General features: G+C 39.4%; 7 protein-coding genes across 7 annotated transcripts in view; 1 reads left to right on the forward strand and 6 right to left on the reverse strand.

Moving 5' to 3' along the window:
- Positions 1 to 767, forward strand: part of LOC123797556 (trace amine-associated receptor 6) — a 1,083-nt gene extending 316 nt beyond the window's left edge. The window contains exon 1 of the mRNA XM_045805494.2: positions 1 to 767. This exon is cut by the window's left edge and continues 316 nt beyond it. Coding sequence (XP_045661450.2) covers positions 1 to 722 — 722 coding nt within the window. The 3' untranslated portion in view covers positions 723 to 767.
- A 14,134-nt stretch (positions 768 to 14,901) lies between these two features.
- LOC123797627 (trace amine-associated receptor 7a-like) lies at positions 14,902 to 15,942 on the reverse strand. Its single transcript, XM_045805618.2, has one exon. It carries the CDS (start codon positions 15,940 to 15,942, stop codon positions 14,902 to 14,904), a length of 1,041 nt encoding a protein of 346 aa, XP_045661574.2.
- A 3,044-nt stretch (positions 15,943 to 18,986) lies between these two features.
- Positions 18,987 to 20,024, reverse strand: LOC123797555 (trace amine-associated receptor 6-like). The gene has a single exon (XM_045805493.2). The coding sequence runs from the start codon at positions 20,022 to 20,024 to the stop codon at positions 18,987 to 18,989; it is 1,038 nt and encodes a 345-aa protein (XP_045661449.2).
- An 11,994-nt stretch (positions 20,025 to 32,018) lies between these two features.
- Positions 32,019 to 33,032, reverse strand: TAAR5 (trace amine associated receptor 5). Its single transcript, XM_045805500.2, has one exon. The coding sequence runs from the start codon at positions 33,030 to 33,032 to the stop codon at positions 32,019 to 32,021; it is 1,014 nt and encodes a 337-aa protein (XP_045661456.2).
- Positions 33,033 to 39,955: 6,923 nt separating this feature from the next.
- On the reverse strand, positions 39,956 to 40,999 carry LOC123797567 (trace amine-associated receptor 4). Its single transcript, XM_045805501.2, has one exon. The coding sequence runs from the start codon at positions 40,997 to 40,999 to the stop codon at positions 39,956 to 39,958; it is 1,044 nt and encodes a 347-aa protein (XP_045661457.1).
- Positions 41,000 to 51,090: 10,091 nt separating this feature from the next.
- Positions 51,091 to 52,122, reverse strand: LOC123797554 (trace amine-associated receptor 3). The gene has a single exon (XM_045805492.2). The coding sequence runs from the start codon at positions 52,120 to 52,122 to the stop codon at positions 51,091 to 51,093; it is 1,032 nt and encodes a 343-aa protein (XP_045661448.1).
- Positions 52,123 to 63,500: 11,378 nt separating this feature from the next.
- Positions 63,501 to 64,421, reverse strand: LOC123797553 (trace amine-associated receptor 2). The gene has a single exon (XM_045805491.2). It carries the CDS (start codon positions 64,419 to 64,421, stop codon positions 63,501 to 63,503), a length of 921 nt encoding a protein of 306 aa, XP_045661447.2.
- Positions 64,422 to 72,089: the final 7,668 nt, after the last annotated feature.

The raw sequence follows: 72,089 nt of genomic DNA on the forward strand, positions 1-72,089 counted from the left end.
CCTTCCACACGTGCTGCGATGTGGCATTCTGTTACTCTTCTCTCTTCCACTTGTGCTTCATCTCCATCGACAGGTACATGGCCGTCACTGACCCTCTGGTCTATCCTACCAAGTGCACGGTGTCCGTGTCAGGGATCTGCGTCAGCGTCTCCTGGATCCTGCCCCTTGCATACAGCGGTGCCGTGTTCTACACAGGTGTCTATGACGATGGGCTGGAGGAATTATCTCGTGCCCTCAACTGTGTAGGAGGATGTCAGACAGTTGTAAATCAAAACTGGGTGTTGATAGATTTTCTATCCTTCTTTATACCTAGCCTTATTATGATAATTCTCTATAGCAATCTTTTTCTTGTGGCCAGACAACAGGCTAAAAAGATTGAACATACTGGAGGCAAAACAGAATCGTCACTAGAGAGTTACAAATCCAGAGTGGCCAAGAGAGAGAGAAAAGCCGCTAAAACTCTGGGTATCACGGTGGTAGCATTTATGATTTCATGGTTACCATACAGTATTGACTCATTAGTTGATGCCTATATGGGCTTCATAACCCCTGCCTACATTTATGAGATTTGCTGCTGGTGTGCTTATTATAATTCAGCCATGAACCCTTTGATTTATGCCTTATTTTACCCGTGGTTCAGGAAAGCCATCAAAGTTATCGTGAGTGGTTCGGTGTTCAAGGACCGTTCAGCCACCATGAATTTGTTCTCCGAACAAATGTAAGCAAGTGGACTGGGGAAGTTAAAGAAATCTTTACAATTTCCAAATGAAATGAGTTTTAAAAAATCAAATAAGACTATTAATAAAGAGAAAAGAAATTGCAATTCAGACTTAACAGGATAAATCAAGGTTTTCCAGTCCTAACTGTGCACTTCCTTGTCAATTCTCAAAAAATATTTACACGACTAGTAAATGTCAAATCCCTATTTGTTCGCTGCTGCAGAGCTCACTCATTCCCTGCACACACTTCCCTTACTCCCTTTTGCTCTTTTGTCCCATTGATTCTTCTTCCCTTTATAACCTGAAAACATCTTTGTTTTTTTTTTCTTCCCTCTTTTCCTTACAAAATTTTGTACTCGCTCCTACTTGTCAAACATTTCTCTGTAATTAGCTCTCACAGGGCTGTTGCGTTGTTTGTTTTGCTTTGCTTTCTTTTCTTTCTTTTTTCTTTTTTTCTCTTTTTTGGCTTGGCTTTGCTTGTTTCCCCAAGGGAAAATTTGGGGGGCAGCAGTTATTATGTTTGATGTCTGCACGGTGTATGTGCCTCAACATCTGGATCCTGCCTCTTGTTACAATGGGTGGGATGAAGGAATGAGTAAGTGCCTTCTGTTCCATAGACGGTTGCCAGCTTGCTATCAATCAAGTTTGGATATTGATTGAATCTCTCTCATTTTTCACATTTAGCTTTCTGTACAGGTGGTTCTGTATGGTAATATTTTTCTTGTGGCTAGAAAACAGTCTAAAGAGATGAAAAATATTAATACAAAAAATAGAATCATTATCAGGGACTTGCAAGACTAGGACGACTCAGAGAGAGAGAGAAAATGGCTGATAGCCTGGGTGTCACAGTGTAGCATTTTGGGTCTCATGATTACCGCATGCCATGGTTTCATTCACTGATTCTTCTTTGGGGTTTATGACACCTGCATATGTTTATGAGCTATTTAGTTGTTTTGGTTATTGTAACTCTGCTCTAAATTCTTTGATTTATGCTTATTTTACCCTGGGTTTGGGAGAACATTAAAACTCATAATAAGTGGCCAAACATGAAAAGACAGTTCATTGACTCTAAATTTAATTTCTAAATTAGCGCACATTGATCATTTGAAAAAATTGCCATTGATATGGTGATATGGTGGACATTTCCTAATATTTATGATATGAAATACAGTACACTAAAATGATATTTTAAATGATGGAGGAGAAACAGTATCTCAATTTTAAGAGCATAACCTTTACGCTGTTACTTTGTCAGTGAGGTGAACATCTCAAAGCATTTGACAGACATGTATTTACTGAATACTGGTCGACACGAGGTTCCTTCAACCTGTGCACTTCCCTGCCTTGCCAATTGTTTTCTTCCTCTTCCAGGCCTCCCGTATCTTACCTTTCTCTCACTGTCAAAGATTTCCTTGTCCCATATTCCCTGTTAATGTCTTTTCCCCCCTGCCTTTCACTAGACTGGGTTAACTTTGCTTTCATCTGAGCAGCCTGTTTCTTGGGGGCCAGTTTCCTGGAGCTTCTAAGAGGTCTCTCAACCATATACAGCAGCTCTTTCAAACTCAGGACAAGACTCGTATTTTACATTTTGGGGGAATCTTCTGTAAATGTGGGAATCATCGTGGGCAAACAACACAATTTCTTTCATGGTGATTATAGCTTGATGTGACAGTCTTCTCATCACAGGAGGTTGGTTATTTTATCTTCAAGTCACGATGGAGGAAATTTTCTGTCATCTTATTTCTATTAAACACTATGCAAGGACTCATGGGTGGTTCAGTCTGTTAAGCATCCGCTCTTTGTTTCGACTCAGGTCGTGAGATCGAGTCCTGCGTTGGGCTCATGCTCAGCTTGGAGTCTGCTTCTCCCTCTGCCCTTCCCCTGCTTCACCTGTGTCCTCTCTCTCTCTCTCCCTCCCTCAAATAAATAAATAAGTAAAATCTTAAAAAAAAAATAAACACTATCCAAAGTTTATACATTGCCCCTGATAAAAAATAACACTGTGTTGTAAGTTTATGGGAAAAGGATGGGTTGTAAAAGAAATGTGGATGTGGTATTTAACTTTCTGGAAAAATATTGGTAAGCATCTTGCTTCATGTATTTCATAAGATCAAAACTGATCTCTTCCAAATTAAAAAATAAATTAAAGAAAATATAGGTTTTATAATTTTTCGTGAATGAAATTATAACAGAAAACCCACAGGGATTCATTCACTCAATTTAAATTTTAAACTTTATTTATTTATTTATTTATTTTAAGAAATGTATTTTTTAATTGATTAATTGTTATTATTATTATTTTAAGTAGGCTCTGCATCCAACGTGGAGCCCAGTGCAGGGCTTGAGCTCATGACCCTGAGATCAAGACCTGAGTTGAGATCAAGAATTGGACACTTAACTGACTGAGCCATGAATTTTTTAAACTTTAAAAGGAAACAAAGCCATGTTAAGGAAAAAAAGACATTGAAAAAACTATTGGCAGTATATATGATGAAGAAATGTTAATAGCTTTAAAAACATAGAAGACTTTGACAAAACACTAAGACATAGACAAACATTACACTAAACAAGTCAGTAGCAGTTTTACAGAAGGAAAATCAAATGACTAATAAATACATTGAAATGCCAAATACATGAAAAATAAACAATGCTATTAAAAACATAATACAGTTTCATGTATCAAATTGGCAAATATTAGGTGCCCAACCTTAATTAGAGTGTGGGAAATTAAACACCCTCATAAGAGTTGAACATGCTCATATATATCGGGGATAAATTTAATTTAATTTCTCCTTTCTGAAGTGAATTAAAATATTTAAATTAAAATTTAAATCATACATGTCACTTGATTGCTACAGTTCCATTTCTAGAAAGTAATCCTAAGAAAAGAGCCAGGAAAGGAAGCAAGCATGACCAGGACATTTTTTGTATAACTCTTAATTATGAAGTAGAAAAAACCTAGATCAATATGGGGTAAATTAAATAAATTATGCCCCGCGTATGTAGCGGAAGGTTATAAAGTCATTAAAAAGTGCAAGAGTTCTGTATACATTGACATGGAAAGACAACCACAATATGTTTTTTGACTAAAATCAAAACAAAACCAAAATACCCTGACCCAGATTATAAAACAGTATATGTCATCTGGCCCTCCTATGTGTATATTTCTATATGCTTTTACAAAGTCTAACTTTATGTATAATGGACAATGTGTGTAGGGAGAGTTTACTTTGCATTTTATCTCTATCATTTTAGTGCTTGTGATGAAATAAATATACTAAAATTGGTATTCAAAATCCACATTTCTATTCTTATCTGAACGTTGAAATTAGATTTCTCTGTTTGCTTCCTTGCTTTATTTTAGGAGAATATCTTTTGAAAATATGTACTATATATTGGCTAACTAAACATAATTTAAAAAAAGAAAATATGCATCTGCTATATTTTTCCTACCTAATAAAACTAAATTGCAATTGAATTTGTGTATATTGGGACTACATTTTAAAGTGATTAAAGTATATTGTAGGGACGCCTGTGTGGCTCAGTTGGTTAAGCATCTGCCTTCAGCTCAGGTCCTGATCCCAGGCTCCTGGAACGGAGTCCTGCATCGGGCTCCTTGTTCAGCAGGGAGCCTGCTTCTCCCTCTGCCTGCCACTCCGCCTTCTTGTGCTCTCTGTCTCCCTGACAAATAAATAAATAAAATCTTTAAAATAAAATAAAGTATCTTGTAAATCACATCCTGATGTTAAGTATGTTTGTTGTTGTTGCTAAGTATTTTTAATAAGTTTTTGCAACAAGTGGTTAAGATCGTCCAACCATCCCCTCTAATATTAATTATGTGCTGCATTCAGGGTTTGTGAAAGCTAGCAAGAGTCTTTTTTCACCTTTCCTTGGTGTTCTATTTCTACTTTTTAGGTCATTTCTTGAAAAGTGGTAAGCAGTGACAGTAGATGAGTTGGCATAAGCCCATCCTCCAGGACAGGAAGGCAGCGTCCCTAGAGAATCATTGCACAGGACTGTGAATCAGAAAGCTCTGAGGACAAATCCTGGCCATGTGATCCTGGACATCTTACCTAACCTCTCCCGGCTTCAGATCACACATCTCTACATATGCTCCAAATAAAGCAATATTACCCACCATACGGAGCTGTGAATAAATATAAGGAAGGAAAAGGACTTATTTATGGTTAGAACTCAGTAGCATATAATAACCAATAACATAAAATGACAAATAGATAAATAGAGTAACCCTTAACAAAAATAATAAGAACAAGTGTATGATCTTTTCTTCCAACCTCAACTTCACTTCTAAGAAGTGATTAAAATATTTGTTGCTGGCATTTAAGCCAGGTAAGGAGGACAGTGAAGAATCCCTGCAAGTGAGAGGTGAAAAGTTACTTCCAGTTGGTTTTCTAGAAAAGTGAGCCTGAAAGGCAGGAGTCACTGATCAGATACACAAACTTGAGGGATTTCAGATCTTGGTACAAGTCCAGATTCTGAAGTTCCAAAAGCTAGAACACTGGAAGTCTGTGTCTAATTAATTTGGTGACAAACATTGACATAGGTCATTTCATGCCTATTTCTTCCATTCTGTCTGAATAGTCATGCTTCGGTGCAGAGACAGCATTGTGTGGATTACAAGTGCTTCCCATACTTCACTGGTATATTTCTAATGTCTAATGGATGTGCCTTTTCAAATTAAAAATATCTTCTTTCCAGTAGTCCCAAGAGTTTCAGGTAAGAGATTGCAGCCCTAAGAATGAGAAGTCCTAGGCTAAGACCCTGTGAGTGAGAGACTGAGGTGGGGTGGAGAGGATTTCCAGGATCTGGGAGGCAGCTCAGCACATGGTCCAGAACATGAGCTCTGGGTCTCCAGTCTGCCTAGGCTAGAATCCAACTCTCCCCAACTTCTCAGCCTCCCGAGGCCTCAGTATTCTCTGCTGTGAAATGGGGATACTAATACTACCTTCTTCGTGGAGTTATTCTGATGATTGTAGGAATGAATATTTCTAAAGCACTTAATAGAGCAAGTGTTTGTGTTTTACATACTGTATATCTGGAGAGTAGTACTGGAGAGAGTACAGAGTGCTGGGTACTACAATTCACGTGAAAGAAGGGAGGAGGACTCTGGAGGCTATGCCTGACTGTACTAAGGAGGGCAGAGGAGATGCCATCTGATAACCTTGGGGTTTTAAGGAGGATGGAGGGAGAATGCTGTCATCCCACGAGGAGGAGCCAGGAAAATGCCCACCTCAGCCTCTGCCTGCTGGGAAGCCCAGTCATCAGGTAAAGACCAGGTTTCTAAAAGGTGCAGGGAACCCACACAGAGGAAAACATGTCTCTAATGTTATTTCTCAGTGTTTACGCATTTTGGTGTTGTCTTGTTTGGAGACACAGTCTAGGAACAACACTAGACTGTGGCAAAACTCTCATCGGTCAGAAAAAAATGAGAAAAATAAGAAAAGTGGGACATAAGTCTCATGATGGAAGGTTTACTCAATTTACAGGACTGTCCTTTATTCTTAGATTATATTCTTCTTCAACTTTCGATATTAAAACATACGCATATGAAATTATGGCAAAGTACCTACAGGTTGTCCCTGGTGCTGTTGCTTTTTATTGTGTCCTTAGCTGGCAGAGTTAAAATTTAGCAGTTGATTTGTTTAGTGCCCCCATTTTAAGCCAATTTTATTATTTCTAATACAAATTTCTACAAACTATTATTTTGACCCATTGGTATTTTTAATAGCAAAGGTGGTATTTTCAGCAAATAAGCCTTTTATTACACCCTCAAAACAAACCTGGACAGCATCTGGTCAACTCTAGGCTTATTAGAGACAGTGAAGTAATAATGACTGTTAATAAACCTGACATGAGCCAGTGGAAACAGATGTCCTTCTAGAGAACCTTCTAGAGAAAGCAATATGAAATGTCTACTAAGAAAAAGAATTCTTTTGCAATTTTCCTTTTTTTTCTACATCTTTGAATGTTATTAGCAGAGTCTAGGTTATTTTATACATTCGTATTTGGGGTTAGTCTGTAAAAAGCAACTAGCCCAGAGCTGAGATGCCATGTAAATTGACGTTCTTCCTTAAGCCTCTAAAATTCTTGCACATGTATGAGTCTTCCTATCTTGCTCATAAGACCATCTTGAGTAAACGTATTTGTATTAGATAAAGATCATGGTTAAGGGGATCATGTTTCTCAGGGGTTATGTCTTCTAACCCCAACGGCAGGACTTGGAGGCAAACTTTCGATTGTCTTGCATCATCCAAAGTTTTCAGTCTCTTCTCTGCACCTGACAATCAGTTGGCAAGTTTTGAACTTCCCAGACATTCCTAAAATAAAAGTGCATTAAGTAAACCATCTCCCCAGTGACTCAAAGTGTGAAACATTTCTCATTATCAGGGAAAAAGATGCATTAATGATCTCTCTGTCTTTCCAGTGCCCAAACTCAGACATTTGTTAACGAGAGGAAGGGGAGAAAAATGTTTGTACTCTTGTCTCTTTGGACTAGAGGCTGAAGCTAACCAAACACAAATCAGAGCCAGAGTGTTCGACTGTAAATGAGCAGAGTTCAGCACTGATAACACGATCAATACAGCTAATTGACGGTCCAAGCAATCTGTCAAGTTAGTTATAGCTGAATCAGTTCTCAGTTTGACTCATCGCATAATTAATTTGTGTTTAACAAGTATTTCCTAGAAATGTGTGTTAACTGCTTATGGAAAACTTGGGGGTGAGAAACAACATGAAATTAATTTTTCCCCGATCACAGCCTCTAATTGTGCTCTAGCAAATCTTCCTTCATTCTTTCATTAGATCAAGACATATCGTAGAATCACTCTTGAGTGTTAAAAATTCAATTTTATTGAATTCAGTTTTAAAAATTAAATAATTTAATTCCATTTTTAAACTCAAGTTTAAAACTACAATTTATATCTAACTGAATATCCCTGTCCTCGTTATGTCCAGCGCCAGCCAAGTTTGGACTTAAAAAGCCTGGTTTAGGGATAGGGCATGTCTGATCTTTTACTCTTTATCCCGTCCTCCTCTTCTGCTCTATGCCATAGGGAGCAACAGAGAATAGAAGAAAAGGAGTGCAACACTTTTATACTGAATTTGGTCTCCTTATAACTTTTGGTTAATGGTCATGACCCCTGTGTTGTGACGTCATATACCGTCCCAACAGTATGTGGGTCCTTCGGGCATCCCTGCAGGAGGCATTCCCATCCCCAGGTCCCTGGGCTTGTGGTCAGTGCTCAGTTGACTTTTCCCAACATCGTCCTTCAGTGGACGTGTCACAGACTCTCGGTGTACCCTGCAATGGGAGGCGTGCAGGAAGGGACACACCTGACAGGCTTCCACATGTCCTCTAGGCCACACGAAATTAATCTGTCGGTGCCACCTGGATAGTTGGTAGGACAGGCTTCCTCCTTGTGCTGGCCTGTTTCTCCTTCCAGCCATCTTCCTCCAACTCCGCTTTCTTCTGCTCAACATAGAGACAGGGCAGGTCAGCAGGACTGTCTGGGCAGGTCAGCGGGGAATCAGTTTGAAACATCTTGCCAGTACCTTCTTTAATGGAGAGATTCCTTGGATGAAGGAACCCCAGAAACAAAGGTCTATAAGGTTTCCCTTCATGGACAGACTCTAAGGAGGAGTTAGAACTTCAACTAGAATGGCTCAGCTCTATCAGGGGACCAGACGTCTCTCGAAAGGAGTCATGCGTGTACCTCATCACAGAGCCTCCAGTTGGGCACCTGGCACATTCAGGGCATTGTCCATCAAGACTCTGACACTCCCAGGTGTGAGGACAATTTTGTCCCATTAGTAATATTCTCCTTATTCCATTGCTGCTCCGCTCTGGAGGACGGGTGGGACCACGGGCAGGAAAGCAGAGTGGAAAGCAGATTGATACTCCTCCCCACTCTAGGGCCCGAGGGCCTGGGCCTGGACACCCCTGAAAGATAAGAGTACTGAACTGGGTGTGATTGCAAAGCTTTAATCTGAATTAGAAAGAATTTATTATGGGCTTATAAATATTGGAAATTGAGTGGAAAGCAACCAGATCCGCTTAGAGTGTTATTAAAACATGGGCAAGGGAGCGTCAATAGAGTGTTTGCCTGTTGCAGCAGAGACAATGGTAAAGCCGTTTTCTGTTCGCGGCGCACCAAGCTCAGACGGTCTCAAATCTAGTGACATGTTCAGTGAGCCAGGCCTCCACATAGACCAGCAGAAAGGACGAATCTGATGACTACAGTTCCACTCCTTCATGCTTTTTCTGAATACTTTGAAGAATACTTGCCACCACCCTACCATACATTTTGAGAGACCTCATTCATTTCTTAGAAAGCAAATGATAATTAAACAATCATTAATAATTCTGAATACACTCTTTAACTTCTCCTGTTTAAGCTTACATGAATAAAATAAATGTATCATTGATGAAATGCTCTTCAGAATGTGACCACTTGATTTCTAGCTCAATATTCAGGGTCGATCTTTCAAACACTAAAAAACTGTATAGCAGGATGGAGGCCATGATGGGTTGGAACGCATGCTATTCTGAGAGACAGAGCCAGCCCTGGAGATGTCCTCCCTTGCCTCACACTGATCTTTCAGCTGCTGGATCATGAGGAGCCTTTGGAGTCTGGGGAGAAGTTTCTAGGGAAAGTAAATAGCGAGTTGCGTGGGGGTTTAGGGCCATAGATATTTCCCAACCAGTATTAAGCATTTCAGTGTTTTCACAATTGGGATGGTTGATTGGTACATATCATCAGAAGATCAGCCCCACGAAGATAGTTGAACACTGTACCTTAATCCTAAAATCCCAGTGAAATGCCTCAAAAAGCATTTCTGAAAGATAAAAATCAGATGGGATCATATTGATTGAAAAACAACCCAAAATACACACAGTAAAAGGTTACCAGAGATAAAGAGCTGTTCTTTCCAATAGAGCCAGGAAGAACAATCACAAAGAGTATAAAAGGAAGGAAATATTAAAAAGCAATTGTAGGGCCACCTGGGGGATTCAGTGGGTTAAGCGTCTGCCTTTGACTCAGGTCATGGGTCCTGGAATTGAGGCCCACATCGGGTTCCCTGCTCGGCGGAGAGTCTGCCTCTCCCTCTGCCACCCCCCTCCCTTGCGCTCTCTCTCTCTCTCAAATAAATAAATATAACCTTAAAAAAAATTTTTTTAAAAAAAAGCAATTGCAGGGGAAGTTTCTTCTGGGTGAAAGAAAGGTCTGAGGCTTTAAATTGAAAGTACAAAGAGGACAACTGAAAAAAAAGAACACAGCAACAGGCAACAAATTCAGACAAGTATAAAAAGAAAATCTGAAATGGGCCACAGGGAATCCCTTAGCTTCAATTAAGGAATGGAGTCATGCTGGCTTCACACAGCTCCTCAGTGTGCTTGTCCTATAAGTCAATGGAGAAATCCATTTAAAGTTCTCAGGGATTTTCTTTTTTGAACCACAATTCTAATTCTCATTAACATCATGATTGTAACTGAAGTCCTATAAAGTTGTTCAAAGCTAATCGAGAATCATAAATGTGTACGTGTGTGTGGAGGAGCGGGCCATGGATCCATGGAACCAGGCAAGCCAGGTCTAGGGGAGGGGAGTGGAGGCAGCCTTCAGAAAGGAGAGGTTGTGCTGGGACCACAGGTTAGAGGAGATGAGAAGCTTCAGCTCAGGCCCTGCTGCTGGAGTGTGGCCAGCCCTCTACAGGGATTCACTAGATGCCGGCTGTCTGACCTCGGGCAGGTTACTTAAGCCACGGCCTGCATGTGGTAAAGGATGGCTTAATTTAGATTATTTTAAAGGTAACTTTCAGGTTTTCACAGTCTAATGTCTGGGTGGTAAGGGGTACGTGGAAAAATACGTCTCTGCTTTGGGAATTTTTCTGTCCCTTGAATTCAATGACCAGTGCCCTGTAGTGAGAGAATGAGACTCTTTTCAGAGGACAGTTCGAATAAAATTCATTTTCATGAGTGGTCACACTCATATGCTACAAATTAACACATACGCATCTGCAGTATTGATAATGATAAGCACTGTGAGATCATATGGAATCTGAAAGAAAAATCAGATACAATAAATTGATTGAAAAATCAGAGTTGAGAAAAACACAACCCAAACTGCACTCAATATAAGGTTTTTAAAGAGGTAAGAGCCATTCTTACCAATAGAGCTTGAGAGAAATTCTAAGTCTATTATTGTCTTAATGGGACCATGCACATTCTATATTAACTCATTAAAATATTTCTATATTTAAAGAAATACACAGCTATTTATTCAATAAACATTTATTGATGATCCATTATTTCCAAGTATAGCGTAAGGCCCAGCGGGGCCTTCTCCTTAGTAACATAGTATTTTTGAATGAACAAATATGCACAACAGAACATTAGAAAGCAGAAAGTAATGTCATAGACACATTGAACATGGCAGTTCCTAAGACAGGAGGACATATAGAAATGTTTCTACAATCTCTATTGTTTTAGTCCTTGCACATGGAAAAATAAAGAGAAACTTTACAAGGTACTGTTAAATACACGAACTATTAAAGGGACATAAACTTTGCAAACATAATCATATTGTTATTCATAATAATGAACTAATGATAACTGTGGAAGAGAGAAAGTGAGACTTCTAATCTCAATGATGTTTAGGTGAGATTGAGTGATTCGTGTGGAGAAAAGGTGCAAAGGAGCCAAATGAATTAATAGTATAAAACAAGATCATGATTGCACGTGGTATGCGGGCCAATCCTGCCTTAGTAGTTAAGATACAGTTTATCGGGGCGCCTGGGTGGCATAGCGGTTAAGCGTCTGCCTTCGGCTCAGGGCGTGATCCCGGCGTTATGGGATCGAGCCCCACATCAGGCTCCTCCGCTATGAGCCTGCTTCTTCCTCTCCCACTCCCCCTGCTTGTGTTCCCTCTCTCACTGGCTGTCTCTCTCTCTCTGTCACATAAATAAATAAAATCTTAAAAAAAAAAAAAGATACAGTTTATCCGAATAACCCTCCCTTCAGCCTCAGGGGAAAAGCCTTGTACAGCAAAATACTATTTCCATAATGAAGAAGTATAGATCAGTGGAAAAATGTTGTTGAAAATGTTACATCAGGGGGACGCTTGGGTGGCTCAGTCGGTTAAGTGTCTGCCTTCGGCTCAGGTCATGATCTCAGGGCCATGGGATCGAGGCTCCTGTCCGGCTCCCTGCTCAGCTGGGAGTCTGCTTCTCCCTCTCCTTCTGCCCCTCTCTCCACTTACGTTCTCTCTCTCTCAAATAAATAAATAAAATCTTAAAATGTTACATCATAGCAAATCAATTACTCCCTCCAGTGTCCCCATCTACCCCAAAGAACTTGGCACTTTTCTTTACGATGCTCATATTTTCCTTTGGTAGAAATTGGTATAAAAACCTTGTGTTCCAAATCGCCCCCAAGGACTTGGATGCAGAGAGGCTGGGCCACATTCTCCTCTGTGAGGGAGGACTAGCTGGTGGCAGGTGCACTTACCCTCTGACTGCCTGCCTATGAGTCAGCTTCTACCGTTTAACAACTGTGCCACCTTGGCACGCGACTCACCTCCTTATGCCTCAGGCTCCTCACTAATGGAACAGTAGTCATAATATTCCCCTTCTTATAGGGTTATTGTGCAGATGAAGGAGGCTAGGGCAGGTAAGGGGTCCATGCACAGAATGAGGGTGCCCTGACCTAGATAAACCATCATTAGGTTGAAATGGTTTTTAGTGTGACATCCTTCCAGTTCTGAACCAATGCCCTGTAGTTAGAGAATGAGACTCTTTTCAGAGGATGGTTCAAATAAAATTCATCTTCATGACTGGTCACACGCGTATGCTACAAACTAACACATATAAACCTGCAGCATTGATAATAATAAGCACTGTGAGATTCATACGGAAAGGGGTTTTAGCGTTACATCCTTTCAGTTCCAGTTCCAGTTCCAGAGCTCACGTATGCATCCCAGAAGAACTCAGTACATGTTCATGGAAGCAAAGGCCAATAGCAAAGTCCCCACACAGCCAGGAATAGTTCACAGAAGAGAATAATGAGGGAAGGAGCTGGTTTCTTCAAGATGAAGGTTTCACACTCATAAAAAAGTACAATAGTATAATAGTATGTTGGTCTAGGAAGGAAGTGGTAAAAATTAAAAGGTTTGTCTAATTTTGAAAGGCTACTAAAAAAAGAAGACAGTGTAAATGTATTAAACTGATGTTGAAAGTGCTTATTTGAATCCAGAAGCTTTGTGATATTCCCCAGATTTCTTAAACACGTTGGTTTTAGCTTCTTTATCTTTCAAATGACACAGGGGCGCCTGGGTGGCTCAGTCAGTTAAGGGGCTGAGTTCGGCTCAGGACATGATCTCAGGATCCTGGGATAGAGCCCCACGTTGCATCGGGCTCCTTGCTTGGTGGGGTGTCTGCTTCTCCAGCTCCCTCTGTCCTCCCCACCTCGCTTATGCTCTGTCTCTCTCAAATAAATAAAATCTTTAAAAAAATAAAAGAATTTAATGAAGCAGTGTGAAGATTCTATAACTGGCAGAACAGGATAAGAAGAAGTTGCTACATTGAAACCAGTGGAGTCCAAAGAAATTGATGGTATTCAGGGCTGGAACTAAAGAGTTGTAGGTAAAATGATACTAAACATTCTAGGGTGCCTTTGATCATCTGTAAAATCCAATAAAGACAGGAGAGTGTCTCACAAGCACAGTATAATCAGAAATGATACACTATTTCAGGAAAGGTTTACCACTTCATAGCATTTGTGTAATATAGAAATGACATGCTAGTAGACAATGTCGATTTACATCAAGCTAGAAATTTGAAAAATATAGCAAGATTACTGTGACATATATTCCCTCCTGCTCCAAAGATCTGATATCTGATTTTAAAATCTTGGTGTGTGATTGCAGTAAAGCTAGGGCTAGAATAGAATCAGTAATTTATTTACATTGTGCGTGAGTACCCTTCAGTGTTAGTAGGAAGAAAAGACTGAAATAACTGGGTTGCTTGATCCTCTGTGAATTGCGTAACTAGTTCAGTTTCCCTTTTTCACCTTTACGAAACGCATTTTGCAGGTTCTGTCTTGGCTTCTCTTTATGCCCTATATTTCAGTTTTCTTTCTTCTTTTGAACACATTTTTAACTTGCATTTTCACATATATGCTTCAAAGCCCCTGTAAGTAATTTTTGGAACAAAGTTCAACTACGTGAATAAAAAAGAGATGAATTTTAAAATAAAGTAATGAATGACAATCTTAAAATCCTGTCTTTAGACAAATGCTAACTGCCAAAATTTCTGAACCCTAATGTAATTCTAGGAGCAGACTTACCAGGAAGAAGCTTACGGAATAAATGTGGCTTTTTTTTTTTTTTTAATGATGCCGGTTATCTTTCCATTGTAAATAACTGAATTGATATTGCAGTGAGGAGATGTGTCTCTTGATTGAGTTTTTCTGACTCTGAATCACATTTTTGGACTCACAGATCTGAACCCCAGACAGTGCAGACTCATTCCCTTACCTTGTCAGAGCAAAGAGGCACCAACTTTTTAAGTATCTCTTAGTTGTATTTACATTTTAATAAAAAAATATTGCAAAGGAACAAAGAGAAGATACAGCCAGGGATTGACTCATATAAAGTAACAAAAGGCAGGATTTAGAATAACAAAAATATACTAGGCTCTTCATATAGATTGTAGCTCAGAGTAAACTAAGCCACCCAAGATCACAGCTTTAAATGGCAAAGTTGGTACCGTAGTCCGGGCCTTTCTGGCTCCAAGGCCATGCCGTTTCCTTCACAAATGGGTTTTAATGTTGTTGCATTTACCAAAGAACTATGAACCTGAATGTAAGCATTCCAGTAGAAAGCATAATTCAATTATTTTACATTAGAAGATCTTGCACAAAGGGTGCCTGGGTGGCTCAGTCAGTTAAGCATCTGCCTTCAGCTCAGGCCATGATCTGAGGGTCCTGGGATCAAGCCCCATGTCAGGCTCCCTGTTCAGTGGCGAGTGTGCTTCTCCCTCTCCCTCTGTGATCTCTCTCACTCTCACTCTCTCTCAATTAAATAAGGATCTTAAAAAAAAAAATCTTGCACAATTATGATTAATTTTTTCTTCCCAATGCCATGCTCATTGCAAATCTATTTTCAATCTAAAACCTACACTTAGAAAATAAATCAATTGTTGAGGAATTCTCTCTCAAGACGCTGCCAGTGACAATTAGTTTGATGGCTTTTCGAAACCAAGGATAAAAGAAAGCATAAATCAAGGGGTTCATTGCTGAGTTATAGTAAGCAATCCAAACCAATATTTCATAGATATATGTGGGTGTGATGAAACCCAGGAAGGCATCAATGACGGAATCAATGAAGTAGGGCAACCATGAAATCAAGAAGGCTATCACTGCGATTCCCAGGGTTTTTGCTGCTTTTCTCTCCCTCTTGGCCACTCTGTCTCTGTAGCTGTCTGCTGATCTCACCGTCTTATTGCTCATACTTTCAATTCTTCTAGCCTGTTGTTTAGCGATGAGGAAGATCTTGGAGTAAACAATTATCATCACAAGCGTGGGTATGAAAAATAATAGAAAATTGACCAATACCCAACTTTGATTCACTGCAATTTGGCAGCCTCCCACGCAGGTGAGAGCACTTACTAGATCCTCCAGCCCAGCTTCATTTGCACCTGTTCCAAGAAGGGAAAAACTATAAATAATTGAAAGGAGCCAAGAGAAGGCAATACATAGACCAGACATAGACGCTGTGAACCTGGTGGGATAGACCAGAGGATCAGTGACAGCAATGTATCTATCGAGAGAAATAAAACCCAAGTGGTAGATGGAAGCGTAGCAGAACGACCCTTCGAAACAAGAGTGAAATTTACAGTAACTCTCCCCGAAGTACCAGCAGCTCTCCACAGACCTCACTGTGCTGAAGGGCATGACGGTCACTCCCACCAAGAAGTCAGCACAGGCCAGGGACACGATCAGAAAGTTTGTAGGTGTGTGCAGCTGTCTGAAGTGAAGGATTGAAATCATCACCAAGAGGTTTCCAAATACAGTCAGCACAGCTCCAAAGCCAAACACTGCATAGAGAATCACGCGGGGGCCTGGCGAGTAGGGAGTTTTGACACAGGATCCGTTCAGGTTCTCGAAGCACATTTGCACAGCTGCAGGAGGGAGCAAATCACTACTCATGATTCTCCGTTTTGCTACCCGGAAAAACCGTCGTCTTCTATGGCTAAGAACGTCATTCCAGTTGTTAAAAGTCCTTTTAAAAAGGATATGTACAATAGGTCAGTAATTGCCGGTACGTTCTTCCCCTATTTCTTTGTAAATCCAAATCCTTATTTTCATGTTTAAAAAGTGATTCATGTCTTTATCTCAAAATATTTCACTTTGTAATGAATAAGCATTTAATTTTCATCATTGCATAAAAGGCTGTTTATTTTAATGGAAAAAATAGTTTCTCTGTGTCACCTTAGTCTTTCATATCTGAGACACGTTGGTCATCAAGGAGCTGTTAGATGATGCACACACGCCACTTTTTGTTTGCGTCCCCCCCTCAACTTATCAGAGCTATATTAATGCTCGAATGACTCTGTCCTCTCAGGAAAGCAGCCAAATAATTCCAAACACCCAGAGCCCTTAAGATTGAATCCCCATAGTGCAAGGTGTGGAAAGAAAAAAAAATCTAAATAATGATTATCTTTATGCTAAAAATAAGTTTAGACCCTTCTAATTTCCAAATGACATCTGACCTTTTCATGAAATAGAAATGGAAATAGGGCCCGTCCTTAAAAACCTTTGTCTAAAATTTGAAACCATATTGTTCATTCTTACCGATTACTGGAGATTGCATTTTCATTTTTGCAAGAACCATTTATTTATGATTCCTGTTTGTCCCTAAAGCTTTCAAATAAGCTCTTTATCTTTCCATCATTGGTTTGTGTTACAGAAATTAAATGCAGAATCATTTATTAAAATCTAGAATGTCTCAGGTTGAGTTTTAATAATTCTGATTTGGAAAAACAGGCGTGTGGAAATACAGTGTTTACCTCATGAAAATACACAAAGGAAGTGTATGTACACCCAAAAAGCAGGTTTTTGCTAAGGTTTTTTGGTTTTGTTCGTTTGGTAGTTTGTTTAATTTCTGAATGGGAACTGTTGGGAAGATATTAAAGAAATAATATGAAAAAAATCTTTGGAACATGGATATTCCTATATTATATTTTAGATTTTACCATTGACAAATTTCTTTTTCCTCTTAGGTCTCTAGAACAGATCTCAGCTTAGGCTTTGAAAAAGATTTTTCTAATAAATGAATTCTGGTCACTTTTAAAAATTAGCCTTTTCATATTGAGGTATAATTGATGTTTGAAAAATGTACACTTTCAAAGTGTGCAGGCTGATGACTTATGATAAATATATCCACCCATGTATCCACTTTGGCAATCAAGGTATAGAGCATTTTCAATGTCCCAACCCAGTAATTTCCCTGAGCCCTTTTACAGTAGATCTCACCCTAGACTGCCCTAGGCAACCACTGATGTTCATTCTATCACTACAGATTAATTTGTCCGGTCTAAAAATCACATGAGAAAAGAATCACACAATATGTCCCATCTGTGACCTTCCTTCTCTCAGCTCAATGTCTGTGAGATTCATCCATTAATGGGTATACTTAGCGGTTCATTGTTACTGCTAAATAGCAATCCATTGTACGAATTAATCACAATTATTTTATTCATTTACCTGTCGATAGACATTTAGATTGTGTTTATTTTGGGGTTCTTAGTAACAGTGTTGCTAAAAACATTCAGGCATAATTCTTTGCATAGACATATGTTTTCATTTCCTTTTGGGAAATACCTAGGAGTAGAATTGTTATATGCAAACTGTATGTTTATCTGTACAAGAAACTACAAACTATCTTGGAAAGTAATCGCACCATTTTACACACCCACCAACAATCTATGAGCATTCCAGTTGCTCCAAGTCCCCTTCAACACCTGGTATTGCCAATTCTTTTTATTTTATTTATTTATTTATTTATTTATTTATTTATTTTATTTTATTTTATTTTATTTATTTATTTGACAGAGATAGAGACAGCCAGCAAGAGAGGGAACACAAGCACGGGAAGTGGGAGAGGAAAAAGCAGGCTCATAGCGGAGGAGCCTGATGTGGGGCTCCATCCCACAACGCTGGGATCACGCCCTGAGCCGAAGGCAGACGCCCAACCGCTGTGCCACCCAGGTGCCCCAATTCTTTTTATTTTAACCACTCTAGACAATGTTAGTAGTATCTCATGTTTTTAATTTAATGAATGGTGGTATTACGAATTTGTTCATGTTATTCTTGGTTAGTAATGTATCCACTTCGGTGAACTGTTCATTAACATTTTTGCCCATTTTTAATTGGGTTTTAAATTTTCTAATTACTGAGTTGACTGGGTACGAGTCCTTCCTAAATAGATGTTATCAATATTGGACTTCTTAATTTTTCTTCTCTTTAGACTGTTTTCTAGCCACAAGAAAAATATTACCATACAGAATCGTCCGTACAGAAAACTAAATGTGAAAAATGATAGAAACTCGATCAATATCCAAACTTGATTGATAGCAAGTTTGCAACCATCTATGGAACAGAAGGCACTTACTCATTCCTTCATCCCACCCATTGTAACAAGAGGCAGGATCCAGATGTTGAGGCACATACACCATGCAGACATCAAACATAATAACTGCTGCCCCCCAAATTTTCCCTTGGGGAAACAAGCAAAGCCAAGCCAAAAAAGAGAAAAAAAGAAAGAAAGCAAAACAAACAAACAACGCAACAGCCCTGTGAGAGCTAATTGCGGAGAAATGTTTGACAAGTAGGAGCGAGTACAAAATTTTGTAAGGAAAAGAGGGAAGAAAAAAACCCCAAAGATGTTTTCAGGTTATAAAGGGAAGAAGAATCAATGGGACAAAAGAGCAAAAGGGAGTAAGGGAAGTGTGTGCAGGGAATGAGTGAGCTCTGCAGCAGCGAACAAATAGGGATTTGACATTTACTAGTCGTGTAAATATTTTTTGAGAATTGACAAGGAAGTGCACAGTTAGAACTGGAAAACCTTGATTTATCCTGTTAAGTCTGAATTGCAATTTCTTTTCTCTTTATTAATAGTCTTATTTGATTTTTTTAAAACTCATTTCATTCGGAAATTGTAAAGATTTCTTTAACTTCCCCAGTCCAATTGCTTACATTTGTTCGGAGAACAAATTCATGGTGGCTGAACGGTCCTTGAACACTGAACCACTCACGATAACTTTGATGGCTTTCCTGAACCACGGGTAAAATAAGGCATAAATCAAAGGGTTCATGGCTGAATTATAATAAGCACACCAGCAGCAAATCTCATAAATGTAGGCAGGGGTTATGAGGCCCATATAGGCATCAACTAATGAGTCAATACTGTATGGTAACCATGAAATCATAAATGCTACCACCGTGATACCCAGAGTTTTAGCGGCTTTTCTCTCTCTCTTGGCCACTCTGGATTTGTAACTCTCTAGTGACGATTCTGTTTTGCCTCCAGTATGTTCAATCTTTTTAGCCTGTTGTCTGGCCACAAGAAAAAGACTGCTATAGAGAATTATCATAATAAGGCTAGGTATAAAGAAGAATAGAAAATCTATCAACACCCAGTTTTGATTTACAACTGTCTGACATCCTCCTACACAGTTGAGGGCACGAGATAATTCCTCCAGCCCATCGTCATAGACACCTGTGTAGAACACGGCACCGCTGTATGCAAGGGGCAGGATCCAGGAGACGCTGACGCAGATCCCTGACACGGACACCGTGCACTTGGTAGGATAGACCAGAGGGTCAGTGACGGCCATGTACCTGTCGATGGAGATGAAGCACAAGTGGAAGAGAGAAGAGTAACAGAATGCCACATCGCAGCACGTGTGGAAGGTACAGAAGCTTGGCCCAAAGTACCAGCAGCTCTCCACGGACCTGACCGTGCTGAAGGGCATGACGGTCACCCCCACCAGGAAGTCAGCACAGGCCAGGGAGGCCAGGAGGAAATTGGTTGGAGAGTGCAGCTGCTTGAAGTGCAGGATGGAAATCACCACCAGGAGGTTTCCAAACACAGCCAGCACAGCCCCAAAGCCAAACAGCGTGTAGAGAATGAGCCGGGGTCCAGGTGAGTAGGGAGCTTTCAGGCAGGATCCGGTCACGTGCGGGTAGCAGAGCTGCTGGGCCGCAGGGGGGGACGAGTTGGTGCTCATGGTGCATGTGGAGAATTCTGTCCTTGATTTTCACAAAGAAAATAGGATGCTACTTTTCAATACATCTGGGAAAAAAATCTAAAAGATGTCTAAGAAAATTATCACAGAGGATCTCTATTATATTTTTCAATATTCCATTTTTATTATGAATCTTAAAAGATTTCTATAGCAAAATTAAAATTATATCATACAAGATTACTAAGGGGTTGATTTCAATTAACAAATAGCTGCCTCCTTTAATTTGATAAAATTTCCTTTTAGTCATAAACACCTTTATTTTTTACCTTTAGCATTTCTCTTCACAACAGCCACTGATATGGGATGTAACTGTGGGGTTGAAGGATCACTTCTTATCTTATCTCTATGTTGTCTGACCTGCATTGCTGACTAAGACACGCAGTCCGTCCAGATAAACAAATTCCATCAATGGGAAAATCCCTAGCCTTTAATTCCCCCATGAGCCCCATGTCATGGGGTGCGATAAACTTCAGTCAATGTGGGGTTCCCAGTCTCCTCTCCCAGGGTTGCATCTAAATTCCAGGGGGCTATATAGTCTGCCTCGCTTCCACGGGAATAGGCTGGGATTGTCTTTGCGGGTGTCTTCTAGGATAAATGGCCACCCATCTCATCATGGAAAAGAGGATGTTCACATGACCCTAACCTCTGAATGGCGTGCTTACCAATCCCCCCCCCCCCCGCAGTCTCTCACAGGTGCTCCAGCCCCTCCCTGTGGGGCTCAGTGGGGGGCATGCTGCTTTGCCTTCTTCAGGTTTCACAGCCAGTGTACCCTCCTCAGTCTCTCCTGTGTCTCCAGGAAAACGTTCCACTTTTTTTGAAATTAGGTTATTAACTGGGGGTCTTAGTTCTATGTTTCAAGCCCCTTCCTTTCCGGTGTCCTCAGCTAAGACTCAGAGATTTGAGTGAAGTCAGAGTTGTCGCTTATGTTCTCCCTAGTTTTCTGTCCCTCCTTCCGTCCCTCCCCTCCCCTTAGCCTCTGCTAATTACCCTGGGTCTGCCCAGGAAATTGGAAACATTCTCAAGTTCCCTTTCAAACTCTGTCTCCTCACAAATATTCAGAGGTTTCTGAAGCCAACATAACTTCAGAGCGTCTCCCTTACACCTTTACACCAATTTCCTTAGAATTTGGTCATAGCTCTTATCTTATGGCTTTGAATAGTCTATGGTGCAGAAATGCTTCCTCGAACATAGTAGAAATTCTAGAAAGATCCACAAATATCTTTGGTGAGTCACAGGGCACAGATTCAGGTGCACAAAACGTGTTACTTTATTGTTAAGGCAGCTGCCATTTCAACGGTAGCAAACAGCGTTTGGACACCCGCTCTATCTAGGTGTTTTACAGGGAGTAAGTTCTTAAATAGTCACACACAGAAAACCGCCATGAAGTCTGCATGATGATTATTCCCATTTTACTGAAACACAGGAAGTAAATCACTTGCCCAGGGTTAACATGTAGTAAAGGATGAACTGGGGATGGGCATCCGAGCAATTATCTCCAGGTCTTGTGTCCTGCTCCTCTGTGCTCTGCCAACTATAAATGAACTTGATGTCTGAGCCACGCCCCTGACCTCCAGGCGATAGAAACTTCCTCTCCGTCTGTCTGGGTTTTCTCTGCCTTCCCTGCGAGTGAACCAGGCATCAACAGTGACTCTGTGGAGTGGAGATCTGGTCTGGGTGACCTTCCACCCTCAATGAGATGTCCTGCCTGGACTCTGGACTTTGGTCCAATGCTGTCACAGAGCAGTCACCCCTCGCACCTGGCCGTGAGTCTTCTTTAGCTCTGACTTTTTTATCAGCCAATTCCAGTGTGCTTCTCAGAAGAGTTTAGCTGTACTTGTGGCATCACGGGCCATGGAACATTTGGTGGAGTTTCGAGGACCTGTCATGACTCCATGGCACCCTTAGGGACTTGGGAATTTTTCCTGTCCCTGTTCTGTGCAGAGCAGTGAGGTGCTCGGGAAGGCTCTCAGGCTACGGGCTCAGACAAGCTGTGCAGCCGTCTCTGCCCTGTGAGTTCTGCACGAGGAAAAGAGGGGTTTTCCTTGCACTTGGATCTTCGTTCCTTAAACTTACCTGACTCCAATAGATTCTTACGGCTCTGGTACCAAATTACCAGAGCCTTGATGGCTTAACACAACACAGATTTATTCCCTTAGAATTCTGGAGGCCAGAAGTATGGCATCAGTTTTCCTGAACCAAAATCAAGGTGCCTACATGGTCTCGCTCCCCCTGGAGGTCTAGGGGAGAATCCATCCTAGCCTCTCCCAGCTTCTGCGGGCTGCTGCTCTTCCTTGGCTTCTGGCCCCATGGCTCCAGTCTCTACCTGTGTGATCACACCTGCCTTCTCCTCCGTGTGCCATCTCCCCGTGCCTCTTTCTGATAAGGACACTTGGCACAGCATTTAGAGCCCATACAAATAATCCCAGAAAATTCCTTCGTCTCAAGATTCTTCATTGAATCACATTTGCAAAGACGTATTTTTCCAAAGAGGACTAACAGCGATAGGCTCCAAGTACTGGGATGCGGATCTCTTTCAAGGGGCCATTATTCAACCAATGACACTGGCGTTAATAGTTGCTCCTTTTTCTCAGCCCAGACCAGAGAGAGGGAGAGAAAGAGTGCTCCTGCCTCAGAGATTCTTACTATTCTCTCACTTACTTTTGTCCTTTCCTACTCTTATCTGGAATACAGGGAAGTTTTGAAACTGCCCATAACTTCCTCAAATCTAGTGACTATTGGCTTTTTCTTTTCTGAATAGGGCCTGAGCTTTGGAGGCTCAAGTGTTTGGAAAAAAAGAAAATCCTTTTCTTCCTCATTTCATCTAAATCAATTAGAACACAATACATGTTCTAAAGATTTTTTTCAAGTTTATCTTTTCTAAACTTTTTTATTATATGGAAATTAAAAATTTATGGTAAGTCTACCAATATTTTCCATGAGAAACTATGAAAATATTCAATAGCTTCTTCTAAATTTTTATGGTTTTATTTTACACTCAGATCTGTCCCAGGGGAATATGTATATCTGGGCGCATGTGTTTTTGGGGAAGGATACAATTTTTTTTTCCCAAATAGATAGCTAAATGTCCAAACACAATTTTTCGAATATATCATCTTCCCCCATAAATATGTGACACTGTAAATTTGCATTATAATCAACAGCGATAGTATTTATATGTCGTGAGAGGCAACTGTTCTCACTTCTTCACTTGAAGAAGTAAAGTGACATAGCACATGAAAGTAATCGTGTTGAAAAGATAGTTATTGTTATAAATACATCATTTTGTCATGATCAATTCCACAGTGGAGAAACGTCCGAAGGAGATTGTCCCCTAAGCATCAAACCTTAGGCTTGTGGCAGATCTGAATTTAACATCTGATTCCCTGGCTGTTGGAGGAGTGTTGGTGAACAGGAGGAACTCATCTCCTTGTGAGAGCGTGAAGCAGAGGGTCTGAGGAGATTGAAGAAAATAATTCCAGCAAAAGGAGATGTTGGAATGAAAGTGAGGAAAACAAGAATCTAGGGGAAGACCAACAGCACGTGTCATTAACAGGGACTAGGAAGAAGACAATGAGCTTTGAAAGTCACAGAAAGGTGAGCATGAAAGTGAAAACACCAAGGAATTCCCCTCAGAAGACGGGAAAGTGGGTGAGTGACAAAGCAGAGACGTGGGCAGAATCAGCAGTAGGAATGGGACCTTGTTTCACCACACCAGTAAATGTCTGTAGCAGATGCTTGGAGAAGCTCGCTCTAGGCAATGTTTGATTGAATCTGAGGAACGCCTTTTTTCAAATTTGATATATTCCTACACCATATTCCATGTCATACTACATGGGAAATTCCTAATATCTCACAAATACTTCCGTTTTAAGTTTAGGCTTATCCTGAAAACACATTTATGTTGATAAACAGCCCTTTAGTTCTTAAGTAGTTATGTTGTTTGAATTCTCTCCAAAAGAGAGAGGGTAAAATAAAGGAAAGATTTTACAACCGAATGTTAAAATCCAGTCCAATAAGCTCGAATGTGTATTCTTACATATTTAATATAATTGTTGATGCATTTGGGCTGAAATCAACTATCTTAGTATTTTTTCATTCTTTTTTTTTTTTTAAGGTTTTATTTATTTATTTGACAGAGAGAGAGATGGCCAGTGGGAGAGGGAACACAAGCAGGGGGAGTGGGAGAGGAAGAAGCAGGCTCCCAGCAGAGCAGGGAGCCTGATGTGGGGCTCAATCCCAGGACCCTGGGATCGAGCCCTGGGCAGATGCTTAACGACTGAGCCACCCAGTCTCCCCTATTTTTTCATTCTTTACATTTGTTCTTTGACCTCTCTTGACTAATTTTAATTTTTTTTATTATCCACTTTTTCTCCCAGGAAATTATAAATTGGACTTAATTGCATTATTCTGTTGGAATCCTAGAGTTTTAATATGTATCCCTCATTAATTAAATTCTCTAATAAATTAATAATTTTACCAATTCAAAGCAACGCAAGAGTTTGCCTGAAATTGTGATTATATACTCCATTTACCTTTGCCAGATTTTTGATACCGCTGTCACTTATTTTAATTCTGCCATAATTTAAGTCAAAAAGATGTTCATTTTTACATTCAGCCTTCCTTTTATTTTTCCGGTACTGACTTCGTGCACACGTCATTACTTCCTGCACTACAGTGTTTCCTCTGGGATTCGATTTTTCTGTCTTGGAAACGCCCTTAAGGTTTTCTTTTTGTGTGGATATGCTGGAAATGAAGATTTTCAGTTTTTGTCCACCTAAAAATATTTGCATTTCACATTTCAATTTTGAACGGTATTTTTGCTGACTTCAGAATTCAAGGTTGTCAGTTTTTAAAGGCATTGGTGATAATGATATTGAATTTTATCCAAGCGTGTTTGGGGTAAATTTACCAAGGAGACAGACTTAAAATGTATCTAGTAGGTGGAGGAGAGAGATTTATGGTAAAAACAGGATATCCAGGCAGAGAGGGCAATAAGCGCCAAGGCGTGGAGATGGGGAGAACGAGGTGTCAGCAGGGATCAGGAGGGTCCAGGGGCTGTGGGACAGGTGCCGCGTGGGGAGCAGCATGAGATACGGGAGAAATGGACAAGGGTTAAGATGATTTTGCAAGCGGTATGGATTTATGCAGAGGTCAGTGTGTGGGAGGGGAGGGGACATAATATATACATGGTGACAGACACAAATCTTAGCTACCACTTACTCAGGCGTGCTACAATGCAATGTATTTTTCTGCAATACACTTCCATCTTGCTTACAGGCTCATATCCCTCCAGGAACAAGACATCGATGCAGTAAATTTAGGGATTCTGCTCCTTTCTCCCCAGGGTGGCATCCAAGCTCCAGGGGCCTCCACATTGGAGGTCTGTCTATAAATAATGTGTTTCCCTGCTTCTAAGAGGCAGACTCCACAGCATCTTCCTCCATGAAGAGAAGTGTTCCTTCCGGCCCTGCTGAGAAGTTGAGTCTCTCAAAACAAGTGCCTCAGCCAGGGCTTTCTGTGTGCCCTGGTTGGCGCTCATGTGCTCAACTCAGCCTTCTTTTTCTTGCTAGGAAAATACTAAATTCAAAAAAAAAAAAATTCCAGCCCCAGATTGGAGATGTTTAAAATCACCTTCTTTGGGGCGCCTGGGTGGCTCAGTCGTTAAGCGTCTGCCTTCGGCTCAGGGCGTGATCCTGGCGTTATGGGATCGAGCCCCACATCAGGCTCTTCTGCTGGGAGCCTGCTTCTTCCTCTCCCACTCCCCCTGCTTGTGTTCCCTCTCTCGCTGGCTGTCTCTATCTCTGTCAAATAAATAAATAAAATCTTTAAAAAAAAAAAATCACCTTCCTTGCTTCTCCTCTTTCTAAGTCCTCTCCTGGCAGTCAACATTAGTCTAAAAGCCCATTTTGTTTTTGCTTTTTTTTTTTTCCTGCTAATCGCCCTGTATCTGCCCATTTATTTATTTATTTTAAAGATTTTATTTATTTATTTGACAAAGAGAGCGCACATGAACGGGGGAGCAGCAGGTAGAGGGAGAGGGAGAAGCAGGCTTCCCACTGAGTAGGACCCTGAGCTGAAGGCAGATGCTTAACCGACTAAGCCACCCAGGTGCCCCCGTTTAATGCTGCCCCATTTAATGAAAAATATTATGTAGAACTCTTCTGAACGCATTCCATCACAGTCCTCTAGTATTTCCTCCTGGGACTCTGTTTGAACTCTTTAATCAATACTCTTACAGGGTCACGGTCATGACTCTAAATACCGTGTTGTTTTTTAATACTTTCCTATAATGTTGTTCGTCAAATCTCAAATCGTCCTCAAAGTATGTCACATTTTCTACTTGTTGGTAGCCAGTGCAGATAAATAGTTATTCTTACCAGGACAGAAAAAGCTGCACTCTTTTGTGTTTTTGTAACAGAAACTCAGTAAGGTGGCCAAGTCAGGATTGAGAATAGGGGAAAATTTAAGTCTATACCCAAAGAAATCTTTGGCCCTAAATCCATAATGGCTAAGCTAATTTAATGTAAAGAGTTGTTTAGTAGAATGACTTTCCTAAAAATCACTGCTGAAAATAATCTTCCAAGTTCACATCTTACACTATAGGGATTCCAGCTAGGGATTTTCCCATTGATGCAATTTGTTTATCTGGACGGACTGCATGTCTTAGTCAGCAATGCAGGTCAGACAACATAGAGATAAGATAAGAAGTGATCCTTCAACCCCACAGTTACATCCCATATTGGTGGCTGTTATGAAGAGAAATGCTAAAGGTAAAAAATAAAGGTGTTTATGACTAAAGGAAATTTTATCAAAATAAAGGAGGCAGCTATTTGTTAATTGAAATCAACTGCTCAGTAATCTTGTATTATATAATTTTAATTTTGCTATAGAAATCGTTTAAGATTTATAATAAAAATGGAAAATTGAAAAATATAATAGAGATCCTCTGTGAGTGGTTGGGTTTTCGAGGACAGTTCAGCCACCATGAATTTGATCCCTGAGCAAAGGTAAGCAATTGGACTGGGGAAGTTAAAGAAATCTTTACAGGGGCGCCTGGGTGGCACAGCGGTTAAGCGTCTGCCTTCGGCTCAGGGCGTGATCCCGGCGTTACGGGATCGAGCCCCACATCAGGCTCCTCCGCTAGGAGCCTGCTTCTTCCTCTCCCACTCCCCCTGCTTGTGTTCCCTCTCTCGCTGGCTGTCTCTATCTCTGTCAAATAAATAAAATCTTAAAAAAAAAAAAAAAAAAAAGAAATCTTTACAACTTCCGAATGAAATAAGTTTTAAAAATCAAATAGGATTATTCATGAGGAGAAAACAAATTACTTTTCAAATTTAATAGGGTGGATCAGTGTTTTTCCAGTCATGTTAAGATGTGCACTTCCTTGTCACTTCTTCGAAAGCACGCAATTTCTTAATAAATGTTAAATTTTTATTTGCTAACTACTTCAGAGCTCAGCATATTCCATTTTCTAAAAATACTTTCTTCCTTCATTTCTTTTAATTCACGGACTCTTCCTTTATTCTGGTATGCCACCTGAAAACATCTTTGTTCTTTGATCCCCTTTCTTTGTCTTACAAAGTTCTTCACCCTCTCAAAACCTGTCAAAAACTTCACCCGTGAATTGCGTTCCTGAGGTTCTTGTTTTCTTTTGCTTTGCTTAATTTCCCAAGGGAGCCTTTTGGGGAGCAGTTAAATGTATTGTGCCTAATGTCTGAGGAGAGAGATCTCAAATATTTATCTATAAATTGCGTGTAGAGTAACAGAGACACCTCATCTGATTGGGAATGCAGAGAGATGTCTTGGGGGTTGGGGGACATCTGCAAACATAGACACCAACCTGAACGGGCTGTTGTGATTGCCAGACAAATTACTCTCATGTAATTATTTCCTCCCCCACTGCAGAAAGCAGAAGGCATTGTACTTCCCCAAATGATGCTAGGACAATTATTTGTCTGCTCTTCTTGCCACTGCTACTACTCAAAACTGTGTAAGTGGTTGGTATGGAGAGCACTCCCTGCTATGCTGTTCTGCTCAAATACATTGAATATTACTTTTTCATGGGGGGGGGGGGAGATTTTCTTCTGCAAACAGTCTCTAGTTCTTTCTTTTTCTGTAACAAAACTTAATTTCAACAGAGAATTTACTAGTTTTAGGAGATAAGTGGAATATACATCAATAAAAACATTCCCGTATTCATCTTTTTTTTTCACTTCTGGAACATGAACCCCATGCCCACAGTGTACTGAATCCGTGCTGGCTTACGCAGAAACAGGTAATAGGATCCGACCTTTATCTTGAAGCATCTGTAACTGGCAAGAAGCAGTGTTGCCAGAGTCACAGCGCGATTTGAAAAGGACAAACACCGGCTCAGTTCGATTAAAGGCCACCGTCAACACTGACAGTCATGTCGGTAATAGAGCGGCCTTGTCATCATGTGGTGAGAATGGCATGTTATTTCTACGGTCTTTTCCCCCCAAAACCTATAACCCCAGTGTAATCAGGAGAAAAACATCAGACAAACCCTCATTGAGGACTATCCTACAAAATATCTGACCAGGGCTCCTCAGAACCATCAAGGTCATCCGAAACAAGGGGAGCAAAAGAAACCATCAGGGTCTAGAGGAGCCTAAGGGAACATAGCAACTAAAGCAACGTAGTGTCTTAGATGGGAAGCTGGGACAGAGGAAGGACTGTAGGGAAACCTGAGGAGATCTGAATAGTGTATGGACTTTTTCTTGATACATTAATAATAATATATCAATGCTAGTTCATTAATTGTAAGAAATGCATGATACTCATCTAAAATGTTATTAATAGGGGCACCTGGGTGGCACAGCGGTTAAGCGTCTGCCTTCGGCTCAGGGCGTGATCCTGGCATTCTGGGATCGAGTCCCACATCGGGCTCCTCCGCTGGGAACCTGCTTCTTCCTCTCTCACTCCCCTGCTGTGTTCCCTCTCTCGCTGGCTGTCTCTCTGTCGCATAAATAAATAAAAATCTTTTAAAAAAAAATAATAAAAAATAAAATGTTATTAATAAGAGAAGTGGGATAGAGGGTATAGGAACTCTCTGCACTACTTTTCCTGTAAATTTAAAATTATTCTAAAACAAAAAGTTTATTTTTAGAAATGTAGGGTATACAGTTGTGTGAGGACAATGGGCATTAATCCTTATACTGACCCGTTCACTGATCCATTTCACTAATATCTTTGAAGACTTAGTGTTCTGGATTCTGGGTTCAGTGTTTCAGGAATACAGAACAAAAACCTTAGAAGATCTTGTAGAAAAAACTGATATACTGGCAATTATGGCTTGGAATTCATAAAGGTTTAAACAATAAAAGATGTGTTTGAGGGGCGCCTGGGTGGCTCAGTTGGTTAAGTGTCTGCCTGCAGCTCAGGTCATGATCTCGGGGTCCTGGGATGGAGCCCCATGTCGGCCTCCCTGGTCAGCCGGGAGTCTGACTCCCCATTCCTGCTCTCTCTCTCTCTCTCGCACTCTCACACAAATAAATAAATAGAAATCTTAACAAAAATAAGATGTGCTTGAGGAACACAGAAGAAAGGAGAATTGGCATCTAGCTGGAAGATCAGGGAGACATATTAAAGAAGCAGCATTTAAGCTGGGCCTTAAGAGATTAAAAAGTTTTTGCAGGAGGGAAAGGATGGAAAGGGTTTTTCAGGCTGAAGGAATAGCATGACCAAAGAAGCCGAGAAAGCGCACAGAGCGTTCAGGAAATACGGAGATAAAACAGCTAAACAACTTCCAAGGGAATAGTCACCCTTTTGACCTTCCCGAGGCTGGCATTCAAGCCCCCCCACTTTTCCCTCTCCCTACATCTCCCCAGGCATTTTCCGTTTCATTGTGGAGACATTCTTACCTCTACCCCTCTGCTCAGGTTTTGACTCCTTTAATTCTCCTCTAAATCTCCGAGCCAACATTTCCCAAATGAGGTTTTATCAGACAGTCATCCTATAAAGTACTCCAGGGAAAAGAAGTTTCTGCGTGAACAATGTTTAGGAATTACTGCATGCTATATCCTGCTCTTGGACAATAACACGAGACACGACGTATTAAAGACTCTGAGAAGTCCCGTTTCAACAAAAACCTGTCTAACATTGTTTAAGTACGCATTTAAAAAGTTTATGTGGAGTTCCAGCTTGTGGTATATCCGAGCCTTCTTCTAGGATATACAGTGCCATGCTCAGTAGGTTGGGAAGAGGTGTGGATTTATTTCTAGGCAGAGGAAACTATGTTTTTTAAAGTAATGACTGATATATACTTTGCAAATTATATTTATTCCTATATCTAAGGCACTGTGTTCCATAATGTCTCAAGATTATATATATTAGGATGGATTTTAATTTACAATTTTCTTCATTAAACTATGTGATAATACTTGAGTTAATTAGAAAAGAAAGAATAATTACTTCCAAAGAAAAATGAGGCATTAAAAAAGACATTGAAAAATATGTTTACAATAAATAATTTTTAATTAAGAAAAAAATAAAGTTAATAGAAGTTATCTTTCTAGCCAGAAAGAAAGAATTGGAGTGAAATAAATTCATTTCAGCTAACTTCAATGACAAACTAAAACATTACTTCTGTATTTATGGAGATTGGTCTATGTTCGTATCTATGTTACATCTATCTATATATTTGTCCTTCAGAGACCTCCAATTAATTTACAAATAAGTTTTCCAAATAAGCGATTTTTAATTTGAAAAATATTCAGTAAGAAATGTGGGAGCTGGGGCGCCTGGGTGGCACAGCGGTTAAGCGTCTGCCTTCGGCTCAGGGCGTGATCCCGGCGTTATGGGATTGAGCCCCACATCAGGCTCCTCCGCTATGAGCCTGCTTCTTCCTCTCCCACTCCCCCTGCTTGTGTTCCCTCTCTCGCTGGCTGTCTCTATTTCTGTCGAATAAATAAATAAAATCTTTAAAAAAAAAAAAGAAAAAAAAGAAATGTGGGAGTTACTAGAGAGCTGTTAGAAAAGATTTAGGAAGAAGACAGAAGCAAAATGTACATAAAAGATGTCAGTACCTTTACTAGTACTAGCTTGTAAGAAACACTTGGTTCAATGGTGAGCAAGCATGTGGCATATGTACTTGTTTTACCAAAGAAAATTATGTACTTGTGTCCCTGGAAAGATAGTAGGTCTAACTTTTGTGATTTTTTTTTTTAAAGGAAGAAATATTACAATGGCAAGATGTGGATCATTATCACTTTACAAAATATTTCACTATTTCCAAGTTTCAATTATTAAAGGAAAGGGAGGAGATATTCCTTTAATAATATAATACATTTATTCAGTAATCATTGAAATGGATGAATCCAGCTTACAATCCTGTTTAGTGGTAGGGTTCCAAGAAGACAGGGATTCTAAAGGGAACATTTTAAAAAAGAAACAGTCCAAACACTTGACTATAATTATGAAAGTAATGTGAAATTAAGATTCAAACAATATTTCCAAAAGTTAAATCAAACAATGTTTGAGCTTCAGGAGACCTTAGAGGACAAACAGTATGAAACCCTGATTTTCTAGCTGAAACTCTGTGGGATAGGAAGGACTGCAAAGATTGCCAAAATAGTCTCACCTAGCACTGCCAGGTGGCAGAACCAGGATGAGAATTCAGAAATCCCAACCTCGTGCTCTTTTCCCTCCACCTCTGTATCTCCCCTGTCTCAAGGAAGTAATAAACAACGAGCCCAATATTTTCACAGAATTTCAACTTATCCAACAAATATTTAGTTGACTTCATTCTCTCCTTTTCCTACGTTCTACTACAGAAACATTGAATAAAGAGAGGGCTGTATTTCTTTCTGAATTAAGAAGTTGGTTTTTTTCCACCACTTAAACCATGGTGCCCTAAAAAGCATGCCCACAAACTCATGACGCCACACAGCCCACTGCCACAGCACCACTTATTCCTCCTGCAAGGACACACCCCTTGCCTGCATTCAGTTGAAAAAGTCATTCTTGGTACAAATCAATAGTGCGTGTCCGAGATGAGAAGATCTCCTGACTCAGGCAGAGTTTCAGTGCCTTTCTGAACCATCGGTAGGAAAAGACGTAGATGATAGGGTTGCAGGCTGAGTTGAAGTAAGCAAACCAGATAAAAATGTCGAAGACCAGTGGTGGCGTGATGAAGTTCAGGAGGCTGTCAACCAGCGTGTCCACAGTGAAGGGAAGCCAGCACAGCAGGTAAATGCCCACCGCGATGCCCAGGGTCTTGGCTGCTTTTCTTTCACGTTTGGCAGCCCCGGCCAGGTTTTTGCTCAAGGTGTTGATCTGCTGAGCCTGCCTTGTGGCAACCACAAAAATCTTGACATACAAGCTGATCATGATGAGGCAGGGGAAGAAGAACATAGGAAAGTTGAGCCAGCCCCAAAACTTATTGAACAGCAGCTGGCAACTGCCCACGCAAGGCATCTCTTCCAGCCACTGACGGAGCCCATTCTCCACCACATCTGTGTAGAGGAAGAAGGCAGTGTAAGCCGCCGGAATCCCCCACCCTGCCAGGATGTACCTGAAGGCCACCCTGACCGTGAACTTGGAGGCATAGATCAGGGGCTCGCAGATGGCACAGTGGCGGTCAATGGAAATGAAACAGAGATGGAAAATGGAGGTGAGGCAGAAGAGGGTGTCCAGGTAAGTATGCAGGCAACAGAGGAAGTCTCCAAAGTACCAGCAGCTCTCCACTGAGCGAACGGTGCTCAGGGGCAGCACTAGCAGACCCAGAAACATGTCAGCCAGCGCCAGGGAAAGTAACAAGAAGTTGGTGGGGGTGTGAAGCACTTTGAAGTAAGACACAGCAAACACCACAAACAAATTTCCTAGGACCGTAGTCAGCATGCCCACTGCACAAGCCAGGTAGATGGCCAACTGAATGTGCAGCGGATGGACTGTCCTGGGGCAAGACCCATTCATCTGGTAGCACAATACTGTGGGGTGTTCTTCAGCACCTTGGTTGAGGACAGTGCTCATTTATGGTTTCTACTCTTCCTCTCTCTCTGGGAACTGGCCACCTGTCTCACCCCCCCCCCCCCAAAAAAAAAGAGAGAGAGAGAGAGAGAGAGGAGAAATTGAAGGGCAGTTTGGAACCTGGTACAATTTCCTTGGGTACTGACTCAAATGTGCTCCAAAAATCAAAGCAGCATGGGATTTAGGTCTCGTAAGAGTCACTTCTCTGCTAGATCTGTTTTGTCTGACTGGGCACTTTTGAAATTAGCGTAGACTATATCTTTAAGGAAAAGAGGAATGTAAGCTAAATGTTTCCACAAAGACAAAGCAGGCTATGTCAAAGTAGTAGAGGGGGTCTCTACCATTTTTGATAAGTTCACCTACTGTCAAATGTAAAGTGAGATTTCAAGTTACGAGTCTGAACCAAGGCAAGAATTCATCCTTTGTAACAAATCATTACTTGGGGGAAGGAGTAACTTCAGGCTCCTCCCTTCAAGAATTGAATAAATTGACAGTAAAATCAACAGCTTAAGCTCTTTAATGACCTGTCAACTCTTCCCAAGAAAATAATTCAAAATACAAATAATTAAAAGAGTAGAGAATGACCCGATTTCAGTTTTGCCTGTTGCACGATTTCTAAAGAGAACACAGATTGTTTATACATCTCCAAAGAGCTATCTGATCTGAAAAAATATTTTATCTATCTTAACACTAGCCTGTGAAATTTTAAACAAGTTCTAATAAACTGAATTCACATTTCTAAGCTACTTACATAGGTAGGAATCAGAATCAGTTCGTCAGAAGAAGCCCTTCTTGTAGCAGGTGAACGTAGTATGTGCAATTCTCTCCCATCAGCACAGGTGACAGATGTGCAATCAGACAATGATTTTATACTCCAAATACAAACTAGCCCTCAGTGTGGTGGGTCATGCAAATGAGGGCTAGAGGAGCACCAAGGGACCTAGTTTGCACTCTTCACAAGTCTTGGTAGTTTGAGGCTCCGACTCGGGACAGGATCGTTCATCCTGCCAATTAATTACAGATGAAAATTGAAGACACTGGTTTTATATGTTCTTTAGTTTTATTTTTAGTGAGTTTCGTATATCCCTTCTGCTTTAGGATTACTCGTGTACATTTCTTTCAACAAAATAGTTGAGAATTGATCATAAGCGCTTTGGTTTGTGACCCCCCACACCGGATTCATCACGATTTTTTTTTTTTAGCTCTATGCTTTGTGTCACTTAAAGAAATCACAATAGATGAAACAGTGCCCTGAACACAGCAGAGTTATATTCTGGTTTTGTTACTGCCTATGTCATCACTTATCCTCCTCATCACTCTCTCTCCCTAATTGGTAAGAGTACCTACAATTAAACTTATATGTCCCAGCTTCACATGGATATTATCAAGGAAAATAATACATTCAATCATATTCTGCTCTCTCTGATTCTTGGTACCAAACCTCCAGAGGATGGAATGCCTCTTTAGGGCCTTGGAGAGATCATTGCACAATATAAGTCAAACTGGTGTTGCAAAAATGACATAATTCTAAAGGTGGCAAGAAATTGTATCTGCCAGTGGGGCCTTTCGTAGAAGGTGTAGAGATCAAAAAGAACGAAGGAAAAAAATGGGGAAAAAAATGAAGGAAGTTGGTAGGCATCTCCACCTTCTGTACAAAGCCTGGGCGAAACCCAGTAGTGACTGCTAGAAACTTGCCTTGTATCAAGTCCATGCGCGTGGAAATAGATTTTGGATCCAGAACGTGATAATCAGATCGGGAAAGATCCTACATTATCACAAACCATGACACCCTTTGGTTTATAAGTCATAGTCCATCTGCAATCAGCCAGGAAGTCCTATGGCTCGAAGTTGAATCTGACCAAGAGTCTGTGAAAAATAGAGACAAGGGTCTTATAAATAAAATAAGGCCTGAGGGAGGAAATTCTCAAAAAAAGTTGTGTGCTTTGTTTGTTAGGTATATTACATCAAACCTGCAATGCAATATGCAATCACGAATCTATCTGGAGATGCAGAATTTATAAAGACTGTTTCTAGTTGTGTGATTCTCTAGGTCAGAGATTACCTAACACGCTGTGCCCAGTTTTCTCATCTATTAACTGAATATAATTCAATACCTACACCAGTTTTGTCATGATGCTGAAAAGTGTTAAGAGCAGTTCCTGTCACAGAGTAAGCGGAGTTGGACAGACAAGAGTGCGAGTGGATGTTAGTTCAGATCCTATGTCAACCCTCCCAGGTTAGGGCTCTCGTCCCTCTCTTCCACTCACTTTCAGAAATACATTCCAGTTACATAACAACTAGGAGCGAAAGTCATTGGAGTTTGGATCCTCTAGGTTTTCTTGCTTATCTCAGGTTTCACTGATGTTCCTTTTCCCCAGCTTTCCTTGAGGTGGCTATATAATGTAGAAACAGGAAAGAGTAAGTGGGATATTTATAAGATAGTCAAAGTGTTGTTTAGATTTAGGATTTTAACAATTAGTCTTGCTTTTTAATAACACGAAAGCCACTAGCCTAGGCTGCAAGAGAGGAATATTAATGTTTTCCCCCCAAAGCCATGTCAGACTCCCTTGAAATAAACAATGAGTGTTGGTCCAGGAGAGAGAAGGCTACGAGGAGATATTCTAAAAAAGAAAAAAGCTAACCAATGATCCCCAAGGAACCCATAAATGCTCAGCGATATTTGGGACAGGCAGTTAGTAAATTTTTAAGAATTGCCTCTGTTGGAATTTGCAGTCTGAAACAGCAATCACCACTGATGACTAAGGTCTGAGGAAGTGAGGGCTTTATTTATTTATTTTTTAACAGAAAGAATAGTAAAAAGCAATTCCCTTGAAGATACAAATAGAGAAGCAATTTCAGAACTTGTTTAAGGAGTGTAAGTTTTCCAGTTTTTAGTAGTCCCTCTGCAATCGAAAGATCAATTAAATGCATACAAAAGGGAAAACCTAGGTTAGCAGTAGATGAGGTGAAAAGCACAGGCTTTACCAAGAGATAGACCTTGTTTTGAATCTTATAATATCGGGAAAATTACACAATCTCTTAAAGGAACAGGGGTTCAAGCTAGAGGTTATAAGGAGTGTTAAGATTAGATATTTCAGTGGTTGGAAGTGGATCTCTTGTTCAATCTGATAACATATTTCTTTGACCTAAAATGCAGACAGTCTCCCCTACACCCCAAGCTGGGCAAAATTTTCCTCCTTTATCTTCCCATAGCTTGTTGTGCCTGGCTCTATCGTAGGACATATTACTATGTTGTGTAATTGAGTGGCTATGTCTCTCCTATTAGACAATAAGCCCCTTGGAGCCAGGATTTCAATTTTATTCATCTCTGAACCACAAACACTCGGAGTAGCACTTGGCGCATAGTAGACGCTCAGTAAATGTTTAACGAACTGAGTGGCCTTCAATACAGACAGCCAAGTGTCCATGGCAGCCACCATCCTCCTGAGAAAATGGCTGCTCTATTCAACCAAGATACATTCTGGAAAGAAGAGCACTGGGTTTGGAACAATAATGGAATGATTCACTTTTGCTTGGACTAACCACCTCCCACTTGGGAAAAGCATGTGGTGCTGTTTTGAGAAATAATTGAGCTGATGTTCACGGGCATCCTTCACAAATAACATAGTTCTTTGTGAAGGTAAGGAATGATTATGACTGCAGCCAAAGCTTCCACTTGTTCTCTCATTTCTCTATTTAGCTATCTTTTAGTGGGCAAAAGAAAATGCTGGCCTACAAAAAGGACCACCCTATGGCCTCAGATCCCAGTTCCTTGATATTAAGTCACATTTTATGCTATTCTGAGGATCAAATGACAAAATGAGTATGTACTGAGTGAATGGCTGCACTTCCTGTTCAGTCCCCTGGCTCCAGCAGTTCGAAGAGCCTTGTTGAATCCCTAAAGAGGAAGGAAGACTCATCAGGGAAAGCAGGTGGTAAAACACTCCTGTTATCGTGCCGTGTTCTATCTGTTGCCTCCTCAGATCCAGGAAGGAGGTCTATCTCAGCCTAGAGCCTGAGGAACTTCTCCTGCCTCTCTGATTCTTCAAAAGGAAGGAGGACCTGAGCCTCTGGCATGTTGCCTTCAGGATTAGGGGCAGAGGACATCTCCCAAAGGATTAAATTCCTACAATCATTAACGAAAAAACCAATACTCTACTAAGCATCTCAAAACCTAATTCTGATTTCAAATCCTGTCCTTTGATAAAAATAATAATTTGCCGAAACATCTCAAGACCTAAATATGTTATATTCAAATTATCAAATTACAAGTACGGTCCTCAGGAGCCTTTTTTTTTTTTTAATTTATCTATTTATTTGAGAGAGAGTGAGAAAGAGAGCACACAAGCAGAAAGAAGGGCAGAGAGAGAGGGAGAAGCAGACTCACTGAGCAGGGAGCCCAATGTGGGGCTTGATCCCAGGACCCAGGGACCATGGCTAGAAGCCAAAGGCAGACACCCAACCCACTGAGCTACCCAGGCGCCCCATAGGAGGTTCTATATTCAACAGAACACAGAGATCCAGAGAGTATTGGGAATTCTCAACCTAATAGAGATGTTATTAAATGTGTCTTGGAATAATGAGTCATTTCCAATAGATAGTCTACAGTGAGGATAGAGTCAAAAAAAGTAAAAAGGTTCACAACAGCATTTGGGATTTATATATATATATATATATATATATATATATACACACACACACACACACACACACACACACACACACACACACGTATATGAACATTAGAAACCTCAAGGATTCAGATGTCCTGCCTGGATGTATGATGTCACTTGGCCAGATCATAGAATGGAAGGGGTTTGGTTAACCAAATATTCTGATATTACTGTAAGAATTACTGTAATAAAATGCACTTAACATTAAAACCTCTGCTAATGATAACAAGTTTTCTCTTTGCAACCTACCAGTGTCTGAAAGTTATCATTCTGAAGAGCAACCTTACTTCCTGCAAAAGTAGGCGAGGGTTATAAATAAATTGCATCAGCCACATATAAACAATTCTAAGTTTGCAGATATATCCCATTGAGCTGGAAGACACTTCTACTGAATATCTCCATTTAAGAAATTTCCCAATCTGTCAATCTATGAGATAGTGAACAATATTTCTACATGACCAAATCCTTCTATAAAACACTTCCACTATTGAGTCATCAGGAAAGGGAAGGGAAGATCTGATTTCTATTCTCAGAAAACTCATTCTATGAGTATGAAAGCTTCATTTTGAAGGTTGCAAATGTTTCTCAGTCAGTAAGTCATTTTCCACAGTGCTTCTGTTGGCCCTGTACCCAAGTTCCCTAGTACAACATTGTACACATGTGACCAGAGAGAACAGGAATTAAATTCAGTTCAATTTCTTCTTTATAAATAGGCTCTTTCTTCCATCTTCTCTCCCAAGAGAGGGAGCCCCTACTTGTCTAACATTCTTTGCTTTATAATTGTTTATTTCTGTGAATTTGAGTAACTCCCATTCTCTTCAAAGTTTCTGTTTCAATTATCCAGTAAACATGTTTAGATATTTTTATGGGAAAGGAACCATACCAGACACTGTGGGATACAAAAATGGAAAATACAAAGACATAATGTCACACAAAGAAGCTTACAGTCTAGTGAGGAACCTGTGTACGTTCAACTCTGGTACAAAGCAGGAGTCAGAGAAAGAGATTTGGGGTGGTGGGGTGTGCACAGAGGGAGGATGCCGGATGCGTTGAGTTTGAGATCTTGATGGAGCATTCAAAAAGATACTTCACTGGTAGTAAGAAATGAGGCACTCAAGTTTGGAAGAAATGATACAGCTGAAAATAAATATATTCGAGAGACATCTATCTAGACGCGAATATTGAAGCTGTGAGCTTAGCTAAGGTTAAAGCAGGGTTTCTCAACCATGGAACTATTGAAGTTCGGGGCCAGATAATCCTTTATTGCGGGGGCTGCTCTGTGCATTGTAGACCATTTAGCAGCATTCCTAACCTCCACCCTCTAGATGTCAGTAGCACTCCCTCCCTGGCTGTAAAAACCAAAAATGCCTTCAACGTTGCCAAACGTCCACAGGGGGCAAATCTGTCCCTGGTTAAGAACCACCAGATTAGAGAGATGGTGTGAAGGATGAAAAGAAGATTGTAAAGGACAAAATAAGTTTATGGGGTAGAAAGAAGAAAAACACAGAAAAAGACAAGAAGAGATATTTGAGGCATTAAGTATTATCCTAAAGCTCCGGGGTAGGTCAGGAACTTCAGTTTGTGAATGAAGCTCAAGCTTGTGAATAATTAGTAGGTACACACAGACACTCAAAGAGGTGCAAATACCACCTACATGTATACACACACACTCTCTCTCCATGCATATGTGTATGTATATACAATTATATATCAGGAGAAAGAAAGAATACATTCCCGAATTATTTCTTTATTCATTCTTCTTATTCAATAAGACAGTTCAATTTTATCAAAATATTACAAAGCTCACATCAATTCTTTTTGAAAGAGGTTTAAATCAGAACCGAAAAAAAAAAAAAAAAGGTAGCTGTGCCTGTCTGCTTCCTTCTCCCCTTCCGCATCACTCACATGTTCAATAATCCAGGCTTCCATTGTTTGCAAGCTCTCTCCCCCACTCCTCTAAGATATAACAATAATCTTAAGAAAGATGTAAATAAATTCAGCATGGCTGTCAATGAGTGTGAAGACCAACTGTGTCTCCTCTTGGGATGTTTACAAGAAAAAAAGAAGATCCTCATTTGATTTAAACCAAAGGAATGAAATTCTAAATCCCTAATTTTGTAAATTCAGGAATCAGCAAGCCATGGGACAGAGTTTCTTTTTATTTGAGGTTCTAAGTCCATGGCCCTAGATTTGGGGGAAAGAGCGTCCAAAATTCCCTACCAGGAAAGAATCTTGGAGAATGGGAAACATTGCCTAAGCATCTGCGGGAAATAGGTTTAGGGTGGAAGAGTCAGGGTGAAAGATGGTTCCCGTGACAATCATCCTCAATGCCTTGCGAAACCAGGGATAAAACATGCCATATATAATGGGATTGAAAGTGGAATTAAAATAACCCAGCCAGAGGAAGACATTGTACAGATCTTCAGGAGTTGTAAAATTAACGAAAGGGTCTGTGATCGTCAAGACAAAAAAGGGCAGCCAGCACAGCACAAACACACCCATGACTATGCTTAAAGTCTTAGTGGCCTTACTTTCTTTTTTGGACGATATTTTCATTTTACTTTCTGACCCTCCTTGTTTCCGAGTAGGACCCATGCCAATTTGCCTAGCATGCTTCCTAGCTACTGTGAAAATGTGTACGTAAATCCCCACCATTACGGTCCCAGGGAGAAAGAAGGCTATAAAGGAGGCCAGCACCCCCCAGAGCTTGTTAAATATCAATACACACAAACCCGTGCAGTCAATGGCTGCAACAAAGTCTTCTGCACCGATTATGTTTAACTCGGAGAATACCAGGCCAAAGGCAAAAAAGATGGGAATGGACCAACTGATGAGCAGAAAGACCTCTATTACGGGGATGGTAATTTTGGTGACATAATGCAAAGGGTCACAAACAGCATAATAGCGGTCCACTGAGATGAAGCAGAGGTGAAAAATAGAGGTGGTACAGAGCATGATGTCACAGCAGCTGTGGACTTTGCAAAAGAGGTCTCCGAAATACCAGCAGGACTCGATGGACCGGACCATACTGAAGGGCATGACCACACAGCTCAACAAAAAGTCAGTGGTGGCCATGGAGAGAATCAGGACGTTTGTTGGGGACTGGAGCTGCTTGAAGTGGGCAATGGAAATGATCACAACCAGGTTGCCCAACAGGGTCATCACTATCGCACCGATCATGACAACGTACATGGCACACACACTCAGCACGGACCTCACATTTCGAGGGCATGAATTGTTGACCAAAGCAAAGCAAAATTGTACTTCTGGAGGGTTCCAAAGGTCAGGTGAATTCATAGTCTTTGTCCTGTAGATACTATTCGTCTTTGGCAAAAGTACTATGCTTCTCTCCTTTCTATGAAAGAAAAAGGAAAAACGATGGAAATTGTTGGTGGGCAAATTTTCAGAAAGGCCCAGCTAGTTGCATGTCCAATCCCAAATTGAACTCCCTATCTACCAGGAGCATTGCTTCCTAAATTTTAATGTACATAGGAATCACCTAGGAATCTTATAAAACACAGATTCTGATTCTGGGGTGAAGGTTGAGAGTCTGCATTTCTCACTGGCTCTGGGGAGATGACAATATTATTAGTCCAAAGACTGTCCCTTAACTAGGAAGGAACTAAAGACAACTAAATAAATATTGTCACCCAACATCTAAGTACCCCAGTCAAAGCTGCTTAAGTAACCCAGGTAAATGCCCATGGTCTGATTGCACTCATACGTACCCCTTACTCAGGATTCCAAATCTATAGACAGATCAAGAATTTTCTCTGTTCCACTTATATTAACCATTTTGCTGATAAAACCCCTCAAGAATAACGAGGACCAATGGAACTATTATTTAGTGTTTAGCTCAAACAATAATTACAATCTAAAGATTGTGCTTTTTTTTTTTTCCCTTAATTTCTCTTGTGGGTATTTGCAAATGCTTTGGATCCTGTTGCTTGATAGAGGCTATTCAATTTAAGAAACATTTCTCTTTCCAATGTGAACAATATAGTTTTTAGCATTTAGAGCGATTTATGGTCAACTGAAAACGTGCTAAAGCCTACAAAATTATATACATGAGTAATCTCAGGAAAAAGGGCCGGGAGGAATACTGAAATGAAAGATTCTGTAAGTCTCATGGGTTATCTCCTTTCATATAGCAACTGCATCCATGCATTCAAATTTAAGTTGCGGTCTCCTTGTCCACAGATTGCAAGGCTTCTATTGGTAACAAATTTGACACACAGGCGTGCTCATTGTTTAAACTGTCCCTTTACATAATTTATGCTCTTACCCTGAAAATGTGAAAATAATGAGACTGACTCACCCAGAGTATGACTGAGGTGTGATTTGTTTTTCCAGTGCCAGCACTGGATGTGTGACTCTGATGACCGAGGACAAGCATTACTGAGACCTACAGCCAGGTTGGAGAAGTGGACTTTGGCCTGAGAAGAATACATTAAGTGAGAATACAAGTACCTTTGAAAATAATTTACCGTATTTGCTACGATAGCTAAGCAATTTTACCCAATGTGTATTATTTGAAATTTTGACATTATGGCACGTTTTATTTGCTCTGGATATAATAATTTAATTTCTCAGGTTCGCATTTTTCTTTAGATAGGTTTTCATTGTGCCAATCAAATATCATGCAATGGAGTTGAACTTGAGAAACCAAAACACAGAGAAGTAAGAGGTAAGAAGGCAAAGATGTATTCAAGTCCTTTTTAAACTGTTTATTACTGATTTTGGAACACACAGTACAAATTATTTGATCACTTATCACCTAAGCCATAAAATACTGAATATAATGAAATCTTAAACACCAAAGTAACTTCTTTAATAAATTAACTTTATTCTGCCTTTTATCTTCTTTGTTTTTGTGAATTTAAAATTTTTTTCTTTAATTATTTTAAAAATTACCTTTAACGGTAACTAACAAGTACCGCAAAATTACTTAAGCATTTGTCACTCTCTACCCATGGACACAGTATTCCTTATACAAAATGTATACTTTTCAATAGTTCATGGTATAATTTGGGGAGTTTGAAGTTTCATTTTTGAAAACCGAGTGCCTGAAAGAATTGACATAACTTAACCTCTTAGGTTTGTAAAGTAAATGTCATTTATTTCATCCTATTTATTTATTTTGTGTGGGAGGAAACAGGGTATGAAAGAGCTGCCTGAACTTAATAGCATCATCTCAAGTTTCCGATCCGAGGTTATATGTATCAAGGCAGGGTTTAACCCTGTAAGTGTCAGAGTAAGACAGAAAGAGTAAGATGCACACATTCACTTAAAAAGTCATTACATGGGTGAATCGTGAAGGTAATGCCAAAGGTAATAATACTTGAAGCCCCTACATGTAAGTTCTTGGCCCCAAATTACAAAAACAAGAAAGCAAAAGCAAAAGGGCTGCTGGTCTACCGCTTCCTTAAACAAGGAAATTGTCCCCAAATCAAGTGCAGTTGGGGTTTTGTTTGTTATTTAAAAACAGAATAGAATAGATTCCTTTACTTTGAAGATTCACTTCCATAACAGATACAGTAATTTTTAATAAGATTAAACAAAGTTAAACCCACTATGATAACTCACTTTTATCAGAGAATATTATTATTATACCTTATATTATTATTATTATTATTATTATTATTATTATTTAACCAATAACATTTCCAGGGGCCAAATGAGTGACAACATGGTAAGCAATCGCAGGATGCAAGCATAGGAAATTATTAGTTATTTTTGGTAGGAGGTAATAAAAAACATTTGCAAACAACTCTGGAGAGGAGGAAGAATTGGCATTGTCTTTTAGTTCAAACTTAATTCTTAAAGGGAAAAAATAACATAATAAGGAAACAGACTCAAGGACTCTGAAAGAATGATTTCCTCAGAATTGCAAAGAAAAATGAAAAAGGACTCATGTAATAATTTTTCCTAAGCAATAAATGCCTAAAATTCTAGTAATAGATATGTATTTCCCTCAAGAAGGAAAATATCCATTGAGCTGAATAATGTATCGTATATAAAAAGGAAAGGACGTATCATACCTGCTTTATCAGGCATAATTTTTCTTCCCTCGCTGGTGACATAGTGCAGTCGTTTTACTTCTGAGACTCTTTCTGTGGGGGGAAAAATTTGATCTTCCTGTGATGTATCTCACTCATAGAATAGTTTCTTAGGTAAGGGAGCTTACTTGGGAAGTATATTTAAGAAAGAACTGCTGTGGGTCCTCCTATCATTGCCTCTTTAGAATTTCCGTGTTGTTGTTTTTTTTTTAATGATCTAGATTAATTTTTTAGATCAGTATTTGAAGTTTGGTTCCTTTCAACATGAAAAAAAAAAAGATAAATGTAGCTGATCTTTTTTGTCTTTTAATATATTCTTCTCTGGCTTACCAGAATTTGTCTAATGAGATAATTTGGAGCTAAAATCTCTGAGAGATGAATTATCTGTTGTGCTAAGATTTCTTACCACGCAACTGGGCATTGTGCCCGGTGGCTCTCCTCCTTGCTGATACCTGACCAGAAAAGGCACTTGGGCCAAGTTCTTATGGGTAGACTCTTGGCAGGCTATGCTGTCATCGGTACATATACACAGAATATGCCTCCTGAGGCTGCATTACCTACTTTTGTCCTACTTTGGACAGGTGTGCCCTTTAACAATGCGCAGTGTGCTGCCAGGAAAGCGATTACAGCAGGTCACCAGAGAATTGGCCCTGGGAGGGTGAATCAGTTTGTGTGATTGTCCCTTTGACTTCAAAGGAACAGCATGGACTAGCCTCATAGAAGCCCAAAGTGGAGAAAAAGGAAAAAATGAAATCAGGGAGGAAAGGAGGGAGGGAGGATAAGGAAAGAAGGAAGAGTAAGGAAGGAGAAAATTTAGTTAAAATTCAAAAAATTCTCACTCCACTTACTACCAAATGATAGATGTTTTTAAACACTTTAATTCCTGGGCACCTGGTGGCACAGCCGGTTAAGCCTCTGACTCTTGGTTTTGGCTAAGGTCATGATCTCAGGGTCCTGGGATCGAGCCCTGCATCAGGCCCTGTGCTCAGCTCAGAGTCTGCTTGAAATTCTCTCTCTCTCTCTCTCTCTCTCTGTCCCTCCCACTCATGCTCACTCTCTCTCTCTAAAATAAATCAATAAAATCTTTAGAAAAAATAATTAATTAATTAATTTAATTAAATGCACAACTGCCCATCACTTTTTAAAAAAATAGAAAATAAACACTTTAATCCCTAGTGAAAATTTGACTCATTTGCTGCCATGCACAGTTCAGTGATATTCACACTGCAGTTAAGTCCATAATTTTACAGAGGAAGGTCTCAGCCAAGCAAAAAGCAATAAGAACTGTGTTTCAAACCAACCAAGTGAAAAGTGAAAACTTCTGTCACCATGTGGATGTTTTCATGACCCCTGGAAGAAAGTGTTTCTATTAGGGTACCCCAGTTCTGAACACCAAGCTTCAAGTTGTTTACATTGATAATTTTGTCCTCCATAAAGGACACAAAACTGTTATATCTAAATACTCAGTGAATGGGGATGGTTAGAAGATGTTGGGTTTTCTTTCTGTGCTCATCTGGGTTTGCGAAACTTCTCTTTCCAACTTCCTCCTAGACAGAGCACTAATGATGTCATAGTACAGTTTTATAAATTTTCATTGTATCAGGCAGGGTCCAGTCAGGAAAGTAAAAAGGGAAATTGTTATTTTAACAGAAAGAAATTAATTATGAAACTGTTTTAAGAGATGTTGGAGGACTTATGACCTATGAATGGCTTTAAGAGTCTGTCCAGGCTCAAGCTGAGGCTCAAATGCTTCAGTGGTGTTTGACTAAACAAAACTATTTCCCATGAAAATAACAGCTCAGTGACTTCCGAGATGATGATGATAAAGCGTAAGGCACACACTTGGTTGCTGCAGTGGGATTCTGAGCTGTCCCACCCGTTATCACAGCTCTCCTGGGGCTCCACCGAGGGCGGGAGGACTTTTGGAGCACCAGGACTTGATTATTACTGAAAGAACTTCGTTTGTGCAAGGAAAAACAATGGCATCCTTTGGATCTTAGATCTTTTCTTTCCTTGGCATTCATTTACCAGTGAACCCCTCTCAGGTGCTCATTCCCCAAGATGAATAAAGTAGTATAGGATAAAGTACACCTAAGAATAAAGTAAAAAAAAAAAAAAAAAGAAAGAAAGAAAGAAAGAAGAATAAGGTAATATAGAATAAAATAAAGATCAAAGAATAGAGTAAGAAAGAAAGAACGAGAGGAAGGAAGGAAGGAAGGAAGGAAGGAAGGAAGGAAGGAAGGAAGGAAGGAAGGAAGGGCAAACCAGATTAACAGGTACTTACAAACTACACATCTGAATTTTCAACAGGATTTTCTTCATACACCAAAGAACTAATAGATCTAAATTAAACACAAAATTTAAGTGGGTCGGGTTAGGTATACTATACCTGAGTTCGGGTTAGGTATACTATACCTGAGTTCGGGTTAGGTATATTATATACCTGAGAAGCTTTGCAAAATATGTGTTCATCTGCCCTTATGTTTTCTTTTCCCCCACTAGGATTCAAATTTTTAGAGGACAGGATTTAATCCAGTTTATCCCTGTGTTTGTTCTGTTCCATATCCCTCTGGGTAGGCCTCGATCACTATGCACCGTACTTAATCACAGAAGGAGGCGTGAAATAACGTAATCATTGAAATGCAATAAAATAAATATCAAAAAACAAACAACTAAGGTATTTACTGATATACAGCGATGAATGTGTACATGTTTGCCTGGATATTTACTGCAGTATGACTTGTTACAGCAGAAATTAGGAACAGTAGGTTAAATAAATGATGATATTTCCAAATAATGGGATATTTTACAGACTTTGTGAAAAATTAGGCAAAACTTTTTCCTGATAAAGCTTGAACCCCTGAGATGTATATTAAGTGAAACAACTGAGGGTCAGAATAGCATGTATAGGGGGCGCCTGGGTGACACGGCAGTTGGGCGTCTGCCTTCGGCTCAGGGCTTGATCCCGGCGTTATGGGATCGAGCCCCACATCAGGCTCCTTCGCTATGAGCCTGTTTCTTCCTCTCCCGCTCCCCCTGCTTGTGTTCCCTCTCTCGCTGGCTGTCCCTATCTCTGTCAAGTAGATAAATAAAAAATCTTAAAAAAAAAAAAAGAATAGCATGTATAGGTGTTCTGTCATTTTTTGTAAGTGTGAGAGAACAGTATATGCATATGTGATTGTTTGTGGAGATGCCTGTGTATGTCCGGAAAGATATGTAGGAAAGTGATTGCCTCTAAAAAAGAGGTCTATAAGACAAAAAGATGAAGACTAGAGGGAAATTTATTTTTTAGTATGCAGACCTTGGATCCTTTTGCATTTTTTAATATGCATGCATTCCCTTTGAAAAAATTAAAAAGATTTTTAAACAAGCTTTCTTTGTTTTATTTTTCTTTATGTCATTCAAACGTATTAATTAAAACTTTATCTAGCTGTAGGCAGGTTTTTAAAACCCTTATAACTCATGCTCATGAAAGCTTTGAATTAGTTATAGAAATAAGGTCATTGAAATCCAAAGTATTAGTATAGTTTATGTTCAGTTTAAAAGTAATCTTTGTATATTTGTTATTTTCTCTACTTGTAGTATTTAAGAGAATTTAGCATATTAGGGCATTTATCACCATAGCTTTGTGATTCCCACTTAAAATGTGTTATTATTATTTTTTCTGTTTTACACTTCATTATTGTTCAACACACACCCAGTAAATGCACAAATATCAAGCAACAGTTTATGAGATTTTAAATACATATAGACCCGTACAGCCATAATCCAGAAGAAACGTAGGATATGTCTAGTATGCAGATGATTCCTTCCTGCCCCTTTCCAGTTATACCCCTCCCCCAAGGAGAAACCAAGTGGAAGAGGAGGGTGAGTTACCCTCAGGTAGGGCAAACAGAGGAATGATTTACTGGGGGCAAATGATGCCTTCAGAGAAGTGGGGACCCCAGAAGAATGACTAAATGTGAAAATACAAAGAAAGGTCAAGTTGGGCGTGGACAGACTTGATGCCTTTGGCGAGAATTTCAAAACTTTATCTCAGAGCCATGAAAAGCTACATTCGCCACGTGTCTAGCAGGAAACAGATGGCGCAGTCAGGCTAGGTGATTGAGGAGAGTTTAATAAAGAGACTATTTACAAAGACGTGGGCAACATTAAGAAAACCAGCAAGAAATAGCCTAGTACCCAGGGGCAACAATAACACAGCGTCACCACCCTGCAGGGCCCAAAGTGCCCTGGGAAGGCACTGGTTACGGGAATTTGAGAGGTTGGCTGCATAGAGAAGGACTCCACATGACCTTTCCTGAAGGAACTCAGCCAACCCCAGGGTGATGTGGCAGAGAGGTTGTCTGGGTTAAACACCTTCATCTCAACTTCCTTCCATCCTACAAGTGCTTCTCACTGGTGAAATGCCACTGGACACCCCAGGGCAAGGAAGCCCCTTAATTCTAATCCTAATCTGTGCTCCCCACTAGGGAAAACAGGGAATCTAGCATAGAAACCATGGAAGATATTTAAGAGGACAGTTGTTAGCTTCAGATAACTGTGCAGGGTAGATTGGAAAGCTGTGAAACCTGAGGCAAGAACATGAGTTAACACGGATGGGAGGGGAGGCATATTTATAGATGACCTTGTATGTCCTTTATTGAGTACTTAACATCTACATCAATAAATAGAGACAATTTTCCCATAGCGTACAGCTATGTATTTCATGCAGCTGGCTACCTAAATCTATCCAGATAGATGATTCCATTTCTATTTAGATAGATTTAGATCTACAGGCAGTCCTCGGTCTAACAACCACATGCCGTTGTTCACATACTAAAAAGCTGGCCGCCCCTGTGGTGCTCCCTTCCCCCTCGGGAAGCCCCTGATGCTGCTTCCATGAGAAGCGTATGGGAGGACAAATGACCAAGGCTCTCTCCTTTGACCAGATTTCAATCAGGCTCCTTTAATCCCTGTGCTTAACTAGACCCGAACCTGGGCTTCCCTCTCTGCCTTTGTAAAATCCGGTTTGAGCAAGAATCCTGCTAAGTCAGCTCAGCAAAAATCTCCACCCTTTGTATCTAACCAGCTTCAACATCTTATCATTCTGGCCTGCCTTCAGCAAAAATTCTGATGAGTCCGTGTAGCAAGAATTCCCTTTAACCCTAGTGTTTCCTCTGAGTAATTTTCCACCTACTGCCCCCACACCCTATTCTTTGGGTATAGATTCCCACTGGAGTTTGTGGGAATTGGATTTGAGTCCAATCCCCCCTACTCTACAAACCACACTGTAGTAGCCTCCCTTGAATAATAACCACAGTGTAGCAGCCTCCCTTGAATAAAGTATGCCTTACTACCTTTAATAAGGGTGATGAATAACTTATTCTTACACACACACATACACACACACACGTGCGTGCACCATGATATTTTTTAAACAGAGAAATAGTTCAGAAGTAGAGAAACAAATGAGACTTTTTTAAAAAAGATTTTATTTATTTATTTGGGAGAGAGAGAGCGCAAGGAGAGGGGCAGAGGGGGAGGGAGAGAAAGGGAGAGAAGTCCAAGCAGACTCTTTGCTGAGAACGGATCCCAATGTGCGCTCGATCTCACGACCCTGAGATCATGACCTGAGCCGAAACCCAGTCTGACACTTAACTTCCTGAGCCATCCAGGCACCCCCAAATGAGACTTTTAAAAGCAGGAACTGAGCAGAAGTCAAAAGTAGTACAAGAATCACTGGATAGGAAGTGTCTGTCACTAGAAGTGGGGCAAGTCAGTTTTAAGGTCTTCATCTGTGATAACTTTTTTTTTTTAAATGGTCTTTACACTCCATGTGGCTTGAACTCAGGACTCTGAGATCAAAAGTCGCATACTCTACCAACCGAGACAGCTGGACACCCAGGTCCTCAAGTGTGAAGGGAGAGGTCCATGGGGGGTGTCCACCATCTTTTGGGACTCTCAGGAAGAAGGAGCCAGACAGTGCTATTCGCACCCAGTATCTCTCCCTGGATACAGCCTAAAATGTTTGTCTCAAGACCAGCAGTTAGATTGCATTAGCAAAAATACTATGGTAGACATGAAAGTACTTCAAATATGCATTTATTATGCACCTTTGCTTTTCTATAAACAAGTACAGGGAATGAAAACTTTAATGATGGTGAAGAGGAGTTGTCTTTATGGAATCATATTGTCCTTCAAGGTACATGTTGAGCCTGGCTAATTGTCCATAGTTGGATCTAGGACATGGTGTGTCAGGGAACGTGGAGAGAAGAGCTAAGAAGAAAGTCAGAAAAAGCCAAAATTAAAATTTCCTATTCCAAGTTTGCCTTAAAGCTGGACTTGGATTCAGGAGCAGTTCTCCCTCCTTCTGCTCCTCCCCTTTTCCCTCCCACCACATAATCCCAGGTAGGAGAGAAGGTGGACATGGCTGTTACACGTACTCATGTATTTTCCATTCCATCAGGTAAAAGAAAGTTTCTGTTTGTTTCTTAACATTTCACAGAAGAATTACTGGAAGGATTTTCACCAAACATTAATGATTCTACTTAAATCATAGGCACTGTGGTGTGGATGAAATTTATTTGGCAGAACTCTAAGGCAACTTTCAGAAAAAGTTATTAAAACCAGTACAGGTGGAGGCCTTGTGATTGCTGGCCAATAGTGTAGACACACCATGTGGAGGAAGAAGGTAGAGACAAGGAAATAGGAAATCATTTCAAATACAAACCACAAAGTGAAAAAATCACAGGGATAAAAGCTCAAATTGCATATGATGATTTGTAATCAACTGCTTCTCCTATGGACAGCTCTTTGTAATAAGCTTCAGGGTGTCAGAAAACGACTGAATAATTTATATAATGATGGTTAATAATTCTCCCAAGCCAAACAATAAAGTCGACTGCTAGTTGATAGTAAAGGCCACCCTTCTGTCACACTTCTCCCATGGGTCCATAGGCCGCAATAATCTCTTTCCTGAATTCCTAGAGTGGAATCAACAGCCAAGACAACTAGCGCTTGATTTTCTTTATTCTTAAATTAGTTTATAATTGTCTCCTGTGTATAAATAGAGGCCAACCAATTCTGAAATGTTTTATATTTCTCTTGTATATCTCCCCCCAGTCAGATGGGAGTGTTGATTAGATATGGAGTTCACAATTAATAAGTGATTGATTGATTGATTGATTGGTCAAAGACACTGGATGTAACTCTTGCTCAGGTTACAAAACACTTATCTGGATTACTGAGATTTAATAGAACAATTAATGTGAGGTATGAGGCCAAAATAATAAGTCTCATTTTCAATACTCTCTTTGCTTTTGTAATAGTTTTCTTTTTTTTTTATTATTAATGTGCTTCAGGAAACAGATTTGCAGTTTCTGAGTGAGAGCTAAATATTTTGCCTGACACTATATACTTAAGAGCTTTCCGAAACCATGGATAAAAAAAACCATGAATGAGGGGGTTGCAAGTAGAGTTGAAGTACCCAAGCCACACTAAAAGATCAAGTACTATTATGGGAGTGGAATAGTCTAAATATGGGTCTATCAAAACAGCAAGAAAACAAGGCAGCCAGCAAGCTAGAAACACCCCCATTACTATACCCAGTGTCTTAGCTGCTTTCCTGTCCTTTTTCTTAGATAAGTTTTTTTTCACTTCCCCCTTTGTGTTTTCAGGCATGTTGCTGATAACTCGAGCATGTCGTTTGGAAACAATAAAGATTTTGCCATAAATTCCAACCATGACGGAGCCAGGAGTAAAGAAACATGTAGTGAACAATATTGTCCCCCAAAATTTGTTGAAAGTAAGTGCACAGAAACGGAAACAAGCAACAAGAATCTCGTAGCTCTGCATACCAGCAACGTTGGCCTCAGATAGAACTAAACTGAATGAAAAAAGAGCAGGGGCTGACCAGCAAAATGCCAATAGTCGCTTTATCATGGAGGTGGTCATTGTGGCTGAGTAGTGTAAAGGGTAACACACGGCATAAAATCGATCAATAGCAATGGAACACAGATGGAAAATGGAGGTTAGGCTTAGCATCATGTCAAAGCTTGCATGGAATTTACAAAAGCCATCCCCAAAATACCAGCAGCTCTCCACCGATCGTACCATGCTATATGGCATAATAACGAAACCCAGCAGAAAGTCAGTGGTTGCCATGGAGAGAATCAGAAAATTTGTGGGAGAGTGAAGCTGTTTGAAATGTGATATGGAAATCATTATAACCAAGTTTCCAAAGATGGTGATAAACATGGCTGCAGTCATAATAGAATACATGATCACTCGGACATGCAAAGAACGGTTGATGGGAGGGCAAGATTTATTTCCAAATTTTGGACAACTGGATAAGTCTTCAGGAATATAAGTTAGATCCATGGTGCTTTATCACTTCAAATTCCTTTTTCTAGAAAGATGAGTCAGTGTTTCTTCTCTTCTTAAAATGATTCCTGTAAATTTCAGCTCCTAATAGTACAATAAGGTTCAAAGTCATCTGTTATTAATTCATTTCCATTTTTATTTATTTAAATATTTAAAATTATACATTTGTGGTTGCTTTCCGAGTTATTTGCTGCATTAGGAAAGGAAAAGTTTCAACTGCTTATTCTTTTCTGCTCTGTTTTATTCTATTCCACCCATCCATTTGTTTATTCAACATGGGTTTATCTATTGAGTGCTCTGTTCTTTTTAATGTATTAGAAGCTTCTCAAGAGTCTATTCCACTTATATAGGTATCTATAATAGTCAAACTCATGAAGCAGAAAATACAGTAGTGGTTAGCAGAATGGGGGAGGTGGGGAGTTACTGCACAATGGATATAAACTTTCAGTTATGGTAGATGGATAAATTCTAGAGATTTGCTGTGCAACATAGTACCTCTGGTTAATAATATGGTATTGTGTACTTCAAAATATGTTAAGATGGTAAATCTCATGTAAGAGTTCTTAACACACACACACACACACACACACACACACACACACACACGCAAACAACTAAAACTAAAAAAGAAAGAAAAAGCAGGGGGGACAGAAGATGTTGGTTCAGTCCATTACCTTGATTATGGTGATGGTATCACAGGTATTTGTGTATGTCCAAACTAATCAAATTGTCCAGCTTATATACCAATTATACCTCAATAAAGCTGTTTAAAAAAAAGAATTTACAGTCAACTTTTACTTTAAGCAATGACATTTCTAGAAACTCCTTTAAACTACCACAAATTAACATCTCTCATCATAAAAATACTTGATACACAAAAGCTAAGTGAAATCACAATGTTTTCCTTTATCCAGTCTTTCAGTAATTTCAAATCTTCTTTTTAAAGAGTCCACAGATGTTTAAGAGTTATAAATGGCATATGGCAGTTGAAATATAAGGAAAACCATGTACCTATGGGTCAAACCATGCACCTGTGTCAATGCTTCATAGTTTCTCTACTCTCTACTCCCTTCCTCTCCTCTCCTTTGTCCTTCTCTTCTGCCCACTAGTCTTTGTTTCCCTTTCCTATATTTCTTGAGTTTTGTCACTCATCTGAAATTCTAACTCCTAAAGCCATGTCATAAATGTCATCCCTGAGTGACTCACAAGGTTCACAAATTTCATGTTCACAGACTTGGGCCATCAAATCTCACGTGACTCTGATTTGTTACAGAGCGCTGAATAAAAGATAATGGACAAATTGGCATAAATCCAAACTCTTAGCAAGTTATTGCACCTGCTTTGCTATTTACTTTGGGATATAAGCCATCATGAAAAATCAGCCCACTGGCTGCTTCTGGAGATGCCTGACACCGTGCCTCTCACAAACTATCAAATCTACTCAATGGGCTACAGAAAAATAAGTCCAATCTTGACTGAGTCAGAGGTAAGAGACACTCTACACCTACAACAGATTCTCCCAAGCCATAGAGATTCAACCATAAAGTAGGTTTAGGCAAGTTCATCTATTTTGGCAGACCCAACTTAGTTTTGCCTTTAGAACCCTAAGAAAGAGCACAACAAGTCCCTTCCAGATCTCAAAGTGTCAGAAGCTCTTTTCATTCCTTCTGATTCTATTGATCTTTCCTGACTGACAGGAAAGGAAAAGAACCCTGTCATGACAGAAGAACCTGTGTGATGTTAGGTGGAGAAGCTTCTTTTCCCAAGCCTCAGGAAGGTTTCTCTTCAGAAAGTCTTAGGAGGACCCCTTTAGAGCTGAGTGCTCCTGTGGCTCTCCTGTTTGCTCTAGTTTAGGGGGTTACATGACTTACTTCCAAATCAGAGGGAGCAAAAGAGCCTTGGATTAGGGATTCTTCTGCTAGTCTGAGCTCTGCCTCTCGCTAGCTGGGAGTTTCCGGTACAGGGAAGTGTGCTAGACTAGATGGGCCTTACAGGCTCTTCTAGCTCTGAAAGTCTGTGAATGACTGGTAGCTGAGAGGTCATTAGTTTTAAATCATCTTCCTGTAAACAAATAGAAAGTGGAAAAACAGAGAAATAAGATGAAAGAAAGACATGGAATAAAGGATGTGGCTCAATGTAGGAATTCATTGAATAGTACTTTCAGTCCTGGGGTAGATCTGATCAAGATCACAGATGTGTTTCTCTCCACAGTAGATACTCCTCCACTCCTCATTGCCTCTCTTTCTTCTTTGGTTTTCACCAAGGAAAGGCTGTGAGCATCTAACCTGGCCCCATTTTACATGTAAGTTATAACAATAAACAGTTGCTAAATGTAATATCTGTGTTAAAATATATACCACCTCACATCTTGTCTTTTCTTGACTTAACCTCCTAAAATAAACTCAGAGTAACAGCTACAGCTTATCAGGCACAACTTTTTAATATACTACCATCAGGCAAAGAGCCTATACGTCTCACTCACCCCTGGATTCTCAGCACTTTGATTGGTGCTTACGGCAGACACTACGTACATATTTTTGAATGAATAAAAATATAAATAAATGGTAAATTATGGTTGTTTAAAAAAATATTTGCATTTTTCCAATAAAAGCAGTTGCTTCAATATACTTGAAACCTTGCTATAAACCAATGGACTGGATCCAGGAGCACAGTTCATGAGCTTATCTTCCAGGATGAATTTCTTCTGATGGTGCTATAAAATAATCCCTCATTATTTAGACAACATTGAGACAAGCAGAAAAGAGATTGTTGTAGACATATTTTACTGATCCCTTAGGCTGCTGAGAAGAGGATTAAAGATATTGAGTTCAGATAAGTACAAAGGTGTCAATGAAAAAAAAAAAAGCTGCTGAGTGTTTCAGCTAAATGCACCTGGGAGGTGGTGGCAGTGATGGCATCGGACTCCTTGGTGTTTCATGAATGCATTAAGGTGGGGTTAGCGGAGTTGGGGATTTTCTTCCAGCTGAAACTCACATACTTTCATAAATTTAACACTGTATGGAAAGCACCGACTCACAATTAAACTTGTACGGTATGTAAGTCCATGAAGATCTATGCACTCAATGTATATTATTACCCAAGAAATCCCTGTCACACCTCAGTTGCCCATATGACCTTAATGATGACAGCCATGACATTGAAACATCATACGAGTGTTGCATATAAGTAACTGCTCCATTTTAAGGTTTGAGAGGATTCTAGGAGGTGTTTTGACATGAGCGCAAATTTTCCACCATGCACATCACTATTTATATAAGGGAAACTTCACATAATTTCAGAACTGGAGAAGACCTCAAATAGAAGGTTTTCAAAGATGTATTATATGATGCAGTTTCCAGTCTCTTAGCTGTTTTACATCCTACCGTATGGCTTTGAAATCAGGCCAATTTAGTTTGATGATTGGTTCAACCACTTATTAATCGTATTATTTTGGACATGTTTCTCAGTGTCCCTGAGCCGCAGTTTCCTCCGTAAAATGGGGAAGCTGTCTCTGAAGATATTTAAGACCATTAGCATTATTTTTTACCTTCCTTCCTCCTTTTCCTCCTAAAAATTATGGCACCCCCTCCAAGTTTGCCTTCTTTTGAATCTTCTGTGTAATCTACTATGTTGAACCACACACCTGTATGAAATTGCCATTTTTGTAAGTTAAAAATGTTCAAATATTAATAAGTTTGAAGAATTTACTATTGGGATCTTTTTCTTTACCCCCCTTAAATTTCAGTGTCAAACACGGACTGATAAAAAGATTGGCATATCTCCAGTCACATACATGTACAAGGAGTCAGATTTTCAATGCAAGATTGTATCAGGGAGCTAAAGCTTGTCGAAGAGAATCTTCAGTGAGCACATTGATTTGGGTAGGAGGAGAAGGTGGCCCAAGAGCACATTTTAGGTTCAGAATCTAATTTTCACAACTTTAAAGTACAAATATCAAAGAAGATGTAGTAGAAAATGGGGAATTTACAGTCCATGGTTCTAACAGAAAGAGGCAAATATTTGTACATGCTATCTGTAAGGTACCAACTAATTTAAGTATCATCATCACTGGAAAAACATTCCCCTGTTCTGGAACCTATTTGGTAAAGAAATTAAAATTGACTTTGCTACCCTATGTATGTATGTATGTATAGATATATAAATTAATCCAAATTAAGATTTTTCTCATTTTTTTAAGTAGGCTCCATGCCCAGCATGGAACCCAACGCAGGGCTCAAACTCATGACCTTGAGATCAAGACCTGAGCTGAGATCAAGAGTCAGACACCTAACCAATGAGCCACCCAGGCACCCTAAGATTTTTCTCATTTTTAATTGTTGAGAAAATATCAGGTATGAAGGATCAACAAAAGGAGATATAAGTAATTAGTATTGTTGTTCTTTAATACACTGACTCAAATTAAATGTAGTAAGAAGTAAATTTTAAAGTTTTTTTATTTGAACACAAATTTGGATAATGTTCATAAATAATGTGCTTTCTTTCTTTTTCTCCTTTAAATTCTGATTGCCCTGGAATTTAAGGTTGAAGTCTAAAGTATTTCAGCTGATTACCCAACTGCTTAAGAGAACCACATAAAATTTTATGGGGCGCCTGGGTGGCTCAGCCGTTATGCATCTGCCTTCGGCTCGGGTCATGATCCCAGGGTCCTGGGATCGAGCCCCGCATTGGGCTTCCTCTCACACTCCCCTTGCTTGTGTTCCCTCTCTAGGTGTCTCTCTCTGTCAAATAAATAAATAAAATCTTAAAAAAAAGAGAGAGAGAGAGAATCACATAAAATTTTAAACTAGCCTCCCAAACCACTCGCTCTTCTTAATGTCTTCTCATGGTATACCAGTAAGCCAAAATCTCTTATCAAAATCCACACCAATTTAAAGACCTAGAACTAACACCAACAATGACTGTTTCATTCATCTTGCCACAGGTCAGAAAATTATGTCAATTTTAATATAATCTTTTAGGAAATTGATCTTAAGCTGCAAAGTCTCAAATATGAATTCTGTTTTTAATGCTTCAAAATCATTCTTAGCCTAAAAGCAAATTCCACCCAAAGAGCAGATTTGTGTGAATCTTCAATTGAACTTGTTAAATCAAGACAGCAAGGTGACAGGACGAGGTGTAAACAGCATACATAGTATAATAGAAAAAATAAGCAAATTGAAAATTCCTGATATTGGATCTTTTCTGGTTAATTCTTTAATATCTCATATAGACTGTAATGAATATTTAAAGACTACAATCACAAAGACTTTGGAAGATGCTTCAGGGAGGATAAGTAGACCGTATCCAAATGTAACGCTGAAAACTAAAACAAACAGAAGAAAAAGAGTTCTTTCTGTAAGTCTACTTTATAACTATCTATAGTAGTTTACACATCATGACATCAAAAAGTCAAAGTAGTATCTGGCATGTAAATGACTGATGTACTCCAAATGGCTCACAGTTCATAAGTCAGCCTTATAAAACCACATAGCAGCTGGCCACGTGCAGAGATGACCTCTTGAAAATGTTGTCTTCTCAAAAGCAGCTGGGATCGGGAAGCACATTTTCAGTGGCACTAAATACACAGGGGAACAGGCAGAGTAAACTCCATGTCCGAAAGCGGGGGCAGACAGAAGAGTGCAAATTAAAAGCAAAGCGAAACATCTTTCTTACAACTAGCTATAAACGATGGCATTTTGAATAGCGGCAGAACAGAAGAGTCTTTACTAAAACTATGCATCAGAGCACGTGTTCGAAGTAGAGGGCCCAAGAGGAATTGAGCTAAATAAATCTTTTATCAAAATCACAGATACGTTTTTCGTTGGACACAAGGGAAAGCGTCTGAGAAAACACACCTTGGCTAGAGCAGCAGAACGTGCTTTTGCAGGCTGTAAATTTATGTTTTCAGCATCTGTCAGTCACCTTTCCTGTCTTCAGTCCACAATAACGCAGCCACGTTTGCCTACAGCTGTCTCCATGTTGCCCTGTCAATGTCCACCCCGTGGCTTGGCCAACCCCCCTTTCCTGCACCTGATTGCCTGTCCTTTCATCTCTGAGCACTGCAAGGCTCAGCAAAACTATCATTTCCTTCCAGGAACCTTTTTTGACTCTCCCAGTTGGAGTTAATCTCATGAAATTATAGACTGTTGGGGTGGCCAAAGATTGTAGAGATAGGCGGTTCCGCTTCCTCATCTTACAGCTGACTTTGATTTCAAAAACAGTTGTTTCCTTCTTCTGGCACAGTTCTTTTTAAAACAGCTTTATCTTAACTGTAAATTTCTTTCTTTTTTTTTAAGATTTTATTTATTTCTTTGAGAGAAAGAGTGAGAGAGGCAGGGGAAGGGCAGAGGGAGAGGGAGAAGCAGGCTCTCTGCTGAGCAGGGAGCCCAAAGCGAGGTTCCATCCCAGGATCCTGGGATCATGACCTGAGCTGAAGGCAGGCGCTTAATCCGCTGAGCCACCCAGGCACCCCTTTAACTGTAAATTTCTTGAAAAATTTTTCTACCTATTCCCATTAATCTTCCAACTCTTACAACGCTTTATACGGAGCTGTGTACATGGCAGGTAGGTAGTAACAGCTTATTGAGTTAAATGCAAGGACATTAATCCCAACACATCACGAACCTGGTTACTAATTATCTCCTCTCGTGGTATTAAGAGACAGGTTTAGGAAAGACGAAAATATTAGGAAAACAGTAAATGCTGTTCAGAAAGTAGCTAATGAACGTCCTTCCTAAACAAACAGTATTCTAAATGAAACCCAGCCCACAATTAAAATTTTGTGTGTCTTAAAATTTCTAAATTACTTAAAAGACCCATTCCCGCTCTAACTAAGGCCTTGAAGTAACCATTGCCACTAAAGTCTGGAACCAACATCGTAACCTAGGTCTTTGAGCTCCTGTCCAGTGACCCTCCCACCACCTCTCACTTTCCCTAATTATGGTAACAATTCGCTTCTGATCTATTTGGACAGCAAGAAAGTTTATGGCTTCATCTGCCTATCATTTTTCCCTCTTAGCCTTGCTAACCAAAATATGGTTCATGGGCCAGCCACATCATCATCTCCCGGGAATATTTTGGAAAATGAGAAATCTTAAGCCATCCCGAAGTGTATATCTTAGCAAGATACCTATGTTATTTGTATGCCCAATGAATTCCAGAAGAACAATTCTAGACAATAGAGAAACTGCATTTTTAGTTTGGACTCTCTCTGTATCTGAAATGAGTGAATAATTTTGAGCAGCAAAGAGCAACTGAATACCTTAAGTCAATGCTGGTGGCAAGAGAAAAATACCAAAAATGAAATAGGTAGTGAATTAAGTAGTATATAACAGAAATTGTTTATTAAATTATAATATTAAAGAGGAGAGTACATTTTAGCATTATCGAGACACATAAGTACCTTACATTTATTAAATCACATTTGGCACCTTTCTTGAATTTTACAAAAACATTTTTTATATGCCACCATCTAGAAATTTACAAACCTTGTCAAACAAACTTTGATGGAAAATATAAGAAGTTTCTTTCACTTAAGTATCATAATAATCATTTTCCAGTTAGAAAAAAAAACCCTATCTCCTCTACTGCAACAATTTCTGGTTTTTTATAAAATTTAATTATCTCTGTTCAATTATTTTGAAGAAGAGAATAAATTAGCAATTTTTTGGAAAAAAAGGTTAGTACATTTCCAATTCTTTGTATTGACTCAGTACCTTCCCTCTCCTGAAAAGTTAGTTGTGAACCACGAATCTCTTCTGGTGGCTTTGCAGGTACGAGGTCAAGGAAGTTCTAGAAAGTGTGGTGTTGAGGATCGAGATATATGATTCATATAAGTTTGCCTATGCTCTCAAGAGACCTGAAGCGGAGAACTCAGATCCAGGAGCTCTAAGAGAGGAGCGTAGTACAGAGCCCCAGTGGGATTGCTCTTCTAACTCTCTTTCCTGGAGGATATTGAAATATTCTGTGTATTTTTAATGTCCCAAGTAGTTTTCAGTTTCTCTTTTTTTCCAAATGAAGGACAACTTTATATCAATTTCATGAGTATTTGGGCTTCCTTCTGGGAATATAAGGTACCAAAGATAAGGTATCCTTCTGTATTTTAAAAATACACAGATACGTGTAGGCTAAATTAAACATTGGCTGATTTCCAAAGGAGGGACAATTGTTTGACCCAGAAAAGATTGCTGGTTATACTTTGACTCCTGAATGTAATAGATATTGGGGTAAGAGGGAAGTATTTATTTTTGCTTTAGTGATTTAGGCCAGTTGGACTAAAATCCTTAGTAAGAATAGCCAATTCAAGTGTCACAAATCTTGAAAAAGTCAGTTCAGTGAACAAAGAACACTGAATAAAAAGTCTAGAGAACTGGGTTCTAGTTCTGTTTTTTATAATTAGCTGTATAATCCAGGGCAAATCATTTAATATCTCTGGGTTTGTTTTTCTCATTTGCAACTTCCTACAAAATCCTGGGTGCAGAGGGGAGATGACTTGACTAACTCTGGGAAATGATGAAAGGCAGACACCACATAGGAGGCTAGATCACCTTCTTCACCAGCAAAGTCAGGATGCCTACATTCTGAAACCAAAAAGTGCCATGAAAATCTACAGAAAAAAAATCATGGTTCAGTGAAAGGGGACTAACTGAGCAGAACTTTACAGAGGGCCTAGTTGATGTTTTTAAATATGAATAGAATCTAATAGAAAAAGAAAAGAAGCATTATAACAAACTTTATGGTGCATGCAGGGCTGCCAAATTTTTATTACATCTATAAGCACCAGCATAAATAGTAACCACCATCACAAACATTATCCTTCTGAAAGAAAAGAAAGAAAGAAAGAAAGAAAGAAAGAAAGAAAGAAAGAAAGAAAGATGTCTAAACCTCTCCAACAAATGTCAACAGACAAACTTACACCAAGATATTTAGTTTCATTTTCTAAAGTCATATCTTAAGGAATTGGGAGAAAATTTTTAAAATATTAATTCAAAATGATTATGCTTTACAGTAAAACTATAATCTATTTAACTCATTTTATTTTTTTTAGCAATTGGTCTTTTAAAATAAAGACAAAAACAAAATAAAATAAAGACAGGAACATCTGTGTGCGTGTGTGTGTTCAAATACCAAAAAGCATAAACATCAGTATTTCATTAAAAAGAATTACCAAATAGACTCAATAACATCCAACGCACCATATTAGGACTCGTAACTGCACCTGGCTTTAATTGCTCTCTTCTTGGAAAATTATTGTTCCCATTTATTTTGTACTTGCAATCTCTTTCACCATCTCAAAGCATCTCCGCCATTTCTCCTCTAAGGCTAAAGGGAGGGACCAGCCCATCAGCAGGCTGGCAAGGATGGAAGGTCTAGACCACATGTGGCAGGGCCATCTTTGGGCAGGTAGGCAAAACTAATATTCCAGCTGACTGCTGAATGGTCACTAATTGTGATTTTTGCAATTAACTAAGATCAAAGCAAATTTATGGGCAGTTATGTAAACTTTTCCACAAAGAAAAAAATTGCTAATTTGTTCATTGATATACAGTAAATAAAGAAATTAGCCAAAAAAAAATTTTAGTGGAATGTAGTTCACTTACACACACACACACACACACACACACGCACACAACTAAAATTAAATTATGAGGCAATATTTACCCTTAGTACAAGTGACATAATCTGAGATGAATTATTTTCTTCTGTTTTACTTTGCTTTTGATGAAAAATGTTGTTTGCAGCCAGGGGTATGCTGGCACCACTCATATCCACTGACAAGAACAGGTTAACTTTTCCAGAATTCTGAGAGCCAAGTGGCATCACATTCGTAGCTTAAAATCAGCTAAATGAATACACACACACACACACACACACACACACACACACACAAACTGGAATAATCATTTTCATGGGATAACATAAAGGGCAATATATATATATAGCTATATCTTGATTTATCTCTATCTATCTCTATCTATCTATATATCTGTTTAGCTCAAGGAAATCGTCAAGTTCCACAAATCAGGGCCCTTTCTTTCTTTCTTTCTTTCTTTCTTTCTTTCTTTCTTTCTTTCTTTCTTTCTTTCTTTCTCTTCAGAGGCAGGTGTTAAATACTTAGCAGCACCCCGCTGGCTGCAGACCACTAACTTCATTTCATGAGTTATTTATGGGTCTCCGCGTGCAATTGAAGGGATACTGAATAACACATACATAGTTTCCAGGACCTAGAGCCACCCCTACCCCTGCCATAAAAGTTTTCTTCTTAGCTTCCCCCTTCCACCACTCTATGATTCAAACATGTACGTATGACTATTAAGCAAAAACAAAACACACACACACACATACAACTTTTTGGTATATATTTACATTTATTAAAAATCAGAACACAGGGGCGCCTGGGTAGCTCAGTCCATTGAGTGTCCGAGTCTCGGTTTCAGCTCAGGTCATGATCTCAGGGTCGTCAAATCCAGCCCCCAGTGGGACTCCACACTGAGCACGGAGTCCGCCTAAGATTCTCTCTCCCTCTCCCTCTGCCCCAGCCCCGCTTGTGCACACACTCTCTCTCTCTTAAAAAAAAAAAAAAAAAAAAAAAAAAAAAACAAAAAAAACAGAACACCAATGAGCAATACAAAATGTGGCTGAGCCTCAGGAAGGAAGGAAACCCTGAGCAGAATTCTCCTGCAGGTAAACAGAATCTTGCCAGCGGCTGTAATTAAGACGATACATGAGGGAAAACATGAGTGAAATCCATGGCCTCCGATGTGCAGTTGCCCCTCTTTCCCTTAAGAAACGTTTAACCTCACCACAGTAAAATCTAGTAAAGGTTTAGCTCTCCACTAACTAATGACAGGTTCCTGACAGACTATGCATTTTTGAAATTATTGCTGCATTTATTTATCTATAATTATTAGTTGTTGATGTTTCAAAATACAACTGGTCAGATGCTGAGGAACAAGAAGTGAATGGAAATAGCACACAAAGTGCTGGTGGTGGAAAGAGGGGGCAGCGGCCCTCAAGCTCAGCTTGTGCCCGATCCCTTCCAAATGGGGTAGAAGTCCTGTGTGTTGTCTTCACTCCATTCCAGACTTTTCCTCATCTTATTTCTTTCTTCTTCTTCTTCTTTTTCTTTTTCCTACCAAGAAGTAGTGGGTATATCAAGTATTCTGAAAAAGATGGATTTGGGGTTCAATGAGAAGGTTCTTTTTTTTTTTTTTCCTCAAGTCTTAGAAACGAAAACCTTGCCATGGTAGCCAAAAGCATGCACACGTGCACGCGCACACGCACACACACACACACACACACACACACACGCTTTAAGTGGCTTTATTCTTCTCAGTTCCAGTCCTTTTGCTTCAATTCACTCATACAGAAGAAGTCTATTCAGTTTCTTTTTGAGTAAACAAATTAGTATTATGGAAATGTGAGCTGAAAATTTTACCCAGTAAAATGTACTTCAGCGCTCTGCGAAACCAGGGATAGAAGAAACCGTATATTAAGGGATTACACGTGGAGTTAAAATAACCAAACCATGTCAAAGCATCAAACAAAACCACAGGAGTAGAGAAGTCCAAAAAGGGATCCAATAAAATTGTGAAGAAACAGGGAAACCAGCATAATAAGAAAACACCCATCACTATTCCTAAAGTTTTGGCCGCTTTTTTGTCTTTCCTCATTTGGTTATTTTGATTTTCTGGCAAGTTATTAATTGCACGAGCATGTTTTCTTGACACTGCAAAAATCTTGCCATAAATCCCCACCATCACAGACCCTGGAGTGAAGAAACCTGCCATAAACAAGGTGGTCCCCCAAAGCTTGTTGAACATCACTGGACAGGAACTGGAACACGCCACCAAGATACCATAGCCTTCTATCCCATCGGCGTAGGCCTCGGAGAACACCACCCCGAAAGCAAATGCTCCGGGGACCGACCAGCAGAGAAATAGCAGCCGCTTAATGAGGGGAATCGTTATTTTCGTGGAATAACGTAAAGGGTAACAGATAGCATAAAATCTATCAATGGCCACCGAGCAAAGATGGAAAATGGACGTTATGCTGAGCATCAGGTCAAAACTATAATGAATCTTACAAAATGTAAGCCCGAAATACCAGCAAGTCTCCACCGATCTGACCATACTGTAGGGCATGATGGTGAGCCCCAGAAGGAAATCGGTGACTGCCATGGAGAGGATGAGGAAGTTGGTTGGTGTGTGAAGCTGCTTGAAGTAGGAAATGGAAATGATCATGGCAAGATTGCCAAACACCGTGATGAATATGGCTCCTGCCATAAAGGAATACATAGCTGCTCGGACGCCCAGTGGCCTTTGATTTTCTGGGCAAGATCCATTTCCATATCCAGAGCAATCCAATATTTCCTTCAGAAAAAGCAAGAACACATGAAATTTTGTCAATAAAATATTCTATACTTTATGTAAGTTAGAAAAACTCAAGAAAAAATATAGAAGACACAAGGAAGATATTTACTTTATGCTAAAATATTAGTCATGATCTTTCTTATGTATTTATCCTAACCTTTATTTGCAACTTCATAGAATTTTTTTTTTTTTTTAAAGATTTTATTTATTTATTCGACAGAGATAGAGACAGCCAGCGAGAGAGGGAACACAGGCAGGGGGAGTGGGAGAGGAAGAAGCAGGCTCATAATGGAGGAGCCTGATGTGGGGCTCGATCCCATAACGCCGGGATCACGCCCTGAGCCGAAGGCAGACGCTTAACCGCTGTGCCACCCAGGCGCCCCGCAACTTCATAGAATTTTAACTGGAGCTTAAGTGATCATTTTTTACTTTACACTTTCCTAGATACAAATTATACCACCAACATTTAGTTAGCTCTTATTTTATGCCAGGGCCAGAAATTTTAAAAAAGGAAGAGAGGAGGAAGAGAAAGAGAAGACTGGGAGGATAGGTAAAGGGGAAGAGGAGAAGCAACAAGTTCATTATCTAATTCATTATCATTGATGTTCCTTATGTTCATAGAAAGACTAGATATGTATTAGACAATACATTCACTTCTTCCTCAAATAAGTCTGAAATAAATCGTCAGATTTTATTTGATTCGGGTTTATGGCCTTGTGGGACCAGGAGGTTATGATCATCTGAAAATTATTTCGTTCGTGTGTTGTGCTATTTTCATGGTGTTTCAATTTTGTTTGTGCCAAGGTTGTTTGAAAGGCAAAGAGTCATTTAAGGATGTCTAATGATCTCGTAGAACACCTTCAGCCAGTCATGGAGCCTTGACAAGCATGGCACCAGCGAGAGCAGCTCAATCAGACATGGGCAGAGGCCAAAGCTGGACCATCCTCACTTCTTTGTGAATAGCAAGCCCCCCTCCATGGTGCTCCCCCTCAGAGCCTAGGGCAATGCATAGCAGGGGAAAATGAAAGCCTGATGTTTCAGTGTGTGGATCTCATAGAGAGCTACGAGCAGATGGTAAGTGAGCTTTAGGACAATAAGCCATCTCCACTCCTTTCTTGGGTTGGCCCAGTATCTTCATTCTGCATATAAAAATCTGCATGATGCCATTTGCATGTATATTTGAAAAGAAACATGTTCAATAATTAGGATAACTTTCCTTTCTTAAAGTACATCGGGGGGAAGAAGCACTATCTAATACAAAGCATAACTATTAATACGTAGAGTCTTTGGCCATCGAGGATTTTACAACTATCAGACATGACTACTTACTAACGGATAAACCAGTAGATTCTCAGCCCCCGCGAGCACTGATCCACAACTGTTTATTGAGTGCCCACAACACACAAGACACAATGAAAGAGCAAGAAAACACTAGTTCACTGGTCCCTGGCTGCAGAGATTCTACGAAACAGGTGATGAGGCAAAACACATCAGCACTTAAAACATAAATGATGCTTCACCACAGAAAAAAGCAACTATGGAGATTAACTGACCTGAGAGGGGTTTAGGCAACACGTGCAAGATAAAAAATGGACAAGAGAATTTCAGGCTGGTTAGACAAGAATGATCCAGTGAGGGTGAGACTTTCCATCTGGTTCTCAATAGATGAGTGGGATTCGAAACAGAAGAGAGAAAGCCGGTTCCAAGCAGAAGGAAAGGTGAAGAAAAAGCATGAGGTTGTTCAGAGACTTTCATAGAGGGTTGAGGAGAGGATAGAGTGGGAGGAGGGTGGGCTTCTAGTTTCATTGTTGCCCTCCAAGCCAGTGGTCTTAGCCAGCGTATAATCGAGGAACTTCCCCATTTTGTTCTCAAATTTAAGTGGTGATTTTAAAAAGAAAAAAATAAATAAAACGTTTAAGATAGCTGCGGGAGAGTGAGTACAGATTGGAAATTAAAAGCTTTCTCCAACTGATTCTTTTTTTTCATTGAATAATTGACATTCAAGATGGTATTCCTTTCGGGTGTACAACATAGTGATTTGATATTTACATTACAAAATGGTCACTACAATAAGTCTAGTTATCCCCTGTCACCATGCAAAGTTGTTAAAATATTGTTGACTATATTTCCTACGCTGTACATTATTACATCCCCATGTCCTACTTATTTTTTAACTGGAAAATTGTACTTCTTAATTTTATTCACCTATTTTGTCCATCCCCACCCTTCTGCCTCCTGGTAACCATCAGTTTGTTCTCTGTATCTATGAGTCTATTTCTGTTTTGTTCATATGTTCATTTGTTTTGTTTTTTATGTTCCACATATAAATGAAATCATATGGTACTTGTCTTGCTCTGTCTGACTTATTTCACTTAGCATAATACCCTCAAGGTCTAAGCATGTTGTTGCAAATGGCAAGATTTATTCTTTTTTATGGATGAATAATATTTCAATGTAGATATATATATACCACATCTTCTTTATCCATTCCTCTATCGATGGACATTTAGGTTGCTTTCACATCTTAGCTTTGTAAATAATGCTGCAATGAACACAGGAGAGCATATGTCTTTACAAATTAGAAAATGCAGCACAGTTGACCCTTTAACTTTTATGTGGATTTAATTGCAAACTTCTTTGTGATCCTGGCTTGGTGACTTTGATATTATAATTATCCTACTGTCCATTTTTGGAAAGTCATACTCATCCTTCTAAGCTTCAAATCATAGGGCATAGAGCTGACCTTCCTTCCCTGTAGCATTCAGGAACCTTAATTAGCCAATCAACTCTAAGAACTATAATAAGGTTCTTTGAAACACATAGCACGATGTATACATTAGAATATGTCTTCCTTGTACCCCCACCATAGAGCAGGAAGGGACACAGTAGATGACTATTTGGTGACTTATCAAACAAGATGTTTAAGTAACTTCCCTCTAAGCATCATTGTCCTCTATGGTGTAATGTGCCATCCATTATCAATTTAAACCTTTCGATGGCTGTATCTTTCACATCTTTCACAGTGATTGTCTGTGAATGCTAAATTCACAAAACAATACTTCCAAGGCTATATTCTTCAATGTGTCACACAAAAAAATTTTTTTAACTATTAATATAAGCACATATAGATACATGGATGGCAAGAGAATTAAAGTGTGGTCTTTTCTTCATTATTGCTGTATCTAAAAGAAGCACAAAAATTAAAGTTCCAGAATATAACGATTTGCTCGCCCATTCATGAATAATAAATAAATGTATTTAAACTGTATTCTACTAAATTGTTAAAAGTAAAAGTTTTTTCTACATTCCCTGAGAAAGTGATTAAATTGCAGGACCATGACCACAATAATAAGGAATTTTCTGATTTTTCTAACGCAATCTCATTTCTCTTTACCTTATTAAATCTGGTTGAGTGCTGCCATAGTAAATATTCCTTCACTTTAGCAACCACTTTTTAAACTTGGACAGATTTTACAAAGTCCTTCTTCCTGCTAATCATTCTTTCTACCTTTCTGTAATTATTCAGCCCTTACCCAAGCTATTGGTTTCCTTCAGTTTTTTAATTTCTATCAAATATTCCATGTTAATGAATCATAACGTATTAAATAACACAATGCCTGATATACAAAGAACACGATCAAGGTGACTTTCTTCTTATCTTTCTTCCTTCCTTGTTGGGACGAACACCACATTCAAGAATTCAGAAAATACTGTTCCTAAGAAAGTAAAGAAAGGGACGGTATGTAAAATCCTAGGTCTTCTTTAACCCTCTGTACACTTAGGTGAATACCAGTGATAAGTTACACAGCCACTCGTGAAGAGGTGACTCTTTCTAGGATTCTGTATCTTCTTCCCAAGAAACTTGTTGCACAGCCGAAAGGCAATACATTATCCTGTTCACGTAATAGAAAGACTCTGCCTTTTATTACAAATTCGTATTAAATCCTGGGGACCTACCACCTTTCACATTCCCACACCTTCTCTTTGCACATGACAGAGATGCAATCAAGAAGAATCAAGTCACACATAATCCTATCGCATAATTAGAGTGACAATTTACTTCTTAACAAAACCTCAAGAAAGAGAAAACATCCATCCTTAATCCTTTCTCCACATACCTGTTGTACTACAGAAGATGCCATTGTTAATGAAACTCCTTCTGGAAGGAATTTTATTGCCTTGTTTCTTTTATATGGAACTAGAAGACCTGAACTATGTGACTTACGCTCTTCTAGAACTTATCAATTAGTCTTGAGGGAACTGGGTCTGAAAATTTTAAGGGGAGAAGAAAAGCAGAAACAAACCCTTGCTGCTCTGAAGTTGAACAGCTTAACAAGCCTAACGCACTCCCCCTTCCTCTCAGGAGTGTCTGTTTACCTAAGTTGTCATCACCTGACCTGAGGTCTCGAAGTCTGCTATCACATAATGACTGTAAAAGCAAATCGGAACTGTTGTGTTCATTACAGGTGGCCCTAAGGCACCTGATCCCAACCACACAGGGATGGGACCAGTGGTTCCAGGAGAAAAACGGACATGTGTCCTGCATCTCTTTAGGAAAATCCGACATTGTCACAGTCACATTTGTCTCACATTCCAGTCACTGAGAAGAGGCCGTAACATCCATTGTTCTTTTTCTTTTTCTTTTTTTCCTACATAAATATGACTAAAAGAACAAATCTCATCAACCCTCTTATACCTGGAAGAATAAGGCAACTTGCTGAATTCTCTTATTATTTGAAAATTTTCTCTGTAGATTCTTTTGGATTTTCTATGTGGTGAATAATGTTATCTATAAATAATTTTGGTTTTATTTCCTCCTTTTCAATCCTTTAGGCTTTCAATTTCTTATTCTTAATATATTGTGCTAAGACCTCTAGAACAATGTTGATTGAGGTACCATTACAAAATGATGAAGCTGATTTTAAAACAAAACTCATACTTGGGGCGCCTGGGTGGCACAGCGGTTAAGCGTCTGCCTTTGGCTCAGGGCGTGATCCCAGCGTTCTGGGATCGAGCCCCACATCAGGCTCCTCCGCTATGAGCCTGCTTCTTCCTCTTCCACTCCCCCTGCTTGTGTTCCCTCCCTCGCTGTCTCTATCTCTGTCGAATAAACTCTTTAAAAAAAAAAAAAACTCATACGTCTTATGACACTGAGAAAATCTTATAGAGGTGATATGGTTCAAAACCTTTTGGGAACTCCTTTCTGCTAGTCTTTAATTCAGACAGAGAAAGCTAGCCACTTTAGGATAGGTCATGTTCCTTTCTAGAAAATAAATACCACAGGTTATTACCAAATCAGATCACTGAGACTATGCTTAAAGTGTTTATTATTGTTTCTGAAAAATGCAATTCACATTAAAGATTTTTAAGGATATATCTTAGCTCTTTTAATCTGCAAAAAATAGAATTATGTTTACTTTAGTCTGAAAATGACTTCTTCTCTGGATTACTAAAGCACTCGTTCATTGTGGCAACTTTCCTTGTCACTCAAATGCTTTGTGTTGAGATTTTCAGTTTATACTACACTACTGTTATCTGTGTCCACTTTATTTTTACCTTTATCTTTTCCCACCCCAAACGCATACTAACAAAGTAGATTTTAAACAAAGAATTTTTATATTACAAAGAAGAGAAGAATTAGGGGAAAGAAGGAAGCAAGCGAAGAAGGAAGGAAGGGAATGGGGAGAAAAGAAATGAAAAAGGCACGAAAGGAGAAAGACAGGTGTGATATGATCATGCTCAAAACTCTCCAATGGCTTCTCTTTTTGAAATAACAATCAAAGCTCTTATTTTGGCTTAAAAGTTCAGCCATTCCAGGGGCGCCTGGGTGGCACAGCGGTTAAGCGTCTGCCTTCGGCTCAGGGCGTGATCCTGGCATTGTGGGATCGAGCCCCACATCAGGCTCTTCCTCTATGAGCCTGCTTCTTCCTCTCCCTCCCCCTGCTTGTGTTCCCTCTCTCACTGGCCGTCTCTATCTCTGTCGAATAAATAAATAAAATCTTAAAAAAAAAAAAAAGTTCAGCCATTCCAGCTATTTGATATCATCTTCTATAATTCTCCTTCTTAAAAGAAAGTATCAGATTTGATAGAAAAAATCCCACTATAAGCTGTTTTAGAGAGATGAATCTAAAACTAGGATGCAGACCTTTTGACAATGAAAAAAAGAAAAAAATTCCAAACAACTATAAGTCAAAAGAAAACTTGTGTAGTCATGTCAACAGCAGACAATATATATGTTAAGGCAAAAAGCATTACTAGGGAAAAGGATATTTAACAAACGGAGTTCCATTTGCCAAGATGATGCAATGTATCTAAATTTAATCACAGTCTACGATATAGAATCTATAAAGAAAAAACTGACCAAGCTACAAGGAAAAATAGATAAAGTCCACAAACCTTGTGACAGATTTAACACCGATCTATCAGTAACTGATAGAATAAGTATCAAATATCAATAAGATTTCAGATAAGCTAGACCTAATGAAAAGAGGTGACGCACAACAGAACAACTGCAGAACGTAGAGTCCTCTCGGACACACACAAACATTTACAAAAGTTGATAAAATATTGGGATATAAGGTAGAGCCTCAACTAATTTCAAGGGACTGACGTGATATGTATCAGGTTGTCTAAGCCAGAGCAATTAAGCTAGAAATAAATAAAAAGGTAACTAGAAAAAAAAACCCCTTGGGATATTAAAAACATACTTCTAAATCAATCATTGACTTAAAAAAGAATCAAACATTAAAATTGGTACTTTGAACTAGGCAATGAAAAGATGTATTAAGTCTTGAAAGAGTCATCTAAAAATAAAACTAAAAATAAAAATAATTTTTCCCTTATTAGAAAAGAAGAAAGATTGAAAATTTGCTCAATAATCATCCAAATTAAGGAGTTAGAAAAAAAGCAATGGAATACCCAAAGAAAAAGAAGGAAAAAAATAATAAGAGCAATAATTGATAAAGGAAACCAACATAAAATAGAAAAGCTAAATAAAGCCTAATATTTTTGAGAAAGAGAGAGAGGAAATACACAAAATTAGAAATAAAAAAGGCATATGAATATGTGTAACTACGTAATCAGCAAATATTAAAAAGGTAATAAGGTACTATGAACAAATTTTCACAAAAAAATAGGAAAACCTTAGAATTTCCTAGAAAAATATGCTTCATAGAAACTGACTCAAGGAAAAATGGTAGACAGTCTGTTGGACAGTGTGTGTTTCCACACTACAAATTAGCTCATACCCGGTTGATTGTACGTAGCAGGATGATGTCAGTATAATTTAGAATTATACGTTGATTCTCATGTGATCTTTCCCAACACATTAAAGTTTTGAAGTAATTATGACAGGTCCTCACAATCAAAAAAAGAACCTTAGCAATATATACATATAGGTCTTAGGGATCTTCCTGAAGCCCAAGTAGTAGCTGCTTTGATGGTTTTGAAGATGGCTTTCCTCGGCGGCACGAATCTCTCCGGGGAAGCCGAGAGCACGTAGGAAAAGGCGGCAAAGGGTATTTCCTCCAATGCTAAGTTTTTTTGTTTTTGTTTTTTTGGTTTTTTGACTGGTGATTAATGGCATGCCTTAGG

The sequence above is a fragment of the Ursus americanus genome, chromosome 11 (assembly GCF_024610735.1).
Source record: "Ursus americanus isolate L20-20 chromosome 11, mUrsAme1.1.p, whole genome shotgun sequence".
Lineage (NCBI taxonomy): Eukaryota > Metazoa > Chordata > Mammalia > Carnivora > Ursidae > Ursus > Ursus americanus.

Coding starts and splice junctions, on each gene's coding strand:
- LOC123797554 (XM_045805492.2), bottom strand. CDS start 52,122: ATGGATCTAACTTATATTCCTGAAGACTTATCCAGTTGTCCAAAATTT.
- LOC123797627 (XM_045805618.2), bottom strand. CDS start 15,942: ATGAGTAGTGATTTGCTCCCTCCTGCAGCTGTGCAAATGTGCTTCGAG.
- LOC123797567 (XM_045805501.2), bottom strand. CDS start 40,999: ATGAATTCACCTGACCTTTGGAACCCTCCAGAAGTACAATTTTGCTTT.
- LOC123797553 (XM_045805491.2), bottom strand. CDS start 64,421: ATGTATTCCTTTATGGCAGGAGCCATATTCATCACGGTGTTTGGCAAT.
- LOC123797555 (XM_045805493.2), bottom strand. CDS start 20,024: ATGAGCACCAACTCGTCCCCCCCTGCGGCCCAGCAGCTCTGCTACCCG.
- TAAR5 (XM_045805500.2), bottom strand. CDS start 33,032: ATGAGCACTGTCCTCAACCAAGGTGCTGAAGAACACCCCACAGTATTG.